General features: G+C 40.2%; 1 long non-coding RNA gene across 2 annotated transcripts; it reads right to left on the bottom strand.

Annotated features, from left to right (window-relative positions):
• Nucleotides 1-11,300: 11,300 nt before the first annotated feature.
• On the bottom strand, nt 11,301-36,173 carry LOC140129039 (uncharacterized). 2 transcript variants are annotated; one of them, XR_011855266.1, is made up of 3 exons: nt 36,085-36,173; nt 14,872-14,909; nt 11,301-11,449 (listed from the first exon to the last, which is right to left on the bottom strand). It is a non-coding gene; the product is annotated as an uncharacterized lncRNA (long non-coding RNA). The 2 variants fall into 2 exon arrangements; XR_011855267.1 differs by having other exon boundaries at nt 11,301-11,467.
• Between the last annotated feature and the right edge of the window lie 35,916 nt (nt 36,174-72,089).

Consider the following 72,089-nt stretch of genomic DNA (forward strand, 5'->3'; position numbering starts at 1 on the left):
TTACAGACTGGGCACACAGAAGGGATGTGAACGGAAGGAGTGAAATTTTGATTTTCCAGCTCCGTTTTCACACGTTTGGATTTGGAGTGCCATGTCATGTTGGCAGGGCCCGTGAGGTGCCAGTGCAATAGAAACCCCCAATAAATGATACCATTACGGAAACTAGACCCCTCAAAGAATTTATCGGTGGTTGTGGTGAGCATTTTAACCCCCGACACGCTGGTCAAAATTGAATGCAAATTAAATGGTGCAGAGTAAAAATTGCGTTTTTATCTCAAAAATGTCATTTTAGTGCCTCGTATACTGTGCCCAACCCGTGCCACTTTAGACAAACACCCCAAAAATCATTCTTCGGGTTGTCCCGAGTACGGCAATACCACACATGTGCCAATCATTTACAGACTGGGCACACAGAAGGGATGAGAACGGAAGGAGTGAAATTTTGATTTTCCAGCTCCGTTTTCACAGGTTTGGATTTGGAGTGCCATGTCATGTTGGCAGGGCCCGTGAGGTGCCAGTGCAATAGAAACCCCCAATAAATGATACCATTACGGAAACTAGACCCCTCAAAGAATTTATCGGTGGTTGTGGTGAGCATTTTAACCCCCGACACGCTGGTCAAAATTGAATGCAAATTAAATGGTGCAGAGTAAAAATTGCGTTTTTATCTCAAAAATGTCATTTTAGTGCCTCATATACTGTGCCCAACCCGTGCCACTTTAGACAAACACCACAAAAATCATTCTGCGGGTTGTCCCGAGTACGGCAATACCACACATGTGCCAATCATTTACAGACTGGGCACACAGAAGGGATGAGAACGGAAGGAGTGAAATTTTGATTTTCCAGCTCCGTTTTCACACGTTTGGATTTGGAGTGCCATGTCATGTTGGCAGGGCCCGTGAGGTGCCAGTGCAATAGAAACCCCCAATAAATGATACCATTACGGAAACTAGACCCCTCAAAGAATTTATCGGTGGTTGTGTTGAGCATTTTAACCCCCGACACGCTGGTCAAAATTGAATGCAAATTAAATGGTGCAGAGTAAAAATTGCGTTTTTATCTCAAAAATGTCATTTTAGTGCCTCGTATACTGTGCCCAACCCGTGCCACTTTAGACAAACACCCCAAAAATCATTCTTCGGGTTGTCCCGAGTACGGCAATACCACACATGTGCCAATCATTTACAGACTGGGCACACAGAAGGGATGTGAACGGAAGGAGTGAAATTTTGATTTTCCAGCTCCGTTTTCACACGTTTGGATTTGGAGTGCCATGTCATGTTGGCAGGGCCCGTGAGGTGCCAGTGCAATAGAAACCCCCAATAAATGATACCATTACGGAAACTAGACCCCTCAAAGAATTTATCGGTGGTTGTGGTGAGCATTTTAACCCCCGACACGCTGGTCAAAATTGAATGCAAATTAAATGGTGCAGAGTAAAAATTGCGTTTTTATCTCAAAAATGTCATTTTAGTGCCTCGTATACTGTGCCCAACCCGTGCCACTTTAGACAAACACCCCAAAAATCATTCTTCGGGTTGTCCCGAGTACGGCAATACCACACATGTGCCAATCATTTACAGACTGGGCACACAGAAGGGATGAGAACGGAAGGAGTGAAATTTTGATTTTCCAGCTCCGTTTTCACAGGTTTGGATTTGGAGTGCCATGTCATGTTGGCAGGGCCCGTGAGGTGCCAGTGCAATAGAAACCCCCAATAAATGATACCATTACGGAAACTAGACCCCTCAAAGAATTTATCGGTGGTTGTGGTGAGCATTTTAACCCCCGACACGCTGGTCAAAATTGAATGCAAATTAAATGGTGCAGAGTAAAAATTGCGTTTTTATCTCAAAAATGTCATTTTATTGCCTCATATACTGTGCCCAACCCGTGCCACTTTAGACAAACACCCCAAAAATCATTCTTCGGGTTGTCCCGAGTACAGCAATACCACACATGTGCCAATAATTTACAGACTGGGCACACAGAAGGGATGAGAACGGAAGGAGTGAAATTTTGATTTTCCAGCTCCGTTTTCACAGGTTTGGATTTGGAGTGCCATGTCATGTTGGCAGGGCCCGTGAGGTGCCAGTGCAATAGAAACCCCCAATAAATGATACCATTACGGAAACTAGACCCCTCAAAGAATTTATCGGTGGTTGTGGTGAGCATTTTAACCCCCGACACGCTGGTCAAAATTGAATGCAAAGTAAATGGTGCAGAGTAAAAATTGCGTTTTTTTCTCAAAAATGTCATTTTAGTGCCTCATATACTGTGCCCAACCCGTGCCACTTTAGACAAACACCCCAAAAATCATTCTGCGGGTTGTCCCGAGTACAGCAATACCACACATGTGCCAATAATTTACAGGCTGGGCACACGGCCGGGGTCAGGAAGAAAGAAGCACAATTTAGTTTTTCAAGCTTCGTTTTCACTAGATTGGTAATGGGGGGTACCCCCTAGGTACCAGTACAATAGAAACCCCCAAGTTGTGAACCCATTTTGGAAAGGGCACCCCTCAAAGAATGTATTTAGGCTTGTATGAGCATTTTAACCCCCAACACGCTGGCCAAAATTGAATGCAAAGTAAATGGTGCAGAGTAAAAATTGTGTTTTTATCTCAAAAATGTCATTTTAGTGCCTCATGTACTGTGCCCAACCCATGCCAATTTAGACAAACACCCCAAAAATCATTCTGCGGGTTGTCCCGAGTACGGCAATACCACACATGTGCCAATAATTTACAGGCTGGGCACACGGCAGGGGTCAGGAAGAAAGAAGCACAATTTAGGTTTTCAAGCTTCGTTTTCACTAGATTGGTAATGGGGGGTACCCCCGAGGTACCAGTACAATAGAAACCCCCAAGTAGTGAACCCATTTTGGAAAGGGCACCCCTCAAAGAATGTATGTAGGCTTGTATGAGCATTTTAACCCCTAAGATGCTGGCTCAAATGTAATACAAAGTGAGTAGTGCAGAGAAACAATTGTATTGCAATTTATCAAATATGCCATTGAAGTGACAAAAGTATTTTGCCCAACTCATGCCACTTTAGACAAACACCCCAAAAATCATTCTGCGGTTTACCCCGGGTAGGGCAATACCCCATAGGAGGCAATAATCTGTAGGATGGAGACAAGGCAGGGCTCAAAAGGGAATAACTTGTTGGAGCACAGACATTGTACATTTTTTTTTTCTTTTTGGCATCATGAAAGATTTGTAGATGCCAATAGGGGCCAGTACAGTAGAAACCCCTAAGAACTGACCCTATTTTGGAAACTACACCCCTCCATGAATTAATCTAGGGGTATAGTTAGCATTTTAACCCCACAGGTGGACCCCTGAAAAAGTGCATAATGGATAGTGCATAGTAAAAAATATCCATTATGTCATTTTGTGCCCAGCTGCTGCCATGGGAGACAAACACCCTAAAAATCATGATGCATGTTTTCCCGGGTAAAGCATACGGGACAGTAATCTACAGGCTGGGCACATGGCAGGGCTTAGAAGGGAAGGTGCGGCATGCGGCATTATGTATAAGCTGTGCGTCAGGGTAACAACAGGGTACTCTAAAAATCCAGGGATGTATGATAAATTCGGAAGCAATCTTTCATACATAACCCTGGTTTTTCTGGGCATGTCTCACAGTGATGAATGGTGGCCCTCCGAATGCCATTTTTGGAGCACACCCTGCACCTCTTTTGTGACCTTCCCTTGCTGGCTGTTTGGGGAACTACTCCTGAAAAGTGCTGCCCTGGTACAATACGTGATGTGGCCTCACTTCCAGATGTGCTAGCACTCCCCCCTTCCTGGTCTCCAAAAAGAAAGTACTTTATTACCACCTCTTGAAATGCCAGGAAAGTTCCCCTCTGGCCGGCATATCGATGCAGCACATAAGCATTATAGAATGCCATCTGCATGATGTGCACGGCCAGCTTCTTGTACCACACCCTCGACTTCCGCATGGCATTGTACGGCTGAAGCACCTGGTCAGACAAGTCCACCCCTCCCATGTATTTGTTATAATCTAAAATACAGTCTGGCTTGGGGGCTTCTGTACTGGCACCTCGTACTGGGACAGGGGTGGTGGTGTGCTCATGTATTGTGGTTAATACAAGGACCTCTCTCTTGTACTTGTACTTAACACACAATACAGAGTCGCTGCATAGTGCCCTGCTTTCGTGCCTTTTAAGTTTTTGCCCAAGCAGTGACTTAGGGAGACCTCTCTGATTTCTGCGTACAGTGCCGCATGCCGCAGTATTTCTGGAAGTGAGGCACTTGAACAGGGTGGTGCTGGTGTAGAAATTGTCCAGGTAGAGGTGGTAGCCCTGGTCCAGCAGTGGGTGCACTAAATCCCACACTATCTTCCCTGTAACACCCAGGAAGGGGGGGCATTCTGGGGGCACTATAGTGGAGTCCTTCCCTTCATATATCCTAAACTTGTATGTGTACCCTGATGAACTTTCGCACAGCTTATACATCTTCACACCATACCTTGCCCTCTTATTGGGCAGGTACTGGCGGAATTGAAGTCTCCCTTTGAATTGTACCAGGGACTCGTCTATGCTCACATGTTTGGCGGGGGTATATGCCTGGGCAAACTTGGCACTAAAATGATCTAATATGGGCCTGACCTTAAATAACCGATCATAACTGGGGTCACCTCTGGGTGGGCACTGTGTGTTGTCAGTGTAGTGCAAAAACTTATGGATGGCTTCAAAGCGCATCCTGCTCATTGCCATGCGGAACATGGGGGTGTGGTACAGTATGTCTGTGCTCCAGTAGTCCCTGATTGAAGGCTTCTTTACTATCCCCATAAGGAGTATTATGCCCCAATACTTGTGCATCTCTGCTGCAGTGACAGGGGTCCACCTGTAGGGTTGTGCATAAAAGGACGTGGGGTTTTGGGCAATATGTTGTGCAGCGTAGAGATTTGTCTGAAATATAATAATATTCAGCAGCGCCTCATCAAAAAAAAACTTAAAAAAGTCCACAGCTCTGAGCCCTGTCGTGTCAAAGTTAATTCCAGGATGGCCCGTAAAGTCAGGGACCTGAGGGGTATAATTATCTGGGGCTACCCATGTGGGGTCAGTGGAAGCCCCAGACGCTTCTCCTGCAGAAGTCCCAGAAACTTCTCCTGCAGAAGTCCCAGGCACTTCTCCTGCAGAAGTCCCAGGCACTTCTCCTGCAGAAGTCCCAGGCACTTCTCCTGCAGAAGTCCCTGGAACCCTACGGCGCCTTCTTGGGGGTCCTTCCAGGTCACTGGAAGATGAGCAGGAGGATGATGATAAGTAAAAGGGACCATCATCCCCACTAGCTGACTCGGTGACAGAGGCAAGCATGTTATATGCCTCCAACACGGTGTATGTCTTCTGAGACATTGCACACAAAAAAAATAGAGAACTAGAAAAATTAGATAATGTGCACCAAACTACACGGATAAACCGCCTAGAAGGCACACAAAAAAAAAAACTATAATGCACACCAAACTACACGGACAAGCCGCACAGATGGCACACACAAAAAATAATGTGCACTAAACTACACGGACAAGCCGCACAGATAGCACACAAAAAAAAAAAAAATAATGCGCACTAAACTACACGGACAAGCCGCACAGATAGCACACAAAAAAAATAATGCGCACTAAACTACACGGACAAGCTGCACAGATAGCACACAAAAAAAAAAGAGAATGCACACCAAACCACACGGACCAGCCGCACAGATGGCACACAAAAAATAATGCGCACTAAACTACACGGACAAGCCGCACAGATAGCATACAAAAAAAATAATGCGCACTAAACTACACGGACAAGTCGCACAGATAGCACACAAAAAAAAAAGAGAATGCACACCAAACCACACGGACAAGCCGCACAGATGGCACACAAAAAATAATGCGCACTAAACTACACGGACAAGCCGCACAGATAGCACACAAAAAAAATAATGTGCACTAAACTACACGGACAAGCCGCACAGATAGCACACAAAAAAAAAAGAGAATGCACACCAAACCACACGGACAAGCCGCACAGATGGCACACAAAAAATAATGCGCACTAAACCACACGGACCAGCCGCACAGATGGCACACACAAAAAGTAGCTACGTACGGGTACACCTACGGCGCTCTGGAAAAAAATATTACCAGGCACCGAAAAAAACCTATGTGCACCGCGCAAAAAGGCGCTACAAATGCACCTAGCTTGCCCTAAGACAAACTAACTACCGCTAAGACTGCTAAAGATTCTGTGCTGCGCTATTCACACGGCGCACTGAAAAGTGCGTCCAGTGCAGAACAACGCTAACACAGCGCACTGAAAAGTGCGTTTGGGTTCAGAAGGGACAGACAGGGAAAAACGGAAGACACGTGGGATCACACAAGGCGATCACACAGGGAACACACAGGACACAGGAAAAAACAGATAGGGATGGGAATTTGTAGGGAACAATAGGGATCAGATAAGGATCAGAACACTATTTATAGTGTAAAAGTGTATTTTGGTGCACACAGTAACGCTCTCTCCTCTCTCCAGCGATACCAAACCAAAATGGTGCCGCTGGAGGAAGAGGAAAGGGCTAAAAGCACGTTTTTTAGCCCAAAATCGCTGTAATTGGCCAGTCAGGTTTCACTGGCCAATCCCGGCGATCGGCGGGCGGGACCAATTTGATTGGTCGGGTGACGGAGACAGGAACTCCTCCTGCCTCTGTCACCCAAATCTCGTCCCGATGTCAACACGTCGCAAGACGTGGTGACAATTCTAAAATCCTATGCGCTCGCGCCGTAGCTGTACTGCGCTGAGCGCTAATCGTCGGAAGCTGCGCAGTACAGCTACGGCGCGGAGCGCTAAGGTGTTAACAATGAAACTGAGCCCTAGAAAACACAGCAGTACTGCCTTTATCAGCTTTAAGACCCAACAGGACACAAAAAGCATAACCTAACATTTTAACAAATTAAATACTTAAACTAAAGTATATTTTATTTTTTTACTGCTTTATTTCATTAAATATATTACAAAGTTTACAGGTATATGCTTTAACCCTAACACTAGATGTATTCGCAGAAATTGAAGTCATTCTTGTAGCCAGTCATTCCATCCGGGATCACATTGAACTTAGCTCCATTTTAGTTATGCCTTTCCCCCAACCAAAAATTTTTTGTAGCTTATCAACACTATCATACAACATGTCAATTTTGTCATTTACCTTCTACATTATTCACTCTTGCAATAGAACTGTTGGCTGTCAAGTTCTATACTAACCCTAAAATCTCAAATCAATGGAGTCTGATTTCAGTAACCTGGCACAACCACTATAAACATAATAGAGGTGCCTGTTTACCAGCTGCTGTGAACAGGTGAACTGTGGTGTGCTGGAGGTTGGTCTCCCATAAATCTGATATTGAGGAGCTTTTTTATGGATTTTTTATCAATATTTTAAGCCATACTTAATCAAATTTTGATCGAATTAAGTTTTGAAGTTTTGGTAGCCAAAGACAAGTCCTATGTCCTAGATATAATTCGAAACCATCTACAATAGTAGTAGGAGATTTGAGTTCTTCCACTTCAAAGTCTCTAGAATGTATTTTAAATATCTAGATCTGTAAAATGATCCTATAGAATTGCATTATGAAAAAGTGTTGCATTTGAAAAGGGCTATAATAAATAAAGATAAAACTTAGTGCGTAAAGCAGCAGCTGAGAGAAAAACTATTGTAATAGTGATAGAAAGGAATCATGCGCATGGCATCATGCGCATGATGGATGATAGGAATGTATACTTCGGGATAATTAAGTCCTTTGAAAACTTGTCCCATTTCAGATTGTGTAGTGGATCAATAAGTGTCACAAATCTCAGAGTTGCAAAAAGAGGGTTCATAAGCTGATCCCTACTTATAAAAGTAGTATTAATACATTGTATAAGTGATTAAACCCCTAATGTTTAGGTACCCTGGTTGGCCTGAAATAATAGTAAAACATATTTAAAAAGTAAAAAAAAAACCTCTAAAAATTTTAATCATCCTTCTTTCCCTAAAACACATATAAAAAAAATAAATAAACAAATTAGGCATCCCCGTATCCAAAACAAATTTTTCCTGGTGGTGAACCATGTAACGGAAAATAGCTCCTTAATGTCTGCATCATCACTTTTTCGCCATTTTGTCTTTCAAATAAAGATTTGAAAAGTGATAGAAAAGTTGCACAGTTTTTAAAATGGCATAACTGAAAACACCATCCTGCAAACAATGACACTCTACACAGCTCCATACACTATAAGTATGAAAAAATTATGGGTGACAGAATAAGGAAGCGCAAGGTGTTTTTTTAATACAAGATTTTTGAAATGTTTTAAAAGTATTAAGACATGACTATATAAATGCGATATAACTTCAATTGTACTGATCAAACAATACAATTTGTCTCACAATTAACAAGCCCTCTTACAGCATTGTAAACAAAAAAAAATACATTTTTACAGGTGTAGGAGGAGCAGAGTGAAAAACGGTAGCACAAAATTTAAAAACTTGGTTTTAAAAGGGATTCAAGCATTGAACCCAGCCTGGTGAAAGGTCTTCTTAGGTGTGACAACCTGGAAATAAGATGTTGTTATCATTGTTACACCAACCTACAAAGATAAGTAAATGGTGATTGCTTTCCTTGGATTCTCTTGTTTGTTAACAGCTGTAGTGGGCCACAGGGAAAGACCGAATGTTCACAGGTAAGAAGGCAAATTAAAAATAAAAGAAATTCCAGCATCTTAATATGTTTTATTCAAAAACAGCAGGGGTACATTAGGCAGGAAGGCTAAGGAAAGTAGTAGCACCTGTAGAAGCTACTTATTTTTAAGATATATCACTACCTGCTCTTTATTTTTATTAGTTGACAATTCAATATGAGTTTTATAATTTAATATTCACTCATTTATCAGTATTATGTTTTAAAAAATGTTAAACTATTTCTTGGGTTTTTAAACTGTTTACATTGTAAAGGTTTATAATTAAATTAAATTAGTCTCATAACTATATAAATTTTCCATTATTATTGGTGCTACCTTTAATTTGTATAATATGAGGCGTTAGTCGTATTCATTTCAAGTTGGCACCTCCGTAATTTGGGTCAGATAACTATCTTCTAGCTTGTTGAAAATGCTGTTCTTCATAGCTGTAATGTCATTCCCCTTCTTAAAGTAAATTAACAAGTCCTGCATATTTTTCTTTTAAAGAAAAATAAGTCATTTATTACTTTAATTTACAGATATTTTATGGTATACAGCATATTTTAGCCAGTAAAGTTATTGGGGCTTATTTACTAAGGGTCCCGCAGATCGCACTTTCGTCAGATTTTAGACATTTTTGGGGATTGCGCTGGTGGGACAGCCATTTAGAGAAAATGGAAGATCTAACAACTATACCCCAGCACTTTAAGATGCATCATCAGTGCAACCCTAAATCTTTTAGGGTACATGGTATAGAAAGAGTACACACTGGCATCAGTGGAGGTGACGTGAAGAAGCTCCTCACACAGAGAGAGTGCAAATGGATAGTTCAGTTAGGCACGAGTTTCCCTAGCGGCTTAAATGAGGCATGTAGTTTTGCCTCAATCCTATAATGTCTCCATCATACATGTTTTAAACTTGTTTTGTTATCTTGTGTTTTAATTTGTCTGTTGATGTATCTGATTTAGAATGGAACCCCCACGTGATGAACAATGATCTGTGAACTACTATTAACTGAACACCGATATCCTTCTATGAAACTCAAGAACTCAGGTCCATTAACATCATAATCCCTTGAATATGCAACAATCTGATGATTAATAGCGATCTAGATATCCGACTTGCACTTCCTTAATGTCTATGAATAGTTGGTGTTGTATTTTAATTTTATTTTATTTAATTTTGTGAATTTGTAAGGTGGAATATTTGAAAGTTAAAACCATTGTGCACTAGTACACTTTATAGCATTGAATTGTCATAATTCATGGCTCCAGTTTTATATCACAGCACAATATTTTTATATGAAAATTTGGAGCGAAAATAACATTTTTTTAAGATTGTTTAATATTTGCACTGATTCTTAATATTGGCACTTATTTGGTTTTGTGTTTTTTTGAACTATATTGAGCACTGTTTAGGTATTTTGTATCATGATTTTATCATGTCTTAAACACTTATACAGGCGGTCCCCTACTTAAGAACACCTGACTTACATATAACCCCTAGTTACAAACGGACCTCTGGATTTTGGTAATTTACTGTACTTTAGTCCTAGGCTACAATAAACAGCTGTAACAGTTATCAATGATGCCTGTATCTAACATTTATTGTTAATCCTGGTTCTTATGACTATCCAACATTTTTAAAATCCAATTGTCACAGAGACCAAAAATTTTTTGACTGCGGTTACAATAATAAAGTATACGGTTCCGACTTACATACAAACTCAACTTAAGAACAAACCCACAGACCCTATCTTGTATGTAACCCGGGGACTGCCTGTATAATGACAGTAATCATGTTTGTAATGTATGATATAAATGGTACATTTGCAATCACTATATGTGGTATGTTTTTCTATATAAATGGGTAGTATTACTAGCTTGTATAGTTGATTTTGGGTACTTGGTTTCTCTTACAATTTCCTTTCCCCCCTTTTTATATATTTTATTAATTTGCTATACATTGGTGGAGTTTTGTAATGTTTAATACGATTTACATATTTTCTACCTCGGTTGTTTGCCCTCTCCTGGGCCCGACCAAGCATTTGTGCCAGCTTTCTGTTTGACTTTGCACTGCAAAGAACATGCAAACTGCTTGTACATGTATTTATAAAGTGGCTGTGTTAGTTTTGTGTCGCGGCTGCACTGTGTCCGACAAGACACAAAAAAATGTGAACATTCTGAATGTATGTTAGCGCTTAGTCAGAGTTTGCAGCTCCTATATTAATGACACCCACCACAGTGGTGTCTGTACCACAAATCTGCACTATGAACAAAATGCACCAAAAAATGTGCACACTTTCAGAGCAGTGCAGGGCTGCCTCAGTTTTGATGAACCTACCGCACTCTGCACACTCCACAGGCAAACTGCACATAGTACAGACTGCACTAGTTTTGATAAATGTGGGCCAAAGTGTTAAATTCATCAATTTAGGAATCTGTAAATAGAATAAATTCCAGAAGCACCTAAACTAATGGCAATTATTAAATACAAAATAAATTTATGCATATAATATTTTAATCAAACCAGAGGCATTCTCTAACTCTATGTTTTATTGATGGCGGTATTTCCTTAAAACGCAGCAAGCTTTTGGGACCTTTTAATATTGAAGCTTTCTGAAGGCCCATAGATGTTATTATGAATATCTTCTTCCCGCTCTTCCCATCCGTGGTATCCTCCTCATCCATGGTAAAGGAAGTTCAGCTAATGAGGTACTGCACTGCAAAGGTTGTGATCACTTTTAATAAAAAAATTATGTCAAAGCATAAAAATTTACTGTTATTTGTATGTGGTAGTTCTGGAGCATTTGTTTGCAAGTCATCTAATTTATCTGTCAGCTATGATCACAATAGAAGAGAAAACCTCTATAGAACAACCCATTATTGCATTGACTACTGAAATTGCTATTCTACATTCTTCTCTGATTAGAACAGGTCAATGCATCTCTCCCATAGAGAGCATATACATCAGAAAATATAATAAATATGAGGATATAATACAGTAAATAAAAATATGGTTTTTACAGTAACATGGAGAAAATTTTAACCTTACCCATATTATATGCAGTTCCCTGGTCAATGGTGGGGCACTACAATGCAAATTTTCTGATAACTGCTTCCTAAGGGGGCTTACAATATGCTCATTGTGGAGCCAAAATATATAAAGACAATGGGGCACATTTACTTACCCGGTTCCTGGACGATCCCCGATCCGTAATGTCCGACAAGGATGAACTCTGCCGCGATTCACGTACATTGTGTGCCTGATATCCTGCATGTGTTGCTTGGCCGTTCAAGTCCACCAGAGTTCACCATCTTCTTCCCGGTGCATGTAAGTGCTTAGATTGCAACACAATTTCAAAGTTGAATCCTGAATCAGTCGGATCGAACGTGGCTCGATCTCCCGATTTGTATCGCATGAAAGCCAGCGGCAAAATCCTCGCTAAATGCGGCGTGAATAGGAAATCGTCGGACTATCTGACCAAAGTGTGGCCGCAGGACCCTTAGTAAATGTGCCCCTATGTGTTTGTCACATGACGGTAGTGGTAACATCCTGCTTCCATACCACAGGCATTCAGGGGTTTTCCCATGAAACAAATTTAGGCCCTATCCATAGGCCACAGTGCTAAGACCCCGCAGATTGCTTAAATGAGGGTCTCCATCGGACCCCTCTCCGCTGCTCAGACTAATGGAGGGCCTAAATTTTGCTTTGTGGCAAAACCCCTTTAAGAAACACAAGTGCTAAACATATATATATTAGCTGTTGCTCCCTGCATTGCCTGAGATTAACTCTTGGCTACAAAAAAAATTGAATGGATTAAAAAAAATATTTTATATGTATCTCTCTCTGACTGTCTCTTTGTGTCTCTCTCCAACTGTCTGTATGTATCCCTCTCTTTCATGACTGTCTGTATGTGTCTCTCACTCCGACTGTCTCTGTGTATCTCTCTCTGACAGTCTCCGTGTATATCTCTCTCTGACAGTGTCTGTGTGTCTCTCTCTGACAGTTTTGTCTCTCTCTCTCTGACAGTCTCTCTCTCTGACAGTCTCTTTGTCTCTCTCTATCCGAGGGTATCTGTGTGTCTCTTTCCGACAGTCTCTGTGTGTCTGTCTCTCGCTGTATCTGTGTCTCTCTCTGACTCTCTCTTTGTCTCTCTCTCCGACTCTCTCTGTGTCTCTCTTTCTCCGACTCTCATTGTGTGTCTATATCCAGCTCTCTTTGCGTCTCTCTCTCTCTGCCTATCTCTGTATCTATGGCAAGATTTGTGAGAAGTGTATGGGAGCAGAACTACTCTAGATGCCCTTGGCAAATAATCAGAGGTCGAGTTTCATTTTCCAACAGCTGTTCATAAAATTACAGCTAATCTCTGATTGGCTTCCATGGGCAACTGGAACAGTTTTAACTCTTATACTGTCTTATACTACTAGCCTATAGAAACCAATCAAAGTTGACAGCTCGTATTAATGACCTGCAGAATAGCAACCAATCATGAATTAGCTTCTAAATGTCACAGCTGCAGCAGGCAATGGCTCGGAAGCTTTCTCAATGGCAATGAGTGCAAAGATCCGTCAGGATATCCTGGGAACAGGCGGCCTTTAAGGAAACTAGGAAGTGCCAGCGCCAGTCAGCAGTGCACTGGCCCTTTCAATCTTCGAGTGCCGGGGTGTGCGCTCCCTAGAGAGTGTGTGCGCGACATAGCCAGGAAAAGAAGAGGATTGCAGAGAGGTGAAAGCGGGCCGGAGACCAGGGCAGCATTGCAACATGGAGGGGCATAGGTCACAGCCATGACCAAACTTAGCAGAAAGACTGTCATTATTCCATGACTTGACCGTTTTTCTGCCAAGCTATAAGGAGTTTGAGCATTACTGAGAATATTATATACTTCTGTGTTTTGTCTGCTGAGTTTCCAATGGGCTTTTAACAATCTGCTAGAAACCTGTTAGAAATGTATGTACAGTATAATTTATATACACACCCATTTTATTTATATACAGTTCCACTACCATCATACCACCACCCATATACACACTCCCAAAGTAGATTATATACAGCCAACCATTTAATTAAAATGCATCCACTTTACACAGATCCTCCCATTAATTTGATTATATACAACCCACCCGTATGGTATATGCAGGCAGGTCCCACTTCTACCCCGTACATAGTAAATACACTTCCACTAATTTATTTATACTACCACCCATATACATACTCCCACAGTAAATTATATACAGCCACCCATTTAAAAACAAATTCATCCACTATGCACCGACTCCCCCGTTAATTTGATTATATGCAGCCCCCCCCCCCCAGATGTTATATATGGTCCAGGTCATGATCTTGTTCACTTGTTCCTTGTGTATATGTAACTTTCAGCTTTGGTTCCACTGTCCAAATTAATACCTTATTGAGATAATCCCCAGAATAGATAACTGCATTCTCATCAATAATACTGATTTGACACATATTGTGCTATAAATTGTTTTCATTTACAAGTAACACAGATCAAATATTTTATACCCTTTATGCAGTGTTTCTGACCATATTGAAAACATATTTGCAAGGTACAGTCATACAAACATTAGTCTTCTCTATTTATGGGAATGGAATAAGAAACATCTGTTGATATATTTTTCTTCATGATATTGTTCAACAATAATGCATTAACCATCTTGCAATCTAGAAGCTTTAATATAAATTGGCAGATGGCTATTTCACACATGGTAAGAATGTTTTCCCTAATAAGATACTTGTTTGCTGTATAAATTACATCTGTCATTTCTTAAATATAAAAGATATTAGACTTATCTTAAGTAAGTAACTGTTTTTAATTAGCACATCATTATCAAACATTAGTAGTAGTAATAAAGGCACAGCAACACAGAGTGGCATCTGTAATATGGTTGATTCAGTTGAGAACTGTATAAAGTCAACTGCATGCGGTTGACATGTTCATAGGTCACGATGAGTGACAATGTGAACATCATGCGACTGTTCCCTGATAATAGCAATATATCAGTAAATAATGATAAGGGGCTGCACTGAGCTTGCACATTCACAACAATTTACATTCCATGATGATACTCTGTTGAAGTGAGGCAGTCACAAAGCGCAATTAAATGTCCAATTATGTTTACTTACTGTAATCTGTTATAAGCCTGATGTAATGAGGAAAAGCCCTGCAAAGAGACAATGAAAGCCAGACTTGGGTTATATAATTTTATCTTTCACTTGCAGTGTGCTTTCAACTAAATTTTACTTCTATTGTTTTACTTTATTCTACATGCTCTAGAGAATTTTCCATGATTTCAATCATAATCTTGTCTCTAAATTAGGTAAATCCAATGAACACCACTTTACCACAGATTCTACTGTGTTATTACTTATTGTAATGAAACCCCTCCAAAAAAACATGTACAAAAAAAACATCCTGTGATTGGTGTTGAGCGGACCCTAACTGGATATTTTGAGTTCATTCTTCATTAGAAGTTCGGGGCTGGGTTTATCTCAACCTCCCATCCGACAATCACATTCATTGTTTAACTCCTTAGCGATCTGTATCCGATATATCAGACGCTGATCGTAGTGACTTCGAGCTCAGCGTTTGATACATTGCATGCAAGCGCTTCCTGCTTCTGTGACTTCACCCAGTCTCGCCTCACATTTGACACTAGAAAACTTAGAGAGGAATTCCTGGTATTTCACCATTACTACACTGTTGTGTAAAACATTGTTATCCAGTACTCAAAACAGTCCTTATCAGTTGTAAGATGACTTTCGAATAAACCCTTTTTAGCCAAAAATGGCTCCAAGTACCGGGATGAGAGCAGAAACCAAGACACACCAGTCTCTTAGAAAATGCAGACTCACAATATTTATTAGCACACAGCCACATATATTAACACAGAAAATCATCTGCATAGGGGCGTAAAAAGGTGATAAAATACTGCAATCATATAAGCCATATTGTATATACCAGAACATCCTCTTTAAGACATTCTTCCAAAATGTCGATGAACTATGTACCGGTTCTTCCAGGGGCCTTGTTCTCATATAAACAGAATGTTTATACATATTGACCTTGTGTTAGTTTTGTATAAGTCACAATATGGCCTTCAAACAGAGAAGCTACAGAAAGATAAAGTAAACAGAGAGGACATTCTAATTTCTAAACAGTTCACACGAAATGAAGTTTGAATCATGACATGGCTGGACAGCGGTCAGCATGACCCCCGGCTAAGACTAAAATGGCATCCGCTTGGTCCAAAATGGCATCTGTAGAGGAATATATCGCTGACAGTAGAGCTTGACTGATGGTATAAGGTGTTTCTACTTATCTGCTGTGTTGATTTTTGATACACCTCTCTACAGATTTTAAGACTCAACATTGTAAACATAATTTACAATACCATATCCTTTTAAAAAGAATATGTTTTCTCCTTGCATACCTGTTAAAAGCATGCAATCTGCTGACACAGGCTGGAGTCAGATATATAACTCTTAGGTTTTTCGGTACAGAGGAGCCAAGAACAGAGGGCGCACGACAAGACTAGGTAATGGTTCCAAATAGGTTTTCCTTTTTATTGAATCGTCAAAGGCCACACAGAGGAAACACAACACGTTTCGGGGAACTGTGGTCCCCTTTTTCAAGTGGATAAAAGATCTGTGGGTTGGCGAAGTACAAAAAGGTATAGATACATATACAAAAATTGTATACAAAAATATGAGTTCATAAATACATAAATGGTGGTGGAAGGGAAGTGTATAAATTGGGAATAGGCCAATTATATAAAAGATTTTGTTGAATGTATACACACGACATATATGACAAAGCTATCACATTTCTATGAATAGTACATGGATACTTTGCATATTGGTACAAACAATTAGTAAAAACAGGTATCAGTGTAATTCCATCATAAAAACTTGTATTATAACATATGGAGTTGTTAGCAACAGAATTCTGATAAGGGATACCGATTATCCCTTTGGTTAAATTGATAATAAATAAATGAATAAATAATATAGCTAAAATTGATAAATGAATAGATAAATGAATAAATTAATATAATATAAGTACACAGATGCAAACTACATCTAATCTTTAGACTTGAAAAATTTTTCCAAAGCAGAGTGTAATGATCGGACTCACCAATCTCTGGAGTGATACATGGGCGCTCCAGTGTGTGCGTGCCAGAGTGTAGGCCGGTTATAAAGCCCGCAACACCTCTGTCAGAAGCGGGTGAACGTGGATTTGTGTGCATGCGCACTAGCTAAATTATGGCGTCCCGGGTGCCCGAGAGTAAACGCGGGTTGTGCGCATGCGCATTAGCAACGAGGGGACCAAAATTATGGCGTCCCGCGGTGTGGCGTCATGTGTTCTGCATACAACCCCGTGCTGATGTGTTAGGACTTGATTATCTGTTGAAGAACAAATTCTTGTTTGTCTTGTTGTAAAATGCAGTATGAGAATGTGATTATTTAATGAGATTATGAGGTTTGTATGAAAAAGAATTATGTGGAATAGTTCAGGAAATTGGTTGTCTATTTTAGGGTAAGAGAATTAGGAGATGGGGAGTGGTGGGAAGTGAGAGGATGTATAGTTCCAGATGTTCCGATGAATATGTACAAAATTGCATGAATGATTGAAAAAGAATAGAAGAATAAATAGATAGATAAATCAATAAATACATAAACTAAAATACATTAGAGTGCATTAGTCACATAGTCATATGAATTGAGTTATGTCAAAATGGATATTAAAAATTAAATAAATGATACAAAGTTCGATTAAATTTGAGTGTATTTGATTCATTGATTATCAGAAGGGGGGACGGGGGGGGGGGGGGATGAGGTGATGGTGTTAGAAGTTCTCTTCAAACATTTCGTTAAGTCCTGCTGGGTGTAAGCTGTTTAATTTAAAAATCCAATACATTTCGCGTTTTCGTAATTTTTGGAAGCGATCACTACCATCGTCGGGTATGGATTCAATGAGTGTGACTGTGAAAGCTGAGGTCTCTTTATCATGACAGGCTAAAGCGTGTTTAGAGGCACTGGGGCACATTTACTTACCCGGCCCATTCGCGATCCAGCGGCGCGTTCTCTGCACAGGATTCGGGTCCGGCTGGGATTTAAGATGGTAGTTCCTCCGCCGTCCACCAGGTGGCGCTGCAGCGCCGAAAATAATCTTAACGCCCCGGAATGCACCATCCCATAGAAGGTGAAGGTGAGCGCTCCCCAAGCGACACATTTTCGTTTTTTAAATGCAGCGGTTTTTCCGAATACGTCGGATTTTCGTTCGGCCACGCCCCCCCCATTTCTGTCGCGCGCATGCCGGCCCCGATGCGCCACAATCCGATCGCGTGCGCCAAAAACCCTGGGCAATTCATGTACAAGCGGCGCAAATCGGAAATATTCGGGTAACACGTCGGGAAAACGCGAATCGGGCCCTTAGTAAATGACCCCCACTATGTTTGGTATAGCCATTTGTTATTTTGCTTCTGTGTCCATTCATTCTAATGCGTAGAGTTAGACAGGTACGGCCTACATACTGCCATACCGCATGTGCATTCCATTAGATATATAACATAGGTTGATGAACAATTGAGAAACTGATGAATTTTGAAGGTCTCTCCAGTTTGATTGCTGGTAAAAGATTTCTTTCGATTTTGAATGTTCAGGCAGCATTTACAGTTTATCCGGCCACATTTAAAACTGCCTGTTGTTTGTGGAAAGAGGGAGGTCGTTTTAGTCGTGTTTTTCTTACCCTGTAGTTTCGTTGGGGCTAGTATGCCCTTTAGTGTCTGTGACCGCCTATAAATTATTTTTTGCTGTCTGGGTAGGTTTTTATTTAGAAAAGGGTCATTTTGTAGTATAGGCCAATGCTTTTTAAGGATGTTTGCGAGGGTTAGATGATTATTATTATAGGTTGTAATGAAAACTGGACAGTTGTTGGGTGGTGATTCCTGTAGACATTCGGCTTGTGTGAGATTAAGGGCTCTGTCGAAGGCTTCTTCAACAAGGGGTTTCGGAAAACTCTTCTCTTTGAATCTCCTTTTCAGGATTTGGCTCTGTTTCTTAAAGGTGTTAGTATCTGTACAGTTTTTTCGGATTCTCCTGAATTGACTAAACGGGATGTTACTTTTCCATTTATTATGGTGTGCACTACCGTAGTCTAAATAACTATTAGTGTCCACCGTTTTGAAATGGGTGCTCTTGACGATCCGATCATTTTTGATGGACAGGTGTAAGTCCAGGAATTCAAGTTCGGTTGGGGAGAAGGTGGCAGTGAAGGATAGGCCTAAATCGTTATTGTTGAGATGGTTAATGAATTGATCAATGGAAGTGGCAGGGCCATTCCAGATTATGAGTAAATCATCAATATAACGTTGTACAGTACAATGTTAGGTTGCCAGGTGTTGTTATTGTAAATCAGATCTTCCTCGAATTTACCCATGTACAGGTTGGCAAAGCTAGGGGCAAAACGTGTCCCCATACCTGTGCCTTTTATTTGTCTGTAGATGGTGTTCTGGAAGGAAAAATAGTTGTGGGTTAGTATGTAGTTGATCGCTTCTATGACAAAGGTATTCTGTAGGGTAGGCATTGTGGGATCTTGGTTTTACCACCCAACGTTTTACCACCTTCCGAAAGTTCACAAGTGCATAAAAAACCCACCCCGTAGACCCATAATCTCGGGAATTTCATCTCTCACCTGCAATCTCTCACATTATGTAGATGTCCTTTTGCAGAAACACGTCACCCAACTGGATTCTTACCTACAAGACTCCACTAGTGTCTTACTAGCACTAGAGGAAATCAAATGGGAATCCACTTACATGTGGTTATCCTTGGACGTCACAGCCCTATACTCCAATATCCCCCACAAAAAGGGCCTTGAAGCTGTTCTGTATTACTTAGACCAAGGGATAATCGGTATCCCTTATCAGAATTCTGTTGCTAACAACTCCATATGTTATAATACAAGTTTTTATGATGGAATTACACTGATACCTGTTTTTACTAATTGTTTGTACCAATATGCAAAGTATCCATGTACTATTCATAGAAATGTGATACCTTTGTCATATATGTCGTGTGTATACATTCAACAAAATCTTTTATATAATTGGCCTATTCCCAATTTATACCCCCCCCCCTTCCACCACCATTTATGTATTTATGAACTCATATTTTTGTATACAATTTTTGTATATGTATCTATGCCTTTTTGTACTTCGCCAACCCACAGATCTTTTATCCACTTGAAAAAGGGGACCACAGTTCCCCGAAATGCGTTGTGTTTCCTCTGTGTGGCCTTTGACGATTCAATAAAAAGGAAAACCTATTTGGAACCATTACCTAGTCTTGTCATGCTCCCTCTGTTCTTGGCTCCTCTGTACCAACTATTTGACTCCTGTCGATTTAGCTTCTCGCGTCTGGATACCCCAACTACGCCGGCTGCACCTCGACCCCAATTAAGATCCTATATGCCAATACGAGAGTTGTGCCTTATGCTTAAGCACAACTAATACAGGTAAGCGACTGTCTAATCACGTCCTATACCCTGAACCAACGTTATCACCCTATATACCTCTTGTGTCCCTTGTCTGCAATGCTCTTAGGTTTTTTACAACATCTTTTGAAATTTGAATGGTCTGACATTGGAAGGCCAGAAACATCCACTACTGAGAAGATTTTCAACCTCCTTCAATGTTTTTCACCTGTAAACAATCTCACTTGTTAAAAGTATCTTAAAATTATTTGTTGATGAACTCCCCAGATTGATGGGCAGCAACAAATTCTCATTTACATTATTAATGTATTTAATCCAGTTTTTTAAATATGCCCTGTATCACTATAAGGGGTTATAACTTTATAACACTTTAACATATCCAGGCCATTTTGAGAAAGTATTCTTGTGACACATTGTACTTGATGTTAGTTGAAAAATATGGGTGATATGTTTAAGGGCTTATTTTCTGTGAGATTAGATTTACTTTAAAGATACTTCATTTTAGTTGGTCTTTAGCTTATTGATGATAATTTATTACTTATTATTAAAAAAATAAACCTTATTCTGTTTAACCCCTTCCCGACATTTGACGTACTATTACTGCATGGCAGGAGGTGCGTTCCCGCAAAATGCGGTAATAGTACGTCATGCTTCTGGCGCCGGCTCCAGAACGGAGCCCGCGCCAGAAGCTGCGAGTGTCGGCTATATATTATAGCCGACACCCGCCTCTAACAACCGCGATCGGAGATTTAACCCCTATGCTCTAACAACCGCGATCGGAGATTTAACCCCTTTGCTAGGGGCAATTGAGAAGAATCGCCCCCCCCCCCCCCCCCCCGCGCGGCGCTTACCGGGGGGGGTCCGCTGCTCCGATCACAGCCCCGGGACTGCCGGTGCCTGGGGCTCCGTGATCCTCTTCTGTGAGCCGGGTCCGTGCCTTCTGGCAGGACCCGGCTGTAACACACTGAGCATGCGCAGCATGCTCAGTGTGTTACATTACACAGTGTAATACATCTGTATTACACTGCGTAATGTGAAGAAGAGCTTGAACAAGTGATCAGTGGATCACTTGTTCAAGCTAACCTGTAAAAGTTAATAAAAAAATGTTAAAAACACTACATAAAATCATTTTTTATTAAAAAGAATTAATTAAATAAAGTTAAAGTCCCCTAAACACAAATATTCCCTATACACATGCAATAACGTGAAAAAAACACAAAATCGCCAAAAAACCCCACATATTTGGTATCGCCGCGTCCGTATCAATGCGTACAATAACTCAGAAACATTATTGGACCCGCTCGGTGAACGCCGTAAAAACAAAACCCGTAAAACACGCCAAAAATGTACATTTTTCATAAAATCTCTACACAAAAATGTTCTAAAAAGTGATCAAAACAAGTTATGTGCGCCAAAATGGTACCACTGAAAAGAACAACTCAACTCGTAAAAAATAAGCCCCAAATTAGCTCTGTCAACCAAAAAATATTAAAGTTACGTCTCCAAAAAGATGGTGATGCAAAAACAAATGAGATTTCCTCTATATTAGTTTTTATCCAGTAAAATTGTAAAAATAAATGAAAAACTGTATAAATGAGGTATCACCATAATCTTAATCACCTATAGAATAAAGATAATATAGTATTTTTAGTGTACGGTGTACGACCCCCAAAAAATACGAAAGAAAAGTAAACCAAAATTGACAATTTTCTTTTCAGCCATACATTCAAGAGTTAATAAAATCTCATCAATAAGCTAATGACCCACGAAAATGAATTATTTGTAAAGTGCATCTCATGTCGCAAAAAATAAGCCCTTATATGTCCAAATTGCCAAAAAAAATAAAGATTGTATAGCCAATAAAAAGTGACAATGCATAATCTGCTCTGAATGGCGCAGCTTCCCTTCGATGCCCTGGCGTGTGCCCATACAGCAGGTTACCTCCACATATGGGTGATTGTTATACGCGGGAGGGATTGGGTATCAAAGGGCAGTAAACTGTCAAAAATCTTAATGGCCCAGAACAAAAAGTTAGCAGTGCATTAAGTACTTTATTCCATTAAGGAGCCATTAAGGAGCCAGAAGTTACAAGAGGAAAGTACTTATTTGCTTTTTTTAGCTATTTCTTTTACAGGTCTAGGGTCATATTACTTAAAGGATCTGATTCAAAGTGGCTCTGTCAAGTGTGTATACTATTCCTACATTATAAAGCTCATTACACATGACCTTGTGCTCACCTGGGCTAAATCCAGGCTTAGCACACAGCCAGGTAGAGGCGGAAGTGGGGTGACCTCTCCATAGAAGGCACATTGGGTCATGGAGCGAGACACAGTTTATCATCAGGTGCCATAGACCTCTATGGGGGCCAAGATCTGGCCAATACCTTTGCGGCCAGGCCGCGGCCCCCATTATAGTAATGTGATTGAGGCCTTAATATCAGTGGGAGTCTGACCACTGTAAATCCTGCTGATTATGAGAACATTGGTCCTATAAGACCTGTAAGAGAGGCAGGTAGAGTATGCATCTTGACACTTCATTTACTAGTTATGGTGATGCCAGAACCAAATAAGGCACTTGAATCAAACTGTCTTCTGGAGAATAAATTGAGTGCCAGGTGCCTGTCTTTTCATACTTCATTGGTTAACATAAAAGTAACCCTGTTTTCTAAGGCTGTGAGGCACAAAGATCTGGAAGGGTGTGATGGCAGAGGCAGGTTTAAATAGCCTTCTGGGAAAATGGCCAGCGCCAATTAATGGTGGGCAGGCCCTTTAAATTTCCTGACGCCTGCAGGAGCGGCCTAGGTCACGGGGATGCGCGCACAGTGCAAGGCCGGGGCTCGGGAGTGGGGACAGGTATGTGGCGCTGCGCCTGCGGGTAGTGAGGGGCTCGGGTGAGCCCGCGACCTGTGATATGGGTTGCAGGAACACCCTTGATACACGTTATACAGAAAAAATACATATTTTACTCAAAAACCCATGTTTAGAGACCCATTTTTGATGCCTTAATTACAGAACAGCTAGCTAATCCAAACTCATCAATAATTATTACGCTGAATAATTTTCTTAGTACCTATTTCTCAGAGGTTTTATAATTCTTTATGTTATATACATAACATGGTATGCCTTAACATTGTATGAGGAGAAACATTGAATAATGAGGTTAATTTAATACTTTCCAGAAAGTAAGAAACAATCTGATCTCATATAGCAGAATCCAAAGTTCTATTGTTGATTGATTATCCTATTTTTTCAGGGAGAAGCTACTTTCCTTTTCAGATCTTCCAAATGCAGCTGTTGCTTATCACAAACAAAACTCGGCAGCATTTAACTGTTATCTATTTGTGTCTCCAAAGCTCAATAAATCTAAACTGCTTTTCAACTACCACTTAGTGTTTTATTTATCATTTAAAGGAACAAGCACATTTGTCTGTCTGAGGAAGAAATTAAGAAGAAACTGCCTTGAACATATAAGATGTTTGAGCATTATTGTGGATTATTTATTAATATTCATCAAGACATGAAATCTAGATATACTCCATATTTATTAAATACTTTACAAGTAAAGTTTATGACAAATCCACATACATAGAAACGAACTACGGTATGAAATAACATGCATTGTTAAAACTAAAAACACAAATGTGCTATCAAGTGCACGTAACAGAAAGTCTGTTCACATTTTCAAGTTTTATGCTGCCTTGTGCATATTTCGTAAAAGCACCCAATGCTTACGCTAAGTATGTACATTGACAAATAGTAGCAGACAGTAGCATAGTTGCTATAGCCTTCAGATTATCTGAGTTCTGTAGTGGCTGCTTCCTCTGCCTGTGATGACAAGCCCTGGCATCCATAGTATAAACAAACTCTGCAGACTCCTGGGACGGGAGGGGCTGCTGCTCCCTGCTCATGCAGGCGGAGGCCATGTGACAGAACTCTCTCTCTCTGTATGTAGCAAGGCTGGATAGATTCAGAACTGTGGATACAGATGTATCCTGTACAAAATAGTGATATGCAAGATATCCCCTGTTCCCTACCAGTCGCTCCATCCCAGTCTGTGATTATACAGAAATTTTTCTGTCTCTCTCTGCACCTCATGCTGCTCCCCTCCCCCACCTTGTACTTTGCAGTGTAAGCTATTAATATAAGATATTAACCCTTAGTGCTCACACAGCACAGATTATAGACTTCATGTAACTGATGTTCTTGGATTTATTCCACTTATTACATGTTCCCTGCACCTCCATGTGTTGGAAGCTGCCAGTGTAGTCAGCAGATACATCCTGTATGTGCACTGTGCAGTGTTCAATGGATTTACTTGTGGGAAACATAATGTATTTCATTTTAGAATGTATTTTAAATTACTTTGAGAGAGAACACACGGCACATCATGGGTTCTATAGGCAAGCTACCTGGCCTCAGATTGAGGGCATAGACAGAAAGACATCACTCTCAGTCGACTTCACCACTGGAAAGAAAGATTTTTTTTCAGAAAAGAAAATGCCATTACTTTGGAAAGAAAATGTTGGGAAGCACAAAGCAGGCATCATTCTGTTTGTTTTTAAAGTGGGAATCACATATAATACTTTGGTAAAATCATTATAACTTTACAGTTACGCTTTAATGTATTTGGTGCACCATAAACAGAATAAATGAAAGTCAGAAATTACAAACAACATTCATGAAAGGGTTTAGATGTTGGTAGACTTGCTTTTTGTTGATCAAATCTTTTGCCAAAAAAAGTGTTGGTAAACTAGAAGTACAGGAAAATTGATGGGATTTAAAAGCTGCACACAAATTGAATGACATAAAAAAAGGTGTAAGTGAAAAGAAGCTAAATTGGATCACCGGCATATAAAAAATATGGAGCACAAGGCACAGCAACAAAAAAAATGCAACTGCCAAAGAACTGGCACAAAGTGAATAATGAGTGTTTCCCAATGACCGTTAACACATAGCCAAAACAACAATAAAGTTACCTAAGGATAGCTTTGTGAATTTCCTTGAGTGGTCCAGCTAGAGCCCTAACTCACATCCTTTCAAACATTCCTGGATAAAAATAGATGTCCAACTGTCTTATAACTACCTTTTCCATTCAATCTGACAAAAATTGACAAGATGAAGAAAAATAATAGAACTCCCCAAATCTGGTTATACAATCTGTGTGGCTTTATACTCTGAAAGACCAGATCGGGGCCAAAGGTGCATCAACTAAGCAAAAAATAAAGTCTTTATTTATGTAAATGCAATATTTAAATTTTTCTTTAGAAAGATTTTTAACATTTTCACTTTGTTATTATGGGATATTGAGTGCTGAATGATGAGAAAAAAAATTGTTTCTGTTACTTTAGCATAGGGACACAATGGAACAAAATATGAAAAATATAAAGGAATGTAAATGTAAAGGAACTAAACACTCCAAATTATTGTATTTATTCATATTCTGTTTTATTGCATGCCAATAATGTTAATTTCTTTAGAAAATAAAAGTGACATAAAAACTGGAAACTATAACGGAATAATCAGCCTCTGTACCATTAAGTATTTGTGACCTTGGGATTGGTGCTGCCCCTAGGTGCTATATTCTATAATGTTTTTTTAATGTCAGGCTGAGTTATATCACCTCACTTTGGCTTAATACAGTGAAAAATAAATTGATAATCTGAACATCCCAGTTACACAGGGATCAATTAACGTTCCCTAAACTGTGCTGGGGTCCAGATCACTGGTTTTAGAGTAGATGAAAATTACAACTGAGGTTGAGAATATATTAAAAATTGAGAGTTAACAGCAGAGACCATAGAGATGGACAGAATTAATTAGCATACAAACTAGTAAACCTGAATTTGGTTAATTACATGTAAGATGAAGCTTGCTTATGTTTCATATGTATACCATATTTTGTTAACAGTTTATATTGTATCTGTTTATATTGCATAGTTTATATATGCAAAGAAACACAGCTTGCCTTCATGCCTTGGATGGTGACATTTTTATTATGATTTTATGGACACCAACCTTTGGCAATTTGCATTTTTGTATTCTGCTCTCCATTCCACAAAAGCTACAACCTATTTTTTTACATAAATGTGGGCTAAATTTTACATTCCAGTGGAATCATTTATTATTTGGTGCAATGTACTGGAGAACTGGAAGTAAATCCCAAATGCAGGAAAATTGTCTTAGAATACAGTGCAACATTTTTTCATGGGATTTGTTTATAGAGCATTCTCTATGCAGCACCTTTATTCTTTGGGCCTGCCCAGTCAAATAAATACAGATGTAAAAAATGTATTTATTTCGTTATATTTCATAACTTAGAAAATGGAAATCTTTTGAAAAAAGTTGCCCCCTTTACTAAAGCCAAGTATACAAAGATTTCCATATTTGGGGTATTTTGGAACTATACCTGGTTTGTGCCACTAAATCCCTTATGAACAATATAAGCTATATTTTAAGAAACTATGGACCCATCTTGTCTTGATGGCCAAATCCTTAATTTCCCTCTTTTGGTGCCAACTTCATCCTCCTTCAATGGGGAATTGGATTCTTAAAGTTGTATTCCATGTTCAGCAAAATAATGTTATTGTTTCTATGATGAAAAGTTATACAATTTTCCAGTATACTTTCTGTATCAATTCCTTATGGTTTTCGAGATCTCTGATTGCTGTCCTTTTATAGAGAGCTGGTCACGCAGGTGCACAGATAGTTATGTCACAAAGAGTAATCAGATGTGTGTGTTTATAACAAACAGCGTACCTGTGTGACCATGGTCAGATTTCTGTCTACTGGATTATAAAAAAGAAGCTTTCTATGGAATGACTACAAGCAGAGATCTAGAAAACCATGAGTAATTGATACAGACAGTATATTTGGAAAATTGTAAAACTTTTTATATTACAAACATTGGCATGAATTTATTGTAACGGAAATACCCCTTTAACCGGTTAAGGACCGGGCCCTTTCCAGTTTTTTCATGTCCATTTTTCACTCCCCACCTTTTTTATTTTTACACATAAAGAGCTCTGTGATGGCTTGTTTTCTGTGTAATAAATTGCACTTCATAGTGATGGTATTAAATATTCCATCCCATGTACTCGGAAGCAGGAAAAAAATTCCAAATGCAGTGAAAATGATGAAAAAATGCATTTGCGCCATTTTCTTGTGGGCTTGGATATTGCGTCTTTCACTGAGCGCCCCAAATGACATGCCTACTTTATTCTATGGGTTGGTAAGATTATGGGGATACCAAATTTGTATAGGTTTTATAATGATTTCATCCCTTTACAAAGATTAAAACCTCCTGTACAAAAATTATTTTTTTGATTTTGCCATCTTCTGGCGCTAATAACTTTTTTATGCTTTGGTTTACAGAGTTTTAGGTGGTGTAATTTTTTGTGAAATTTGATAATATTTTCAATGATATCATTTTTAGGACTGTACGACCTTTTGATCACTTTTTATAGATTTTTTTATATTTTTCAAAATGGCAAAAAAACCTGCAATTTTCGACTTTGGGCGCTATTTTCCGTTACAGGGCTAAATGCATTGACAAACCGTTAACATAATTTGATAGATCGGGCATTTTCGGATGCGTCGATACCTAATGTGTTTATGATTTTTACTGTTTATTTATATTTATGTCAGTTCTAGGGAAAGGGGGGTGATTTGAATTTTTAGGTTTTTTATTATAATTTTTTTTTAACTTTTTTTTTATTTTTGCTATTTTTCAGACTCCCTAGGTTACTTTAACCCTAGGTTGTCTGATCGATCCTATCATATACTGCCATACTACAGTATGGCAGTATATGGGGATTTTCCTCCTCATTTACTACAAGGTGCTATCAGCACATTGTAATGAAGGGGTTAAAACGAAATAGCCTCGGGTCTTCGGAAGACCCGAGGCTACCATGGAGATGGATTGCCGCTCCCCGATGACGTCACGGGGAGCAAAGATCCCAGGCAAGATGGCGGCGCCCATGCGCCGCTACCTTTTTGAGGCTGCCGGCATCTTTGCCGGAGGCCATCGCTGGGATAACACCTGGGGTTTACGGGTAAGTCTTTGCTGCAATGTGCAGAAAGACTTACCGGCTATGGAGAGGGCTCAGCCCGTGAGCCCTCTCCATGCAGCGGGACCCGACCGCCACCGTGAATACACGGCGGGCGGTCGCGAACCAGTTAAGGTCGCTCAATTAGCTAGAATGGAGGAATTGTGTACATACAATAAGAGGAAACATAGCAGCTTTAAACAACTCAGATCTCCCTGGTTCTCCAATTTGATACCAACCCGTGCAAATGTCACATTACAGATGAGTGCAACAACTGAGCCCCCCACCCTACCCCCTGTTCCCCACCTTCTCTATAACATCCTCTAATTACCCGCTAAGTTAGGAATCAATGGAAGAGGGAAACTCTCCCTACTGTTGACTTCTCTACCCAAATTTGTTAAATAATTATCCCTTTGAACAATTTTTGCATTTTGGTAGATGATCTGTGACGGCATGATTTTATGTTGAGGATTCATGTATTACCTTTTGTAAGGAATATGCCTGCCTTGCGTATAAGGCGACATCTTCCCCCATAACCCTTGTTTGTAAATCCTCATATATGTCCGGTGACTTTATCTCCCTTCCCTCTTCCCCTTGTCATTGTTTTAATTTTTCCTGCAGTTCCATTTTTGAAACTGTTATTTTATTAAATGTTTGCAATAAGAAAGTGAAGAGAACTTCTGCAATCAAAGATGTCATGTGTGTTGTGACTCCCTCTTATCTTCTTTTATGAGAGTCAGTCTTAGTGAGTCAGTCTTCTACTTGATTTATCATCTAGAATCAGACACTGTAAAAATGTGGTGTAGTACAAGGCTGTCTATTGTACTCTCGTTGTTGCTGATCCTGTATCTTTGTAATAAGATAGGTTCTAGTGCTGTTTGTATGTAGTAATCTTGGTTGTATAGGTGTTTATATGCAGTGATCTTGGTTCTGGAAACGTTTCTATGTATTAATATTGGTCCTGGTAATGCATCTTGATAGTTATCTTGTTTCTGATGATGTATCTATGGAGTAAGCTTTAAAAATGTTAGAAGGGTTTTCTCAAGGCCAGTCAAGGGGATTAGGATATTATTAGTGTAACAAGGAAAAAACTGGATTTAGTGGTGCATATAACTGCACCTTCCATTTCTGCTCTAAATAGAATTATGTAAGGTGGTGCACACCTTGAATCCATTGATGCTCATGTTTGCTATTGGAACAGTTCCTCTCAAAAGGCAAAGTAGATGTGAATGCTGATGAGTGGACCCATTAAAATTCTGGTTCAGGTGAGTTTGGGTAAAACCGAATTATAAAAATCAGTTTGGTTCTGATTCGGGTATAGATTACCCACTGGTAATACCTGCACCATAATGATAATGTCCATGGCATATTGTGCCAAATTTTGCGGCTCTGGTCCTCTCATCAATATTTGAGTTAAAACAGTGTATAATTATGATCAGTATTTCTGTGTATGACTGTACACTAAGTTTTTTATTACACCTAATTGTGACTATCCTTTTGGCCTACTACCAAACACCCTCGTTCACTAGGGAATGATGTGTGCATTATATTTTCCTAAGATCTATGCCATGCTAGGTTACAGTACGTCCAAGCAAATCTCAGGAGGGGTTTGTCTGTCATTCTGTAGTACATTGTCTGCTGATGCACAGTTTGTCAATAAGGATAGTAGACTCTTTATTGATTGCTGAGACCTTAATAAAATCACTGTACACAATAAACACTCAAGCCAAATAACTTCTGAAAAGCAATTTCTACTGTCACTTATAGAAAACATAAATAAAGTAAGATTTATAGTTAACAAGACTTTTAAATTTATATTTAATGCGACATTTAAAGTGATTTTTTAATATTCCGCACAATACATGTGCTATATTAAACTGTAAATAATACAAATAAAAAGGAGTGAACAAAAATGTATGGTTCCCTCAGTTACCAACAGACTTTTGGGCACAATACGTTGCATGTTCTGTAATGTGCAAACTGCTTGCACAAGTGTTTAAGCTGTGTCAGCTCCCCCTAAGTGTCACACAGGACTCATTTGTGTCACAGATGTATTATACCCGATGCAACATAAATTTCTGCACATAAAGGGTGCCCAGTGGGAGAGTGCACCACATTTATCATGCAGAGTCTGACATGTTAAAGGTGCACTAAAAAAAAAAATGGGTGCACAATATCGATGCAATCCAGTGAACGCCAGATTCACGCAGAATGGGTGCCACAATTCATGAATCTGACGCACCCTGCACACTTCACAGTAAAACTGCACAAAGTGCAGTTTGCACTGTTTGTTTTTTGTAAATGTGCCCCTTTGTTTCTTAACCCCTTAAGGACGCAGGGTTTTTCGGCTGATTTCTCGCTCTCCAACTTCAAAAATCCATAACTTTTTCATTTTTACGTGTACAGACCTGTGTGAGGGCTTATTTTGTGCGTAACAAATTTTACTTTCCCGTGATGTTATTTATTTTAACATGCCGTGTACTGCGAAGCTGAAAAAAAATTCCAAATGTGGAAAAATTTTTTAAAAAACGCACGTGCGTCACGTTCTTGTGGGCTCAGTTTTTACGACTTTTACTCTTCGCTCCAAATAACATGCCTACTTTATTCTTTGGTTCGGTGCGATCGCGATGATACCAAATTTATATAGGTTTTATTGTGTTTTAATACATTTTCAAAAATTAAACGAATGTGTATAAAAAAGAAAAAACATTTTTTGCCATCTTCTGACGCTAATAACTTTTTCATACTTTGGCACACGGAGATGTGTGAGGGGTCATTTTTTGCGAAATGAGGCGATGTTTTCATTGCTATCATTTTGAGGTCTGTGCAACATTTTCATCATTTTTTATTTCATTTTTTATGTTATGTAAAAAGGTGTAAAAGTCGCATTTCGGACATTTGGGCGCCATTTCCCGCCTCGGAGGTCACCGCCGGCTGTAACCGTTTTTATATTTTGATAGATCGGGCATTTTGGGACGCGGTGATACCTAATATGTCTGTGATTTTTACTATTTGTTATGTTTTATATCCGTTCTAGGGAAAGGGGGGTGATTTGAACTTTTAATATTTTATAATTTTTTTTTATTTTTTAAACTTTTTTTTTTCTTTTTTTTTCACTATTTTTTAGACCATCTAGGGTACATTAACCCTAGATGGTCAGATCGCTCCTACCATACACTGCAATACTACAGTATTGCAATATATGGCATTTTTGCAGGAAATACATTACAATGAGCCACTGGCTCATTGTAACGAACCTGCATAAGCCATGTAGCCTCGTGTCAAAAGAAGACCCGAGGCTACCATGGTAACTGATCGCCGCCCCCCGATGACTTTCGGGGGCGTGGCGATCGGAAAAAAGATGACAGCGCCCGCGCGCCGCCGTCTTTTAGACTTTGCCGGCGACTTTGCCGGCGGCGTTTAGAGGGTTAATAGCCGCGATCGGTGCAAGCACCCCCACCTCTGATGCAAAGACCCCCACCTCTGTATGAAGAGGCCTCAGCCCGTGAGCCCTCTTCAAACATCCCTTATACCTCTGCGCCGTAGAGCTACGGCGCAGAGAGTTAAGGGGTTAATGCCTTTTTCTAGTCACTCACTTTGTCACATCACTATTAAACCTTTCTGACCAGGCCTTAAAAGGCTTTACTGAGTGGAGCATTTCTAATGAATTTTCATACTTATTGGTTTAAAGACCATAACTTCTTTTTTTGTGCAATCCCATCATAATTTTTGCTGACACATAGCGATAGTTAAAAGTAAAAAGTTAAGGAACCTTTTTTCATTTTTTGGCGGGTTAATGTGTAGTATATATATATTATTTTCATTTTTCAAATTAACTCAAAATGGCCATTATTAATAAATTCCATTTAATTATATGGTGATAATTTTATAGTGTAGCGGGGGATTTTATCTTATTGGGGAATATTAAGGTGTATTTTTAATTATTCATTAATACAGGCGGTCCCCTACTTAAGGACACCCGACTTACAGACAACCCATACTTACAGACGGACCCCTCTGACCTCTGGTGAAGCTTTCTAAGTGCTTTACTATAGTCCCAGACTGCAATAATCAGCTGTGAGGTGTCTGTAATGAAGCTTTATTGATAATCCTTGTTCCCATTACAGCAAAAAATGTTTAAACTCCAATTGTCACTGGGGACAAATTTTTTTTTGTCTGGACCTACAATGATAAAATATACAGTTTCGACTTACATACAAATTCAACTTAAGAACAAACCTCCAGACCCTATCTTGTACGTAACCCGGGGACTGCCTGTATGGGATATGTTTATGTGTGTTTTAACTTTATGGGGGACATTAATCATACTGTGCCTTTTTTGCGCCTGGTTTGTTCCTTTTCTTGTCTTGTCATTTATGTTTGTTTCTGTTTTGCCTTATTAAATGCATTTTGAATTTTTGCAAGGCTGATTCCTTTGTGCCTCATTTTCCCCCTGATTTGTTGCAAATGATTCCCCTACAAAGTAGATCTCATTCATAACCAGTAAAGAAGCTAGATTGAGAAAAAGTGTGACATAACATTCCTAACTTAATCTTTGCACGAAAAAGTAAATGTTTGTACAGTGACCAGACTACATTTAGTTATAGGTGCATAATAGACAAAAAGTTAAATATATACGTTAAAAAAGACATTTTCTTGCTCAAATGAGTCTGCCATTTTATTATAATGTATAGAAAATGTATTCTAAAAATTTTTTTAGATGTGCAAATTAAGATTGATAATAATCATAAATAAGTATTTTTTCATACATATTTTTAATTGGGAAGCATAGACCTTTTTATCCAGTGATGAAAAGGGTGTGTTTTTTTCAAGAGCAGGTGAATTTTTGTGTTTTTTTGGGGACTTATTAGGCACAAAATAAAGATAGATGAGGTGCAAACATCTGTAGAACATCCATTCACTTTGCTAAATAAAGCAAGAAGTTTCCACATTTTTTCTTATTTTTAAATTTTTTTTATACTTCTAGTTTTCACCATCTGTAAGAGCCCCAGATACAGGGTAAATGATCCCCTGCAGGGGCAGATTTTTGATCAAAGCTGGATGGGTTTAGTCAGACCCGGCACTTCTTATTAAACTCTACAGACCCGACTCTCATCTTCTCTGCATCGCAATGCTGCAGAGTGGCCATTTGGGAGGTTAGTGGCTTTTGTTGTTGATCGCAAATTGAAGTTATAAGGATTATAATAAACAAAAAAAAAATAGTTAACATTTTTTTTTAAGTTTCAAAATTATCATTTAGAAATAACGTAGGCGCATGAAACTATTGTGCGCTAAATTATTTATTAAAACAAAATGCTTTTTGGATGTTTCGTCTTTGGGGGTCATATATCATACTTGTTTTTATTTCTTTTCTCTCTATTTGGGTCTTTTTCAGTATTTTGATCCTTTTTTGCACCTAATTTTGATTGTACAAAAGTGTCAGGATAAGTTCTGTGTCAGGTTTGCTTTATTTATCTTAGTTTTTGGGATCAAATCTGCTGCATTGTGCCAAAAATAGAGGCAAAATGTTGCCAACAAGACCCTGGCATTAGCATAGGTTCTTTCATGGAAGGAGGGAAAAAAGAAGCATAAAAGTTGCAAGTTGCAACATTTTGATTAAAGGTTTTGAGATTTTTACATAAAAACTGGAAAATTGCACTAATTTATAAATAAAACTAAACATGACATTGACCACTTTTAACATAGTAAAAAACATGATAAATAAGAATCAAAAAAAGAAAAAGAAACAACAAAGAGACCATACTATGATAAATGACCCCCATGAATTCTTCACATCCACGCACACTAATTTATATTTTATTCATAAATATCCTGTTTATTGGCAGATTTCTCTAATTTTGTAAATAACAGAATAGATATTTGGCTTCAGTTAAATGTTCTAGTACTGTATGAGTTAATTGGGGAAAAAAATCTCCATTTAAAGAAATTTGCATTTTGATAGTCTTGATCCAGATGCAAAAAAAGATTCTTTGCTACCCTCCACAATTACAATAACTGGTGTGTAGTGTATAAATAGCGGCTTATGCACACGACCATGTTTGTAGATGCAAAAACGTCTAATGCAATGCTTTTTTTTTGTGTAAAACACAGCTCCATTGACTTTAATGGGAAACATAAGTAGCTGTTTTTCTCATCGCATTGTGAACTGACCATTAGACAACATTAATAATAGATTATGTACTTTTTTTTTTTTATATATATATATATATGCAGTATGGTCTCCCCTAGGAACAGTCTATGGGAGTACAAAAACCGGCACACAATTCTGTCCACTGCATACTGTATGTGGGGGCCTGACCTGGCTGGAATTTGCAGTTTTTGAAGAAGAGACAATGGGGCACATTTACTAAGAGTCGGCACACCACATTTTCGCCGGGTTTCCTGACTATTTCCGATTTGGGCCACATTTAACAGGGTTTTTTTGGCACACGCGATTGAATTTTGCCACAATCGCGCCGACTTTCACGTGACACAAATTGGGGCTGATTGGGACTGAGCACGGGATTAAAAATTCTAATTGTGTTGCAAGACATGCACTCACATACATCTACCCACCACTCTTTCTGGGGTACTTCAGGTTTACTAGATGCCGGGCTAGAAACACACACAGTTTGCATAATATATATGTAATCTGCAGCATGTGGTTGTCTTTCGCCTGCCTGCTGCTGCTCCTCCTTCAACCAGACATATGTATCAGTGCAATTTTCTGTTCTTCACAGTTTTTATGTTCTTCTCTATAAAGCAACAGACTGATTCACGTGCTCATGAGCCGGTCAAAGTACTGACACCGGGTTGCATTACTCTTATGGTTTGCAGTAGGAGTAGCTAAATATATTATTTAATCCAGCTGTGTATGATTTTGAGCTTTTATGTTGACTCAATTCCTCGGACTGCACAGGTCATAATACAGAAAAATCATGCAAATTCTTTCCACCTGCAAACCGAACTAAGGCACTGGCACTGTAACGGGCAACATAGCACCCGCACTGCAGTTCTACAAGCAGATGGCATTTATAGTTCTGCATAATACAAGGACTTCTGTCCTTTGCAAAGGTGTGCAGTCCATGGGACCAGGACAACATGTTCATGTGCAATCGGCCTTAATACTTGAGCTCCCTGTTGATAACATGTAGGAATGATCACTGTCATTTACAAACTGATGAAAAATGCTCCATGACATTATTGATAAGTCTCCCTAAAGTACTGTAATGTGTTTTTTCCTTTTTTCATTCATGACATATTTCCACTCTCTCAGGATTTGCTCTTCAAAGAAATAAACTCAATCACATAAACATATTTATCGCAAATTAAACACTTTGTGCTCCAAGATATTTTGAGTAAAACTGATTCATTTACAAAATGATATAATTACTTATGGTGAAAATATGTAAATGTTTAATTGAAAAAAAATTGGAATAATTTTTAAAGAGCTGCTGTAAATATGATGTATTCTCCATGAAGAACATTTGTTTATTTTGTTTCACCTCACTGAGGTGAACAATAAGATTCCACTTCATGCAATTTTCCAAAGAGATTGAATTATGAAGCATTCTTATATATTCAAAATATGAGTTGTAGGGTAAGTAATAAATCAAAAACCTTTATTTAGCTTAGATTTTTCTACATAGTTATTCCTGTTTTGCATAGATGCTATATTTTACACATGATATTTGACTCCTTAAAGGGGTATTCCCACGGAGGATAACAAAATAACACATTCTCAAATTCACTGTTATTAACAAAAATACAGCATTTCACAGATATTATATCAACCTACCTCTATCAGTCATGGTGCACACAATTTTGGTTCCCCCTAGAACCGACCCCAGATCTTCTGAGCTTTTCTGTCTGATGCTGAGCTCCTCTCTGCCTTTAGCCCCCACCCTTGCATTCCAGGATGAGCTCACACAGAAACTGACTCTGAGTTCCTGCCAGCTAACAACACATCATATTCTGAGGAAGCCAAAGCTACAAGCTACAGGAAGATAAGATCTTTATATGAGGGGAGGGCAGTATATAGTAGAACTGTGTGTGTTCTAGGTGAGTTAGCAGGGCTGAGAGTGTCATTGTGCGTTATATCCAACTCATGGATCTCATCATCTCTCATCTCTGATCTTTCTCATCTCTTTTTCTATGTTTCAGATACTAGTGCAATGTTCAGAAGCTAAATGAAAATGTATATAGACTTTGTACCCTGATAATCTAAGCACATTCTTAGCTCACAGAACTAGAAAAATCTTGAAGTTTCTGCGTAGAGAGTCCCCACCACACTCTGGAATCTTATACTGACCATCACTGCCTGATAGGAGCTAAAACAGCAATAAAATTAAGCAAAATTGTAAAGTAAGGGATTATAAAGGATCTTTATTGTGTAAACATCACTAAAGGATTTGAATTTGAGAATTTTCTTTCATGGGCAAACCCCTTTAAGGTCCAAACCCTTTTCAACTCATGCCTTATTTACTTCCAGCATTCCAACAACTATATATTTTTTTTCAATTTACAGAGCTATATCAGAGCTTGATATCTAAATGACTTAATGTGCTTACGTCTGACATCATTTAGTATTATGTTTAATGGACTAGAAAGCTGAAAGAAATTCCCAGTTAGGTAAAAGTAAAAAAAAAAACAGTTTTTTACCAAACAAAAACAATGATATTATATTTACATATCATATTTTTATATTAATAATATGCTGAGTTACTATGACCGCCTGGGAGGGGCAAGAGTTTCACTTATGTATGGATATAACTTTTCTAATAAGTACGTCTATTTATACCAGTTTCGGCTACTCCCCAGGAAACTTTCTTTTGGGCGGGAGAGACCCTTCATGGATCCGAAAAGGGGGATTTCACCCATCCCATTTCCATCTCTCTTTTACTTTACAAAGTTGCGTATAATTTAAGGCCATAGTCATTTCATAATATCTATTAAAAACATCTGTTAGTTTTAGTTTGTATGCTGTTTTCCATTTTTTTCCAATTTGCCGCAATACACTGCCTTGCTGCTAGCAGTACATACATAACGACCCATCTCTGGGCCACTGGGAGTGTTTCAGTTCCTATGTGTAATAAGGCTAACTTAGGAGGGATGTTGTTCTGTGAGAGTGTAACTATGTTAATCAAATCAACTATTTGTGACTAAAATGAGGTCAATTTTGGACAAGACCAGCATTGGGAACTTGGCGGTTTTCCTCCTTTAGAGAGTCTCTCTGGGGTGAGATACCATCTTAAGTGCTTCTTTTTTATCTGCTCTAGGTGGTTAATACAAGGCGAAAATTGGGCTGTCCATCCAAAGGTTTTCTCCCACTGTGCATCATCCAATTTCACGTCTAAGTCTGACTCCCACTTTTGCATATAATTCAGCTTATCTACCTTTCCCTGTAGATTAAAGATGTCATAAGCTACTGATATTCCCCTTATTTTTTTATCTAGGGGGTTCATACAATTTCCTAAGAGGCTGCGGAGAGGATTTACTTTCTTTTTTCCCCTCCCTTAAAATGCTTCTAATTTGAAGATATTGAAAAAAATACCTTATTGGGGAGATCAAATTGCTTTTTTAGGCTTTCAAAGGATTTTAGGATTGTATCCTCATATAAGTCGGCAATGGTATATATACCTTTATTAAGCAATTGGTCCAATGTCATGTTAGGGACTAGAAGTTCTAGTGCTCGGAAAGTTTTTGATCTTTTTTAAGTCCTACACTACCGGCTACTTCCTTCCAGCATTTCAGGGAATGATGTAATGTTGGTATAGATAGTGGAGATATCAAATTCCCTAGAGAGGCTTCTTCCATTGCTACTCTTAATGGTCTCCCCTCCAGAGCGCTCTCTTCTAGGCTTATCCATTTATGTTTTTCTGCTGAAATCCAGCACTCTCTTAATGAGTCCAAAGAGACCGCTTTGTAATAAGCTGCAATATTTGGCATTGTCATGCCTCCTTTATTAAGCGGATAGTACAAATTTGCCTTTGCCACCCGTGGTTGCTTATTGTGCTGGCTTTATTTTTATAGATGGAATAACCTATCCCATTTATTCTTTGGGTCAGTATGATAACACAAATGCAAATTTAAATAGTTTTCTTTTTTTAATAACCTTACAAATGTCTTTGTAGTACCATTATCTCACACCTGACACTGTTCCATACTTTGTTTTATTGAGCTGTGTAAGGTGCAATGTTTTGCAAGACAAGCTGATATTTCTATTAATATCATTTGTATGAGAGGCAAGATGATGAGAAGCAGGGCCGGGATTAGGCCTTTTGGTGCCCTAGGCAGACAAGCAAAATTGTGGCTCCAGCCAAAGGGTGGCCAAATTAGGGCCGATTCTAAGGTGAAAAAATAAATGACCCCCAATAAAAATCATAATAAAGAAATCTAAGAGGCCAACTGCTATGGGAACATCTACAATAAGACCTCCCAGCAGTAAATATAGCGTAAAATAAGTCCCTCCTGTGAAAATACCTGTGATGCTTACACCAAAATTATATACCTGCAATGAATGTAGCAAACACTTAAATATATTACAGCAATATGACTATGCTGTACATATAAATATTTACCAATAATGAATAAACAGAACATAATAATATCTTGCACTTGTAAATATAGACGGAAATTAATTTACTACAGGCATAAATATGTAAGTAAATAACCACAAATAAATATATACCAGCATTAAATGTACTGCACATCAGGGCTACACTTGGGCACACACATCACTTACTGTTAGGTTGTAGGTTCTAGGTCAGTGGTGGTCTTCTCCATCCCATTCTTCTTCCTTGTAGTCTCCTCATTTTTGGCAATCTTTCTCCATCAGGTAGACAATGTCATGGTAACTTTTCCCAGTAGTGACTTATCACTACAGAATTTGTTAGCCAGCCCACCAATATATGGCCATCCAGCTCTCTGCCCCAGTATATTTCCAGTCAGCCCCATATTATATAGCCAGCCTGCAGTCCATAGCCAGCCAGCCCCCCAGCATATAGCCAGCCCCTAATATATAGCCAGCCTCCTGTATATAGCCAGCTAGCTCCCTAGTATATAGCCAGCCAGCCCCCTAGTATATAGCCAGCCCTCTAGTATATAGTCTGCCAGACCCATAGTATATAGCCAGCCAGTGCCCACTAGTATATAGCCAGCCAGCATATGCCTCCCAGTGTATAGCCAACCAGCCCCCTTGAATATAGCCAGCCAGTGCCCCCTAGTATATAGACAGAAAGCCTCTAAGAATATAGCCAGCCATCCCCCTTCTATCAGTATATAGCCAGCCAGCATATGCCTCCCAGTATATAGCCAGCCCCATAGTATATACCCACCTCACTGCCCCAGTATAAAGCCAGCCAGCATATGTCCCCAGTATAAATCCAGCCAGCTCCTGCCCCGAAATATAGCCAGCCCCTGCCCCATAGAATATAGCCAGTCCTCTAGTAATTAGCCAACCAGCCCCCTAGTATATAGCCAGTTAGTCCCCTAGTATATAGCCACCCCCCAGTATATAGCCAGCAAGCCCACTCTATATAGTCAGCTAGCACCATAGTATATAGCCAGCCAGAACCATAATACTAGTTACCTACCTGCACTCCCTGCAACTTCAACCTCTCTCGCAATGTTGTCTGCCATGCAGATGACCAAGGTGGCTCCATCACCTAAACAGAGGGTGCTGCCTGCATCCTGTATCCAGCAATATGTGTATCTTAAAGGGGTTTTCCCACAAAGATAAGTTAGGCAACTGACCCCTTGCCGCTCCTCAGACTAATGGAGCAAATGACCGTTCTGCTCCATTAATCTCTAGGGAGTTGACAGAGATCGCTGAGCATTCACCATAATAACTTAAATTTAAATATTTATGTTTTGATATACAGAGCATGTTTGGCCATGCAGATTCCTGTTTCTGTTGTTTTTGCTATTTATATATATGTTCTAGAAAAAAAGGTGCTAATTTTCCTTTTTGGATCCTTGGAGTCTGATCACTCATACAATATACTGCTTTCTATTGTAGTCTTCTTCCAGGAAACTCATTGAAATGGCAAAACATGTCTAAGAGCCTTTGAGTTGCTTCCAGCTGGCAATTGGACAGTACACTCCAAAGATGTCCATATACAGTATAGTAAACTTAGCAGGTTGACTGCAATGTCCAGTGCCATAATCTGTATAATACAGCAAACATCTGCACTGTATGAAAGGAGCACAGACTGAGGATACTCTCTCTTTGTACTTAATGACAAAGGGGTTGAACAATAATGTGATAGGGAAACTTAATGTCCTATAGGCCATGTAAGGCAAGTAGATAATTTCAATGGGAAATTAATATGTTCTATAATATAGATTTCTAATAAAAGTTTACCTTAAATTATAATATATATTAAGACCATTGAAATTACTAAGGTTGTAGTGCTGTGGTTTTTTCTCTAAAGCAGCACAAAACGTGTCTTTTTTATGTTATTACTTTGCTTTGTGGATCAAAGTAGCTGCTGTGCCACCATGTAATTCTCTGTATTGTTGTCATACAACAACCCACTGACTGAATCGAACAAGACACGTCACTAGACAGCTTCTAACTGTGGAGATGTAATGATAGGAAGCCAGGCAGTTAAAAGACTATAAACAGAAAACTCAAATCAATAAAATGTTTAAAAATAATAGGAGCAATAATTTTATTTTCAGTAATCACAACTTGCTGTACATTTTATTGGCACAAGTTAAAAAGAAAATAAAATGCACATTTTTTGTCCCAGAATATTTGGGATACAAAAATATGCTTCTAATGGTTCTAATTGAATTCCAATAGCTTTTAGTGCTTATTTTGTCTAATGGTTTACTTTGAACCTTAAAATGATTATTTGGTTTTTGAAACCCCTTACGAAGTAGCACAATCAGAATTGGGTGTGATAATATTGCTAATAAAATATTGCAAAAATGTATTGTTTAAAAACTTTAATTCTCTGAACATTTTGCTCAGAATTTAGGCAACCATTTAGATTCTCCAAGTCATAAAAGAAAAATAGTACAAACACAAACAAAGTAAATAACAAAATATTTATTTATAAATATCCACAGATTTTCCAAATTGCTAAAACTGGAAAACCACTACCAGTTTTTTTATATTTTTTACAGAGTAGTTCAACAAAAAAGGGGAAAGAGGAAATCCTGCTGCAAACAATATAATGCACATAGGTGGCTGTATAACTGAAATTACCCACAAGACATTTTTATCTGATCAATTTCAAAAGAGTGTATATACTAGCAATCAAAAACAATGTAGGTCAGCTACCAATCTATTTTTTAGATAATAAAATAACGATAATTACGGTATATACAGAAACTGCAAGGCTACATGTAAAGAGGGCAAAACAGTGAGTAGAACTGCTAAATGGCCACCCCATGTCCCCTATAACCATCATATTGCAGGGGCCATAATGATGAAAGAGCGGAAACCCCTTCCTTCTGTCTGATTCCTTAGCTGTCATAGGCGCCTTTGATTGTGTAAGTTAAGGCGTGAAACTGCCCTGAACTGAGCTTTCTTCACTACATGCAGATGTAGCAGGAGCTGATCATCATGCATGCAGGATGTTACAATTTGTGATATGCTTCCTCCATATTTTAGTTTGGCACCATTTCTCAGAGCTTTTCCTAAATCCTGAGGAAATAAACCTCTTTGTACTCATAATACACACTCAACTATCTGTGACAATGCATTCATAGGGAGCATCAATATATAATTGAGAGGTGCTACTTTTCCTATTTTTTTTACTCCACTCCTGGTTTGGACAACACAAAAACTGCAAAAACCAAACTCGGCTTATACTCAAGTAAAAAAAAAATAAAAACTCACCTTTCCGGCACCCGCAGGTCTTCTGTGTAATTCGTCAGTCAGCTGCAGGTCCTTTCTACGTCGCAGGCTCTGACGTCAGAGCTGTGGGCCGCATGGACCTGTCCTTGACTGACGGATTGCACAGAAGACCTGCAGGGGCGCCGGAAAGGTGAGTTTTTATATTTTATTTTTGCTTAACTGTCTGCATAACTGTCTGCATAACAGGGTGAGAGGGGTGGTGGTGGTAGCATAACAGGGCAAAGGACCGGATGTATAATGGGGCCAAATGTATAACAGGGCGGGGGGCGCCGGCATAACGCGGTAGGAGGTTGGCTATATACTGGGGCACAGAGTCTGCCAGGCTATATACTGGGGCACAGGGACTGCCAGGCTATATACTGGGGCAGGGTCTGGCTGGCTATACACTGGGGCAAGGGCTGGCTTGCTATATACATAGGGGCAGGGGCTGGCTGGCTGCATACTAGAGGGGCTGGCAGGCTATATATTGGGGCAGGGGCTGGCTGGCTATATACTGTGGCAGGGGCTGGCAGGCTATATACTGGGGCAGGGGCTGGCTAGCTATATACTGGGGCAGGGGCTGGCAGGCTATATACTGGGGCAGGGGCTGGCAGGCTATATACTTGGGCAAGGGCTGGCAGGCTATATAATGTGGCAGGGGCTGGCTGGCTATATAATGGGGCAGGGGCTCGCAGGCTATATACTTGGGCAGGGTTTGGAAGGCTATGTACTGGGGCAGGGGATGGCAGGCTTTATACTGGGGGCAGGGGCAGGCTGGCTATATACTACAGGGGGCTGTCTGTCTGTATACTACTGGGGGCTATTGGCTATAAACTTCGGGGAGGCTGTGACCAATGTGTAATCCACCCTTGGCTTATATTCGAGTCAATAGGTTTTCCCAGTTTTTTGTGGTAAAATTAGGGGCCTTGGCTTATACTCAGGCTGGCTGGCTATATACTGGGGCAGGGGCTGGCAGGTTATATACTTGGGCAGGGGCTGGAAGGCAATGGGGTTTTACTGCCACTCAGAAATATTGACTTAACTCCTGGACGCGGCCTGGAAAGGCTCTAGTGACCGGGCATTTTTGGTGAACCTTCGTAAGCGCCGGTTTAAGGCCATCATTTTCTTTTTTCATACTACCTTAAATTTTTCCTTTTTTTTTTTCAGGACACATACAGCTAGTTAAAAAGGTAATAGAAGTTTAAACATTTATTTTAATTTTTTTGGGGGGGGGTTAAAAGTGGAAAAAGGCTTATTTTTGTAATTTATAGTACATTTTTTAAAATTTTCAAATTAACTCAAAATGTACATTATCAATAAATTCCCTATTTTGTTTCAGTTATTTTGATATATGATATGTACGGCGATGCTTTTTTGTAGTGTAGCTGGGGATTTTTTTAATTATATGGGGAAATTTCATTGTAATTTTATGAATATTTATGAATTATTTTTTTTTGTGTGTTTTTACTTTATTTGTCCCCCATGAGGTCATAAAAGTCTCCTGGGGACATTTTCACTTTTTTTTTAAATTTTACTTTATTTTTTTTTCTTTTACAAGTTTACTCCTGTAACTGAGGCATCTTTAAATGCATCTATGTGACTGGGGATTCTGTACTGGGCTTAATTAGACCGAGTAGCTTTGGTTAAGCCCTTTAGACCTGGTGGTCATGTGACCGGCGAGTCTATGGAGCCGACAGCCACGCCAGCTCCACTCTATACATTGCACTCCTTCAGTGTGATGCAGTGAGGAGCGGAGAAAGGAGAAGCGGTAACGAACCGCATCTCCCTAGTATCTCTGGGTGCCTCTGACACCCAGAGACTAGGTCCAGCTCCCGTGGCTAGCGCAGGAGCAATAGAAAACTGCAGCGAGAGACCCACATCCGAATAGAATAATGCAATTATTTAAAAAAAAAATACTATACTCTGCTGCAAGATTTATTAAAGGGCCGATGCTACTATAACTCATTTGATGGGCAGCACAACTCCAATGGCAGTCATAGAACTATCGCAAGGAGAATGCCAAATGATAAATAACCCCTAATGACTCTATTATTGTAACAAAGTTACGTCATGGCTTTACAAAGCTATTTTTCTATAAGACTATTAAGATTTAGTCGAAAACATTTTAAAATGGAAACCCCATGGCACCTAATATCATCATATTGCGCTGGTCCTGTTGATGACAGAGGGAAAAACTTTCCTTCTTTCTCATTCCTTAGCTGTCATGTTTTCTTTGTATTTTGGCAGTTCTGAATTGACCTCAGACAAATGTAGCAGGAGCTGATCAGACAGGTGTACTTGCAGTACTTGTGCAATCCGCAGGACAAGACTATTAGTCATATTGCTAATTCTATTCTGAATGTGCATGTAGCAATAGACAGGATTCATAGCAGTCTGACTGCTATGGAGCTTCACAGCAAACTACCATGTAACTACTTTTTAAAGCCTTAACTTCTTTAATAATTTGTGTTACAGCACTGCAGGACCACTGTTGGTATGGATGCATAGTGGGCAACCATGAAATCTAGCCATCAAAATGGACCCTTGTCAATATTGCACAAATCTATATATTTATTGTTTTTTGTGGCTACTTTAAATTACACATACTGGGGCACATTTACTAAGGGCTTTGCACCACACTTTTGTCAGACTGTGCATGTTCTTCTAGGCTAAAACGGCTTGAACGGGTGTCTGTGCCGCTATCATGCCGCACGAGATCCTTTTGTGGTGCAGCCACATGCAACACAAATTAGGGGGTGTGCTGGCGGTATGTTAAAGGTCCACCACAAAAAAAGTTGATGAACTCTGTTACGCCAGTGCAGGGAAGCAACAGATTCATGATTTCTGGTGCTCAGTCTTAGTGAATCGCCTCACCCAGCATTATACATGGATATAGCACTTTTAGTGTAGTTTCCGACTTTCTTAGTAAATGTGCCCTACTGTCTTATATATACCGTTCTGTGCATGTGACAAACGCAATATAATAATCAAATTGGCTCTCCTTTCTGACAGTCTCTCCACTAGTTACCCATTGCACAATGAATACAATTTACAATACTAACCATGACCTACAAAGCTGTCCACAACCTATTCCCTCCATATATCTCTGAACTCATCAGCCAATACCATCCCGTGTGTAATTTCTGTTTCTCACAGCACCTTCAGCTCCACTCTATCCACCGCACCATACTTTTCCCATGCATCTCCCATACTCTGGATCTCTCTACCAAAATGTGTCAGACTGTCCCACACCTTCCAATCCTACAAATGCAATCTTAGAACCCACCTGTTCAAGATTGCCTACAACACACAATAACTACACTTCTCCTTCTCATGTCATCATCTACCCTCCCGCATAGGTTGTGAACCCTCATGTGCAGGGTCCTCCTTTCACTTGTTTCCCCATTACTGTAATTTTGTATTTGCACTTGCATATGTTCTTGTATTAACCCCTTAAGGACGGAGGGTTTTCCGGCTCATTTCTCGCTCTCCAACTTCAAAAATCCATAACTTTTTCATTTTTACGTGTACAGACCTGTGTGAGGGCTTATTTTGTGCGTAACAAATTTTACTTTCCCGTAATGTTATTTATTTTAACATGCCGTGTACTGCGAAGCTGAAAAAAAATTCCAAATGTGGAAAAATTGAAAAAAAACCGCACGTGCGTCACGTTCTTGTGGGCTCAGTTTTTACGACTTTCACTCTTCGCTCCAAATAACACGCCTACTTTATTCTTTGGTTCGGTGCGATCGCGGTGATACCAAATTTATATAGGTTTTATTGTGTTTTAATACATTTTCAAAAATTAAACGAATGTGTACAAAAAAGAAAAAAAAATTTTTGCCATCTTCTGACGCTAATAACTTTTTCATACTTTGGCGCACGGAAATGTGTGAGGGGTCATTTTTTGCGAAATGAGGCGACGTTTTCATTGCTACCATTTTGAGGTCTGTGCGACATTTTGATCATTTTTTATTTCATTTTTTATGTTATGTAAAAAGGTGTAAAAGTCGCATTTCGGACATTTGGGCGCCATTTCCCGCCTCGGAGGTCACCGCCGGCCGTAACCGTTTTTATATTTTGATAGATCGGGCATTTTGGGACGCGGCGATACCTAATATGTCTGTGATTTTTACTGTTTGTTATGTTTTATATCCGTTCTAGGGAAAGGGGGGTGATTTGAACTTTTAATATTTTATTAATTTTTTTTATTTTTTAAACTTTTTTTTTTCTTTTTTTTTTCACTATTTTTTAGACCATCTAGGGTACAATAACCCTAGATGATCAGATCGCTCCTACCATATACTGCAATACTACAGTATTGCAATATATGGCGTTTTTGCAGGTCTTACATTACAATGAGCCACTGGCTCATTGTAACGAACCTGCATAAACCATGTAGCCTCGTGTCAAGAGAAGACCCGAGGCTACCATGGTAACTGATCGCCGCCCCCCGATGACGTTCGGGGGCGTGGCGATCGAAAAAAAGATGGCGGCGCCCGCGCGCCGCCGTCTTTTAAACGCCGCCCGCGACTTTGCGGGCGGCGTTTAGAGGGTTAATAGCCGCGATCGGTGCAAGCACCGACCGCGGTTATTAGCGGTGGGGGTTTTGTGCAAAATGCAAAAACCCCCACCTCTGTATGAAGAGGACTCAGCCCGTGAGCCCTCTTCATACTTCCCTTATACCTCTGCGCCGTAGAGCTACGGCGCAGAGCGTTAAGGAGTTAATATAATGTATGTGAACCCTTTATTAATTGTGCTCTACAAATAAATAATATTAGTCATTTTTTTGCTATGCTTCATCATTGTATTGATCAGATGATTGGTGGACAATTTGTACAGTGCATATAAAACATTCTTAAAAAAAATATTGTTTAAGATGATTGATGTATCTCAACATATGGGTAATAGTAAAACAGCAGGAATAAACATGGGACCATTCAATAAGGAGAATGAACAAAGGTAAACAATATTATAGCAAACAAATTAACTGTCAGCCATCTGCCAAACTAGAATGGTAAAGTAGGTAGAGCGGTTGTGGAAAGGAAATATCTTGGTTTATAGTATGTATAAGTTATATAACAGCTGTAAAGCGCCTGATCACCTAAAAGAAACATATGAATCACATAAGATCAATGGCCAATAAAGGTTTTAATGGATTAATATTACATTTACATTCACATTCCCTTACATTTACCATGTACTATGTATATACTTTTTATGTAAAAATCCCTACTATGGAATAAAATGTATGTCTATCTACCAAATATTTTCTTGGTTTTCTCAAATAGAAGAAACCAGCAAGTTATCCGAATGATGCCATTTATTTTACAGGGCATGTAAATGGTGTTTAGAAATTTCTGTAGCCAGATGCAACTGTAAATTGTACTGTATATGACAACTATAAGTATAGTATGCTATTTATATTGTTCTGTCTGACATTAAGATAAGATAATCCTTTATTAGTCCCACAGTGGGGAAATTCACAGCGTTACAGCAGCAGAGAGGGTACAGAGAATATTAGGGATAAATGAACAAAAAGAAAAGGGGGATAAAAGACAAAAAAGAGACAAGCAATGATCGTCAGTTTGATGTTTAGTCTGTGGATGGGACTTACATTATAAAAAAACAGGATGCCAATGAAAATTCTACTAACCTATGCTAGAGCTAGGTTATGGAGAATTTCACCATAAATGCATTGGGGCAAATTTACTTACCCGGCCCATTCGCGATCCAGCGACGCGTTCTCTGCTCTGGATTCGGGTCCGGCCGGGATTCATGAAGGCAGTTCCTCCGCCGTCCACCAGGTGGCGCTGCTGCGCTGAAAATCATCTCCACGCGCCGGAATGCACCACCTCGGACCAGGTGAAGGTAAGCGGTCACCAAGCGACACTTTTTCGGTTTTTAAATGCGGCGGTTTTTCCGAATACGTCGGGTTTTCGTTCGGCCACGCCCCCCGATTTCCGTCGCGCGCATGCCGGCGCCGATGCGCCACAATCCGATCGCGTGCGCCACAATCCCGGGGCAATTCAGGTACAATCGGCGCAAATCGGAAATATTCGGGTAACACGTCGGGAAAACGCGATTCGGGCCCTTAGTAAATGACCCCCATTATGTATGTTATTTTATGTGTGGTACCTAATCAATCTACAGCACAATGTGACTTGCACAAAAGGTTTTCAATTTCCATGTTAATGGTTTTTTGTGTGGATTTAATCTGAATTTTTAAAATCTGAAGGGCTACCGTAGAAAAACTTAGGCTCAAAAGGCCCAATTTATTATGTAAATGAACCTTGTACTCTTCTGCTCAACAAAAATGATTCGTAGCTCAGCAGCAATTTTAGAAGCAAAAAGTGGCACTCACCATTTATAAGAAGCCGTCTTTATATAAATTCCAGAAAAAGCATATGCAGGCAGATTGTGGAAGAGAGAAGAACTGTTGCATCATAAAGTGATTGGCGGTTTACATAGACACTGCGGCCATGGCCCTTATTCAATGAGAAAGATATCATTTATGTTATAACCAAGTTTAAGTAATCATTTTTTTTCCTTTCTTTTACCATTTTTCATATTGTGTGGATTTGAATAGAGAAAAAAGGCTCCACATTTACTCTGTGTTCTATTGCATTACAAAATAAACTACAGTAACACTTTCAGAGTTCTTTTGTGGCATATTCAGGTGACATAAGAGCATTATTTCTTTTTTCTGCCTTGGCATTGTATCAGCTATGTGAACATAACATCCTTCTGGCTTCATGTAGTAATTAAAAGAAGAAAGAATCTTCATGGAGGGTAATTGGAAAATAGAATTTGACCATATTATTATCACACAAAACACATATTTGAAATAAACGAAGAAAGATAAAATGAGGAATGCTATTCTGCTGTCTCTTGATGACTTAATCATCATAATGCTTCAAGCATGACTATTTAGGAGGCACACAATCAGTTGATTGCACATTACATGTTGCTTTAGATTTCCAGAACATCTTAAATTTATTCAAACCCCATTGTCAGATTTCTAACATCAAATTCTACTGTACATACAATACAATGCACGCTTCTAGCTAGAATCTAGTAAACCAGCAAATAACTTACTGCATAGAACCAGGACATTAAACATACTTACCATGGGGAATTGGGTGGTCACAGTACATTTACTCTTTGATGTACTTTACAAGTATGCCATGTATTTCTCTAGGTTAAATGTGATTCTCCAGCCTGCTAACAATCTAATGAAAATACCTTAACTCAGTTCAAACCATCAATTTAAGAGACTTTACTGCTGAAAACTAAAACTGATTTTTTTGGATTTTTTTTTTAAATTACAACAAAAAGCGCAGTGGGGGAGATTTATCACTACCTTGAGGTGCACTGTTTTTCATTGGATTTGTTATATTTATCTCACAATACCAGCCTTTTAGACTAAAGTTAGACGTTTTCACCAATTGGGACTTTTTAAAAAGGTGCAAAAAAGTTGCAATTGCTGAATAGCACTGACCTGTCTTACTTTATCACCTCGGTTAAAAAAATTTTAAAAGTTCACTTTAGACAGCAATGTAAAAATGCATTTAAAAAAACATTTTGGATATAATATGCTTTATTTAGACAAATTAAAAGATGAATAAATTTTGATAAATGAACAAAACTGCTGATTTCAATTCCTTTTTTTTTGGAAAGACATTTTTATTTTCAAACAAAAAAATCTGTCACTGAACTGTCTTTTGGCTGCAATATGCAGACAATATAACCAAATGCAATATATAAAGAAAGGGACTTTTTTGTGCAAAAATGTGTGACTTTTTTTTTAAAGTCGCATCCTCCACACCAGGGATCAATGTTAGACTTAGGCCCCTTCCACACTAGCGAGTGTGATGCGATGAACTTGCATCACACTCGCAACGCAAGCTGCCGGGAACGCACGGCCCGAACGCTGCACCGCGGGAGTGAACTGACATGCTGAGTTCACTCCCGCGGTGCAGCGTTCGGGCCGTGCGTTCCCGGCAGCTTGCGTTGCGAGTGTGATGCGAGTTCATCGCATCACACTCGCTAGTGTGGAAGGGGCCTTATAGGCAGAGGTGAAATTTAACACATCTAAGACAAATTAGATTAAGAAACTAGACAAAAAAGGTACTAGACTACTGGACACGGGTAGCAGGCAGAGTCACGGTAAACGCCTATGCATTTCAGATAACTAATATATCCTTATTCATAAGCCATGAATAAGGATATATAAGTTATCCGAAATGCTTAGGGATTTACCGTGACTCTGCCTGCTTCCCGTGTCCATCTTTTATCATCTGTATTAGAGATGAGCGAGTATACTCGTCCGAGCTTGATGCTCGTTCGAGTATTAAGGTACTCGAAACGGCTCGTTGCTCGGACGAGTATCTCCCCTGCTCGAGATCGAGCATTTAATTAAAAAAACACAGTGAAGAACAGTGAAGAATAGAATAAAAACAGTGAACACAGTGAACACAGGATCATTTAAGTGAAAAACACAGTGAAAAACACAGTGAAGAATAGATTACAGATGTTCGGCACATCTGCTTACTTGTCGGGAGATACGCGCGGAACGGTGCGAACAAAATACTATGTGAAGAACACATTGAAGAACACGGGGAACAGGACAGAGACATCGGGGAACAGGACAGAGACATCGGGGAGCAGGACAGAGACACCGGGGAGCAGCACAGAGATGTCGGGGAGCAGCACAAAGACATCGGGGAGCAGCACATATAAATGAATCCCACCTGCAACTGGTGGCGGGAGGCTATTCAAAGATGGGTAGAGGATAAGGTAGATAAAGATAAGCCGAAGATAGTATAGATAGAGAGTAACACGTCCTTGGATACCTGGGATCGCACATAGCATAATGAAGATGCTGCAATAATTAACAGAGGCAGCGGCTTGCAGAGGAATACTGTAGCTGCTGCGCTTTAACAAAGAAGTGACAGTACTGAGGGGCAATCTTTATAGCTTTTCTTTCTTTAGCACAGACAGTGGCTTCAGCGCTGTATCCTCCTGCAAGTGATCGCGGGTATCCAAGGACGCTTGCGCTGGTAACATCATGTTTACCCGCGATCGCATATGGCAGCAGCTTGCAGGAGGATACAGGATACATGATTTACTATCCGAGGCTGTAAATCATGTAGACAACAAAACGCTTCATTGATGCCTCGCCAAAATCTCCGACCACAATGAGATAGTGGCGTTTAGCACAGAGGCATTACTTTGTTTCCTGAAATGTCAGACATTCATGGACGTGGAACCCTAGTATGGTCCACATATGGCCCACATCGGGAAGGGCAGAGAGATCGGGGAGACTTCAGTGGAAGAAGAGGAGCGAATCCCGGGACAGCGTATCTCCCGACAAGTAAGCAGATGTGCCGAACATCTGCAATCTATTCTTCACTGTGTTTTTCACTGCGTTTTTCACTTAAATGATTCTGTGGTCACTGTGTTCACTGTTTTTATTCTATTCTTCACTGTTCTTCACATCTGCTAACTTGTCGGGAGATAATATACGTGCGGAACAGTGAAGAATAGATCGCAGATGTTTGCATACATCTGCTAACTTATCAGAAGACATTCTTTTTCAATTAAATAACACATTTTATTCCCGAACCATGGTCCCTTTGAAAAATGCTCGAGTCTCCCATTGACTTCAATGGGGCTCGTTATTCGAGACGAGCACTCGAGCATCAGGAAAAGTTCGTCTCGAATAACGAGTACCCGAGCATTTTAGTGCTCGCTCATCTCTAATCTGTATGTATTTTTGAAGACAGCAATAAAGAAAGTGGAGTCTGTTTTAGAGCCGGATGTTCATGTTTGTTTGTCATTTTTTGCAGTACATTCTAGCGTTTTAATTTATAAAAGAATGGGACCTATATGACTGTTTGATAATTATTCTATTCAAATATTAGTGGATAAAAAATTTCTATTCGTACATTTGGGTGCTGTTTTCCATTACAGTGTTCTTAGCCGGGAATAAACTTTTCAAAATTTAACATGTTTATGATTTTACTGTTTAGATCTTTTTATATGTGTTCGAGGGGTGATTTAAACTTCTACTTTTTTTATTTTTTTAAATTTTTTTTAACTTTTATTTAATTTTATTTGTACTTTAAAAGTAGGTGATAAAATAAAAGTATACAAACGTAATAAAATAAAATGAAATAAAATGCGACGCGTTTCAGCCCTGATCTGGGGCTTTCATCAGGCATGGTGTGGGGTGACATCAAATGGTCTTATATCTTGCCCTGTTAGGGAGAACGACCCGGAAGTGATCGTCACGTGACTTACCGGGGGTCAAAGTTTGGGGTTTTTGACCACGTGACCACGATCACTTCCGGGTCGTTCTCCCTAACAGGGCAAGATATAAGACCATTTGATGTCACCCCACACCATGCCTGATGAAAGCCCCAGATCGGGGCTGAAACGCGTCGCATTTTATTTCATTTTATTTTATTACGTTTGTATACTTTTATTTTATCACCTACTTTTAAAGTACAAATAAAAAAGAGATTCCTTCAAGCCCTGGAACTCTGTGTTTGCTGATTGCACCAAGCGCCTTCCTAAACGTCTCTTCGGGCTCTCTTCTCATTTCCACATCGTCCCGGGGTCCTGGTCCTCGGTGAACGTGGCATCCAAGGAGCGGCAGCTGCTGGTAGCAACTTTTCTATATGCCCATACCACCCTCCACAAGGTGAGAGTTTGGCCTTACTCTTCTCCATCTATATTTTACGGTATCACACGACAGCTGCGCTTTTTTTTTTCTCTTCCTCTGCATCTTCTCTTTACCATTCGTTGGGACTTGGAGCTTTGCCCCACAGTCCCTCGATCCCAGGTTTCTACTGCATCCAGTTGTTTGACGTGAAACACATTGTCTTTTTTTGTTTTATTTTTTTCTAATAAAATTATATAATAAATGTTTATACTTCTATCTGGGTTGCGCCAGAGCAAAAGTCATTTTTTTTCTTCAGGCATTCAAACGGAGCACAGTTGATCTTCTTCTTCCTCAGACATCTATACATTGTACTTCACAGGAGGTTATCCTGTCCACAAGGACTAGGATGCAACCTACACGTGCCTGCATGTACAACCCCCAAAGATGAGCATGACATCACCTTAAGCCTGATCATTTACCTTATATCGCATTTGTTTGCACTCGGAAAAGGCTGTGTTTTCTCCTTTCTTGTGTATGGAGAGAGCTCAGTCCGTCAGCTCTCTCCTGAGTACTCTCCTATAGTACGTCCTGGGGCACAAAGGGGTTAAATTTTCTTAGATATTGGTACTACACCAGCCATTTTCTAATCTAGTAGCACTGAACCTGTTATGATTAGTTCAAACATAATGCAGCAGGCTATCTATTTTTTAACGATAAATAACAGAAGCTACTGTTCTGCCTATTGACTTTGACTATTGACTATGGGGAATGTAAGATAAGATTCATTGGTCTATCAAATAGCAACTTATGCATCGTATGTAGTTCCTAAGAGTTTAAATGTCTCTAAGTGCAGAAAGATATCTTGAAATAAAAGAAATTCAAAATGTACAAGTTTAATACAAGAAATGATTTGCATTTCATTTCCTTTGAAAATATCTGATCAATACACCGGGAAATTAACTAACCATTATAATTTTTTTTTAGTGACAGTACGGTATTTTTAAATATTTGTATACACCCAATCACGCAAAATGATCACTTTCTATTTTTTATTTGTCATGTATATCTATTTTCTGCTTTGCCTCCAAGATTTGCTATATATTTCCTTGTAGACAAAAGTTTTGTATCCAAATCACTGTTGACACACTGTGGAAAAATGCCATTGCACAGCCTGCCAGAGAGAGCAATATAATTCTTGGGAGAGTTCATTACCATTGCAGCTCCCCTGGAGCACTTTTCGATTATTTCTTCCAGTTCTGACATGACTATGATACCACTGCTCAGTGTATAAGCTAGCTATAATATCAAGCATTTCCTGCACCTTGCCATCTTCTGTCAGTGTCACAGCCTGTACTGTGTCTACTTACAGATTTATAATAGGATTCTAACAAAGCGACACTAATAAATGTAATGCCAGCTCCTTGGATGCATTGTCAGCAATATGCAGCATAGTTTTACATATTGGTATTTTGTTGGTTTTTATTTTTAGTAATATCTATAGTTCTCTACTTAAAGGTTTTAAGATTTAAAAAGGGGAAAGCATTTAGTACATCAGAAATCAGAAGGAGTGTGCCTTTATACTATATAAATATAGACTATTATTATACAAATAAACTCTACCACACAAACCACTTTTGAAAAGAGGTTGAGAAAAACGGAATAGTTAACATTCACACTCCAAGTTAGCCTTTGAAACTTTTCCAAAAGTGACCTTGGGAAAATCAAAATATAGTACTCATCGAAAACTACCTTCTTTTCTACTCCATTACTGTTCATATGAGTTTTGTAAATTGCTGGAGACCAGGGAACAACATCAATCCAGAGTCTACAGTAAGCTTGGAAAGTTTACCAGAACAACTGACTTACACTACACGGCAGACAAAGAAGTCCAAAGCAAATTACTTAGTTTAATGTATAAGTCAGTTGATTCAATTGATCATCAATATTCAAACCTAGAAAAGCCTTTGAAGACCATAAAACAAACATATGGATTTGGCTAATTATTTATGGTCATCAAACCTCTTATCATAAAATATTAAATGCAAGTTTAGAATCAGAATGTTGAAACTAAACTTTCAACAAAATGGTATCAAGTGCAGATGATAATAGTAAACTTTGCAATATCATTGATTGAAGAAATATGTTCATGTGCCCTTATTCTCATAAAATATTAAATACATGTAAAAATAAGTGTAGAATACGAAATGTTGTAAATTTAAGGTGTAACCAATTTTTCAACAAATGAAATTTTCTTTATTAAAAATGTGTTTCTGTGACCTTCTTTTTCCCCTGACTTTCTTCCTTCTTTAAGCTGTTTCTGTCCTGTACTGCACTGACAAACTTATTACGTCCAATGACTTAAAAAAATACAGACAATCCCTAGATACTGTAATCTACAGAGAGAGATGAATGCGCTGAGGGTTCTGAGGGTAATGTGTTCTCGGTATGCAACCAGTTAATCTTTAGCCTCTTCATCTGTATGAAGTGGATAGACTTTAGAAAGCTTTCCAATACAGACAGGTTCTGTCTGCAGAGCACCCTAATGACTCCTAGTTACAAACAAATCTATCTGGCCACTGTGACCTGTGCTAAAAAACCCAAATTATACTGGGTGGAGGTTGCGACCAATGCTTTTCCCACCCTAGGCTTATACTCGAGTGGAAATGTTTTTCCAGTTTATTGTGGTAAAATTACATACTTCAGCTTATACTTGGGCCAGATTAAAATCAAGTATATATGGTACCTGATCCAACTTGCATACAAACTCAACTTAAGAACAAAACTACAAAACTTATCTTGTTGTTAACCCAGGGTCTGCCTGTACAAAGACACAGAGAAGCTACTTAACTTAACCTTAATGACTGATTTTGGGTGTCCATATTTTGCTCCCCACCTTAAAAAAAAATAAATATTCTTTTAATATTTTTGGTATGGGGCTTGTTTTATGTGTAACAAATTGTACTTCTTACTGTCAGAATTTAATATTCTATGCTGTGCACTGGGAAGCAAGAAAAAATTCCAAATTCTTTAAAATTAACAAAAAAAAGCATTTGCACCATTTTCTTCCGGACTCTGTTTTTACATTTTCCACTGTGCACTCCAAATTAAACAACCTATTTATTCTGGGGGTTAGTACCATCACAGGGATATCGAATTTATATAGGTTTTAATATTTTAATAGTTTTAAATAAAATTAAAATCTTGTGTACAAAACACTTTCTTCATTTTGCCATTTCTGACACCAATAACTTTTTGAAACTGTGCAACCTTTTGATCATTTTTAATTAAAATTTATAGGTAGCCAGCCAGTTGAATCATGGTTCCCGGCAATTGGGAGATCACTGATAAACCAGGTGGATCTGCCACCTACACCTGAGATCTATGCTCCCTCTCCATTGCATCTGCCACCTCCCCGATCAATGCTCCCTCCCCTCATGCTCCATGATGACAACACCCAACGCTTCATCAAGATGCGCTGGACATATGGATGAGGAATTACCAGGCGTTCCACACGTGAGCAATGAGGTGAGATTCAGGGGGCGAGGTGCTTCTTTTTTAAGACACGGGCCGTACAGGGATTACTGTCAGTACAAAGTGTAATGTTGTGATGATGGGTCCTGTAGAATGGCCTCCAGGATCCAGATAGGGGACGTGACTAGCACCTGAGCATAACCCCAATCTAACCCAGGACAGATTGTCACTATGACTGTGCTTACTATCTTTTTTTTTTGCATCTGCCTTATGTGCCCCCTTGATGAATCCAGAAATAGGAGGAAACGTGTGAGACCAGGGGGATGAGGGGTTTATTGTTTAGGGTTCAGTACAAGGTACTGCCCTTGTAAAGGGGCGGGAATCAAATTATGGGTCATTAGGGATAGCTAATAGTGACTTGTTTTGTAGGCGGTTTTGGACCCCTTGAACTATCCGCTACTGGGTAAGACCTGAGTTCAGTATTAGAAGAAGATACCTGGTAAGGTGCAATTTTCTTTGATATTTTCTGCCATTTTGTCTGAATTAAGTCTGAATTAAGATAGGTCTAATTTGCAATAATGTAAGGGCCCTGTGTTTCAACCCCCCTAGATTACTTTAACCTTAGGGAGTCTGATCACTTCCGCCATATAACGCAAAACTACTGTATTGCAGTATATGGCAGTTTTGCTACTGAGCAGCTGTTAGCAGCTGCCTCAGTAAGCCACTTACAGATCAGGCTAAATGACTGACCCTGGAGTCAGTGACGTGACAGGGAAACAGGGATCAAATCGCTCTGGCAGCTTTACTGGTAGCATTTTAATAACTCTTACCTCTGATTGGTGGCAGTCCATGAGTCCTCTCCCAGTGCTATGATGGTATGCATTGGGGTGGGGTTAATAAAGTATATGTCAAAGTTTACTGCTATCACCTGTTCTATTAATTTTAGGAAAAAAATGCTTCAAAGTTTTAGTTGCATGCTGATCCATGCAAATATTCATGTAAAAATCTAATAAAACATTAAATCCAATCTGTTTTTACTAATATTATAGTTATGTAGCGCACATTCTTGGTATTCTAAAAATCCTGAAAAGTCAATGTGGTTGTGGTTGCTTGTCTGTATAGTTGGGAGGTAAATACAGTAATTATGTGCTGTTTTAAGCTTATGATTGATCCACACTAAACCCACCTTAGCTTCAGGAGGCTCAGAACAAAGTCTATTATTGTAGGATAAACATATATTCTCTTGCTGTGTGCAAGAATGGAATCCTTTGTCATTGTTACCAAAAACTAGGATAAAATTATAGATTTGTCATATCTATATGTGATAAACAGCAGCAATATTAATGCTTGTTTGCTGAGTTTTCTTATCTGAGGTGGACTGTTTTCCCTAAGGCACAATATTCCATGTATTGATTCTTTTTATCTTTCTAGAAGATTACATAGGGATTGTATAGACACCATGAAATAAAATGGAATTAAGCAAAGTAGATGTGAGAAAGATATCAACTCAAGATTCATGTATTAATGTTAATGACAACATAAATCCCTCTGTAACACACATAAACTGAGCACACCATGTACAATACTCTTAGTCCAATGTAATAAGGAAAAATGTTCTCGGTACTTTTGAAAGTAGCATAATCTTCATTAATTGTATTTAGACTTGAAAACACAAGTGAGAGGCAGAAGGCAGTGGGGCAGATTTATCAAGCTGTCTGAAAGTCAGAATATTTCTTGTTGCCCATGGCAACCAATCACAGCTCAGCTTTAATTTTACCAGTGCTCATGAATATTTTAATGGGAAGCTGTGATTGGTTGCCATGGGCAACTAGAAATATTCTGACTTTCCGACAGCTTGATAAATCTGCCCCATTTAGGAAGTATGGAGACTTATGAAGCATGCCTATGGCTCAACAGCTAGGGCTTTATGCAACTTTGGTTGCAATACTCAGCTTGAGGCACAAAATTGGATGTTATTGCTGTGTTCATTATAGCTTGTGAAGGCGGTTGCAATCTGAGATTCACAATTTTCAGCAGCACAATAGGTATGATTTATTAATACTTTGTGTGCCTTGCATGTGCATCAAGTGTTTGTTTCACTACAATTAAAAAATATGGGAATGATTTGTGCACCAAAATTTTATTTTTCTGATATAATCTTTTTCATGCCTTATATGCCTAAAAACAGGTGATGATAAAACATGTAGTCATATGCCTGATGCCCAATCATTTCCTTAAGCATACAGCAGACCAGGAAACAATGGCAGTTTTTCTCTATTTCCATCTATTTCCTAATATCCTCACCCCCACACACACATTACAAAAAACATGCGGTAAGGTGGCCAAAGCTTTAACAATTGGTGTCCCCAGTGTGCGGCAATTCCTAAGAGATTCAAACTTTCAAGTAATTCTGTAATTTCAAGGAACTGGAATCTATGAAAGGTCTATATAATATTTGGTGCAGATTAAAATAATCTGCAAAAGCAAGTCCTAATTTCATGTATCAATTCATTTATATATTTATTTACACTTACAGAAATGGATCGAATATCTTGCAATGCATTAAAAACATGTTTTATTCGCTAAGCACAAAATTACATGTACATTATCTTTAATGCTGTTCCCATTTGACAGAACCATTATGCAGCAATTTAAGGCCAAGATCATTGTGGGGAAATCTGCAAACAAAAAGCTATTTTCAATTTTAAGTCATCTAACACTGAAAAAGCATTGGATGCATCATGCCACCTTGTGTCCTTACCCTCAAGTCTGGTCCCCACAATGCTCGTTTGGGGGGATTTCATGATTACTTGCATTTTAAAACGTGAAAAAAAATTTAGTCCAGACCAAATTTTAAAACTGTTTTCTTACCAAAAGAGTCACTTGATTTCAGTATTGATGTAACACATGCAGATTTAACCTATTGTACCGCTACTGTAATCATTGCAGTTTCACAAATCTCTTTTTCGTTGGCTTAAATATATTTTGAAATTAAATTTGGATACATTTAGTTAAAAAAAGAGCACAAGTGTAGCTCTATTTCATAAAGATGTAAACAGGTCTTAGGTTTTGAAAAAATAACAGTATATACCAAAATGTATATTTTTCCAGCACTGGAAGTAACTGTGAAACCTCCATGTCCAATGAGCAAGGAAATCAAACATAATCCACCAGGGACACTTACTCATAGATCCAGTTGTAAATATCAGAAAGTTGTAAATAGCTCTTAGGCTTTCGGAAAAATAACTGCACATAACAAACTTTATATTTTTCCAGAGCTGAAATAAACTGTGAAAGGACACTTACTCATAGATCCAGGCACAGTGACTGTAGTAACCCTCTTATATTTGTTATCCATGGCCTCCTTCCTTTTAAAATCAAATCTTAAAATTATGCTAATCAACCGGAGGGACTCAGAGACCTTCCATTCTGTAATTTCACAGAATGTTACATTTTGCAGGTGCAGTTCTCCCCTCACATGGTGTGCTAAAACGCACTGCTGCCATGAGATTAGAGCAGGCAGGCAGAGGGAAAGGAATTGCAGAAGAAACAGAAGGGGTAGTTGAGACATGCTTGAGCACAATGTAACAATGTGTGAAGCTACAACTTGATCTTAGAAGGAAGGAGTCTCCATTCTACCACATCCTACTGCAGTTCCAGTAAGTTTCAACCCATCTTGCTAGCAAGATAAAATTCAGCAGAGCTTCCAAAATAGAAGCTTACTGGGGGATATAATCCTCTTCAGGGTATTTTCACTGACAATAAACTATTATTATCTACACATCAGTTTTCAATATTCACTGACAACAAAACTTTTCTGAATCACATATTATTGTGTACTTTTCACAGACAATAAAACTTTTCTGATTCACGTGTCACTGCAGGCTTTAAACTGACAACAAAACTTTTCATATTCACATATTACTGTGTGCATTTCACTGACACCAAAACTTTTCTAATTCACTAATCACTGCAAGCTAATCACTGTGATGAGCATTTTTTGGATCAATTTAGTACTGCAAGCTATTCACTTTGCAATCAAGGTATGATTTTTCTGGAGATGAATACTATACACAGACAGGACATTCAATATCTTTCTGCATCATGCAGTAAATGCTAATGATCCTCTCTGTTCTCTACAAGTTTAATCCTCTATAATCAGTAAGAATTTCCCTGAACTATAGCAGCCTGATGCAATTCTTCAGAGTTCCCTCATAAGGGCAATTATTTCAGATTTCTGCCTGTCCCTAATTTTACAAACCTCTTCTATACACCTGACAAGGGCAATTGCTGTTTTTATCAGAAGTCTCTGCCGTGCTCACTGTCCCTATGACAAGTAGCAACCTCTCTCTAGCTGAGTCCTGGGTGCAAGTGCGACATATGACTCTGCTCTTAAACTGCAGAGTCACATGGCCAATCATAGACATGCCTATAGAAGACATGTCTGTGACTGCTAAGGGACTGGAAACCAGTCAATCATTAATCTTGGTGCTTTTTCCTGAACACAGACCCAGATCCCAACCAGTAGCACTTGTTCAGGGTCCAGATTCGTGGGTGCATAACCCTGCAAATTTGGACCCAAATAGTGCACTTCGGAATTGCTCATCACTATGTTGTGCACTGCAAATATATCGGTCATCACTGGACTGGATGAACAGAGATTGGTATGGAACTCATGAAGCAATGCCACAAAAGAGACAGTGGATTGGAAAAATCATTGTTACTCTTAAAAGTAAGTTACTTTTAACCCCTTTCCATTATAGCCATTTTAAGTTTTTGCTCTTCTGTTATTTACTCCATGCCTTCCTAAACTTTACCTTTAACTGTTTCTCTTTAAAGAAACATATGTGGGTAAAATTGTACTTCCTGGTTTAACCATTTAATGTCCAATGCAGTACACTGTGAGGCTGAACTAAATCCAAATGTGGTGAAAAATTCAGAAGCTGTGCCTTTTCTTACAGGCATCATTCAGAGTACCTGAACTTCAAAGTTCGGGTTCATGTCCCCCAACTTCATTAGAAGTATGGTTCCAGGTCCAGATTCAGTTCATTCCCCCCTTCCATCACAGTCAATGCCCTTGCTGCACCAGCAGCAGTCGAATCACTGTGACACTAGCATGGTGGTGGCACAGGGCTCTGCCATTTAGTGAAGGATCATTGCTTCTAGATGACATCATCAAGAGTGACAACCCTTCCCAAAATGATGGTGTGCAACTAACAGCATGCAAGTGCTGGTGCATGCTAGGCCACAGTAACTTAAAAGCTGCAGGTGACTCCGCAGGAAGCAAATGCCTCCCCTGCAATAATAATATAATAATGAAGACCCTAAAATAGATAATAATGCAAGATATCTCCAGAGCAGACTATAATACTAGAGACTCTTTCCTCCCAGAGGGGATTATACAGTAATTACCCCCAGAGCTTACTATACAGACCTCCCAAGATTCAACTATACAAGAGAACCCCCCTCCCCCAGGCTGACTATACAGGAGAACCCCACCAGAGCTGCATATATAGGAGGACTCCCCTAAATCTGACCATAATACTGGAGGATGGAGCAAGGGGAGGCTCTATAACACTGCTGCCAGGCCCAGCAGAAGGACACGGCACAGGAAGGCGCAGGGTTGTCAGTGCAGCTCAAAAGGAATCTGCTTCTCCATTACTGCACCATGTCTGCAGCCAGCTATACATAATAACTATCTGCTGGAGGAATCTGTAGTCTGCTGGTGGCAGAGGGCAGCCCACAACTCAAGTCTCTGCGGCTGTATACACCCCTGTGCACCCCTGCTTTAAAGTTTCTTTGACATTGCTGCAACAAAATTTGTCGCAGTAAACTAATTCATGTTGCATAGTATGACTTAAACTACTCCAGATTCATCATCCATCCTCAGAAACCGTGATAAAACTGTATCAGCAGAAGACTAATCTGTACTGGTCTAATCTGCAACAATATAAATTTTGCCCATTGTGTAATTTTTGCGATGACCACTCCACATAGATGCAATAAAACAAAGATTTTAGTAATTGTTGAGTAGTCTTAAATGTCATGCACCTTACAATATGAGATTTCAAGTGCTTTTTAGTGACCTATTTTAAGAAAAGCAGCATACATGATTGCCTGAATAAATGTCCTTTAAATTATAGAGGTAGAGTAGTACTTACTCAAGTGGTCGAATCGTCTAATGGTGCATTACTGTCTATTTAAGACTGGTGTTATTATAGATGAGTGGTTTGTAAAAATTGACCAATATAAGACTTACTATTTTTTTAAGTAAACAGAATTACACATACACAGCAGAGTGAGCCAAAACTTCTATTTTTCTTTTCATCAATGTTCTGACCAATTTTAAATAATATTCACATGAATGCACTTATAATTCAAAAGTTTTTAGGATAGGAACTAGTACATACTAAATTAATTCAACTGCTATGTATCCCAGCAAACTGTACTTCAGGTATATATAGTTTCCTATAGTTGACTAATGTTCACGGTAAAGGAGTAAAAGGAAGCAATTGTTGAGCATTAGAGATGAGCGAGCACTAAAATGCTCGGGTACTCGTTATTCGAGACGAAATTTTCCCGATGCTCGAGTGCTCGTTTCGAGTAACGAGCCCCATTGAAGTCAATGGGAGACTCGAGCATTTTTCAAGGGGACCAAGGCTCTGCACAGGGAAGCTTGGCCAAACACCTGGGAACCTCAGAAAAGGATGGAAACACCACGGAAATGGACAGGAAACAGCAGGGGCAGCATGCATGGATGCCTCTGAGGCTGATTAATCGCACCATTATGCAAAAATTATGGGCAACAGCATGGCCATGACAGAGTGACAGAATGAAGCTAGATAGCATCTAAAACATCCAATAATTGACCCTGACACTATAGAGGACGGCATGCAGAGGCAGCGGCAGCAGCGGCAGGCTAGAGAGTGGCATGGCGACATACCCTAAATGGACTCAGGCTTCAAACCAATGGGTGGCAGAGAGGAACCAAAGGAGGTGAGCAAGAAGCGCTCAAATAATATCGGTACATGATAAAAGTTTGCCAGTATATTTTGTGGATTACACAGCAGGGTGGCGACAAAGTTAACATGGAAGCCATGAAAACAACCCAAAATTCTGCCTGACACAGCTCGTTTGATAAGGGGACCATGTATGGAGGCAGTGAACTAGTAGTAGATTAAAGGTGCTGCAGTTCAAACTATGTTAGTTGGATCTTGGCATGGAGCTGGCGCTCCGCTGCCAGGCGAGCTTTCGCCAATCCAAGCCCCTGTCTCTAGGCTACTCCCCAAACAGCACTTCTAAGAACCTTTTGTATAAGATCAAGTGTAGTAGCGTTCTTATAAGTTTGGGATATGGCGGGTGAGGGGAATGTAAACATCTGCGCAAGAAGCGCTGAAATAATATCCGTAAATGAAAAAAGTTTTCCAGTATATTTTGTGGCTTACACAGCACGGTGGCGACAAAGTTAACAAGTTTGATGTGGAATGCCCTGTAATAGCTCTTGGGCGGTGTGCCTTTTATCACCTAGGCTCAGCAGTTTGAGCACCGCCTGCTGTCGCTTAGCGACGGCACTGCTGCTGTGCCTAGAGCTACCGACTGATGGCGCCATGCCCACGGATGGTAATTCGGAGGAGGAGGAGGTGGAGGAGGGGTGGTAGGAGGAGGAGGCATAGTAGGCCTGAAACACCTGGACCGAGGTAGGCCCCGCAATCCTCTGCGTCGGCAGTATATGACCAGCCCCAGGGTCAGACTCGGTCCCAGCCTGCACCAAGTTAAGTGTAGTAGCGTTCTTATAAGTTTGGAATATGGCGGGTGAGGGGAATGTAAACAGATGCGCAAGAAGCGCTGAAATAATATCCGTAAATGGTAAAAGTTTGCCAGTATATTTTGAGGATTACACAGCAGGGTGGCGACAAAGTTAACAAGTTTGTTGTGGAAGCCATGAAAACAACCCAAAATTCTGCCTGACACAGCACGTTTGATAAGGCGGCCATGTATGGAGGCAGTGAACTAGTAGTAGATTAAAGGTGCTGCAGTTAAAACTATGTTAGTTGGTTCTTGGCATGGAGCTGGCGCTCCGCTGCCAGGCGAGCTTTCGCCAATCCAAGCCCCTGTCTCTAGGCTACTCCCCAAACAGCACTTCTAAGAACCTTTTGTATAAGATCAAGTGTAGTAGCGTTCTTATAAGTTTAGGATATGGCAGGTGAGGGGAATGTAAACATCTGCGCAAGAAGCGCTGAAATAATATCCGTAAATGGTAAAAGTTTGCCAGTGTATTTTGTGGATAACACAGCAGGGTGGCGACAAAGTTAACAACTTTGATGTGGAATCCATGAAAACAACCCAAATTTCGGCCTGACACACCTCGTTTGATAAAGGGACGATGTATGGAGGCAGCTATATGGACGACTTTTGGAGGTAGCAATGGAGACAACGTGTGGAGGCTGCTATGGAGACAATTCAATTTGGATAGTGCCTGTATGTGGCAGTCCAAAAAAGTTTTCAAACCAGAGGAGCAGGTAGGTGGCCCTCCATAAAAATGGAATAGATTGAGTGCCTGTATGTGGCAGTCCAAAAAAGTTTTCAAACCAGAGGAGCAGGTAGGTGGCCCTCCAGAAAAATGGAATAGATTGAGTGCCTGTATGTGGCAGTCCAAAAAAGTTTTCAAACCAGAGGAGCAGGTAGGTGGCCCTCCAGAAAAATGGAATAGATTGAGTGCCTGTATGTGGCACTCCCAAAAATTGTTTAAAACAGAGGACCGGGTTGGTGGCCCTCCAGAAAAATTAAATGCATAAAGTACTATAGCTAGAGCCAGTGGGCCCTGTCAAAAAATAGCCAGTTTCCTCTGCTTTACTGTACAAAGAGGAGGAGAAGGAGGAAAATGAGGAGGAGGAGGAGTGGATAAATTATTCAGGTTGAGCTTCCTTCACCTGGTGGAGATTGGAAATTAGGAGAAATCCAGGCTTTATTCATCTTGATAAGCGTCAGCCTGTCAGCGCTGTCAGTCGACAGGCGTGTACGCTTATCGGTGATGATGCCACCAGCTGCACTGAAAACCCGCTCGGACAAGACGCTAGCGGCAGGGCAGGCAAGAACCTCCAAGGCGTACAGCGCCAGTTCGTGCCACATGTCCAGCTTTGAAACCCAGTAGTTGTAGGGAGCTGTGTGATCATTTAGGACGATGGTATGGTCAGCTACGTACTCCCTCACCATCTTTCTGTAAAGATCAGCCCTACTCTGCCGAGACTGGGGACAGGTGACAGTGTCTTGCTGGGGTGACATAAAGCTGGCAAAAGCCTTGTAAAGCGTACCCTTGCCAGTGCTGGACAAGCTGCCTGCTCGCCTACTCTCCCTCGCTACTTGTCCCGCAGAACTACGCACTCTGCCGCTAGCGCTGTCAGAAGGGAAATACTGTTTCAGCTTGTGCACCAGGGCCTGCTGGTATTCATGCATTCTCACACTCCTTTCCTCTCCAGGGATGAGAGTGGAAAGATTTTGCTTGTACCGTGGGTCCAGGAGAGTGAACACCCAGTAATCGGTGCTGGAATAAATACTTTGAACGCGAGGGTCACGGGATAGGCAGCCTAGCATGAAATCTGCCATATGCGCCAGAGTACCAACGCGTAAGAATTCACTCCCCTCACTGGCCTGACTGTCCATTTCCTCCTCCTCCAACTCCTCCAACTCCTCTTCTTCTGCCCATACACGCTGAACAGTGAAGGACTCAACAATGGTCCCCTCTTGTGTCTCGCCAACATTCTCCTCCTCTTCCTCCTCATCCTCCTCCACCTCCACCTCCTCCGATATGCGCTGAGAAACAGACCTAAGGGTGCTTTGGCTATCAACAAGGGAATCTTCTTCCCCCGTCTCTTGTGACGAGCGCAAAGCTTCCGACTTCATGCTGACCAGAGAGTTTTTCAACAGGCCAAGCAGCGGGATGGTGAGGCTGATGATGGCGGCATCGCCACTGACCATCTGTGTTGACTCCTCAAAGTTACTCAGCACCTGACAGATATCAGACATCCACGTCCACTCCTCATTGTAGACTTGAGGAAGCTGACTGACCTGACTACCAGTTCTGGTGGAAGTTGACATCTGGCAGTCTACAATCGCTCGGCGCTGCTGGTAAACTCTGGATAACATGGTCAGTGTTGAATTCCACCTCGTGGGCACGTCGCACAACAGTCGGTGAGCGGGCAGTTGGAGGCGGCACTGCGCTGCCCTGAGAGTGGCAGCATCTGTGCTGGACTTCCTGAAATGCGCACAGATGCGGCGCACCTTCGTGAGCAAATCAGACAGATTGGGGTTTGTCTTGAGGAAACGCTGAACTATCAGATTTAACACATGGGCCAGGCATGGCACATGTGTCAGTCTGCCGAGTTGCAGAGCCGCCACCAGGTTACGGCCGTTGTCACACACAACCATGCCTGGCTTCAGGTTCAGCGGTGCCAGCCACAGATCAGTCTGCGCCGTGATGCCCTGTAATAGTTCTTGGGCGGTGTGCCTTTTATCGCCTAGGCTCAGCAGTTTGAGCACCGCCTGCTGTCGCTTAGCGACGGCACTGCTGCTGTGCCTAGAGCTACCGACTGATGGCGCCATGCCCACGGATGGTCGTTCGGAGGAGGAGGTGGAGGAGGGGTGGTAGGAGGAGGAGGCATAGTAGGCCTGAAACACCTGGACCGAGGTAGGCCCCGCAATCCTCGGCGTCGGCAGTATATGACCAGCCGCAGGGTCAGACTCGGTCCCAGCCTCCACCAAGTTAACCCAATGTGCCGTCAGCGATATATAGTGGCCCTGCCCGGCAGCACTCGTCCACGTGTCCGTGGTCAGGTGGACCTTGTCAGAAACGGCGTTGGTCAGGGCACGGATTATGTTGTCTGACACGTGCTGGTGCAGGGCTGGGACGGCACATCGGGAAAAGTAGTGGCGGCTGGGGACCGAATACCGAGGGGCGGCCGCCGCCATGAGGTTGCGAAAGGCCTCGGTCTCTACTAGCCTATAGGGCAGCATCTCCAGGCTAAGCAATCTGGAGATGTGGACATTAAGGGCTTGGGCGTGCGGGTGGGTTGCACTATATTTGCGTTTCCGCTCCAGCGTCTGGGGTATGGAGAGCTGAACGCTGGTGGATGCTGTGGAGGATCGTGGAGGCGACGATGGGGTTTTTGTGCCAGGGTCCTGGGCAGGGGGCTGACTATCAGCTGACATAGGGGAAGGAGCAGTGGTGTGCACGGCCGGAGGTGAACGCGCTTGTTGCCACTGAGTGGGGTGTTTAGCATTCATATGCCTGCGCATACTGGTGGTAGTTAAGCTATTAGTGGTGGAACCCCTGCTGAACCTGGTTTGGCAAATGTGGCACACCACAGTCCGTCGGTCATCCAGTGTTTCCTTAAAGAACCTCCAGACTTCTGAAAATCTAGCCCTCGCCGCAGGAGCCCTCGCCACGGGAGCTTCACTAGTTGACACATTTGGCGCTGATGCACCAGCTCTGGCCCTGCCTCTCCGTCTGGCCCCACCACTGCCTCTTCCAACCTGTTCTGGTCGAGGACTCTCCTCCGTCTCAGAAGCACTGTGTTCACCCGGCCTCTCAACCCAGCTTGGGTCTGTCACCTCATCATCCTCCGATCCCTCAGTCTGCTCCCCCCTCGGACTTCCTGCCCTGACAACAACTTCCCCACTGTCTGACAACCGTGTCTCCTCATCGTCGGACACCTCTTTACACACTTCTTCCAGTACGTCAACAAGGTCATCATCACCCACAGACTGCGACTGGTGGAAAACCTGGGCATCGGAAAATTGCTCATCAGCAACCGGACAAGTGGTTTGTGACTGTGGGAAGGGTCCAGAAAACAGTTCCTCAGAGTATGCCGGTTCAAATGCCAAATTTTGCTGGGAGGGGGCAGACTGGGGGGGAGGAGGCTGAGGTGCAGGAGCTGGAGGAGTGCCGATTTCGGTGACATGGGTGGACTGCGTGGAAGACTGACTGGTGGACAAATTGCTCGAAGCATTGTCGGCAATCCACGACATCACCTGTTCGCACTGTTCTGGCCTCAACAGTGCTCTACCACGAGTCCCAGTAACTTCAGACATGAACCTAGGGAGTGTAGCTCTGCGGCGTTCCCCTGCTCCCTCATCAGCAGGTGGTGTCTCACCCCGCCCAGGACCACGGCCTCTGACCCCTGCAGTAGTTTGACGCCCACGTCCCCGCCCTCGTCCTCTACCCCTAGCCCTCGGGTTAAACATTTTGAAAATGAGAGTTATAACTTTAATTTTTTTTTTTACTTTTTTTTGTGTGTTTTTTAGTTTTTAAAACCAAACGATGCTATCCTATTGCTATGGCTATTTTCTAGCCAAGTATGAAAGCACACTGCTATGCCAGATGAGATGACACTGAGTTATTAAAAAAATAAACGTAAAATAAAAAAGGAAATGGCAGACTGTGCCTAATTGAAATCCAACCCCGGGCCCTAATAAATTTTCCCACTTCGGTCTTTGCGATGGATATGTGCGTCACTAAGCGCAAAACACAGTGGTCGCAAGTCTCACTCCAAATTGCTCACAATTTGCTAGTAGATGCACTGCAGCAACTACAGCCACCAGCAGATCAACCAGAAATCAAATATATATAACGCTACTGTAGGCGTAAGTAAGCCGTTTGGATTCTCCTATGGCTATTTTCTAGCCAAGTATTAAAGCACACTACTATGCCAGATGAGATGACGCTGAGTTATGAAAAAAATAAACGTAAAATAAAAAAGGAAATGGCAGACTGTGCCTAATTGAAATCCAACCCCGGGCCCTAATAAATTTTCCCACTTCGGTCTTTGCGATGGATATGTGCGTCACTAAGCGCAAAACACAGTGGTCGCAAGTCTCACTCCAAATTGCTCACAATTTGCTAGTAGATGCACTGCAGCAACTACAGCCACCAGCAGATCAACCAGAAATCAAATATATATAACGCTACTGTAGGCGTAAGTAAGCCGTTTGGATTCTCCTATGGCTATTTTCTAGCCAAGTATTAAAGCACACTACTATGCCAGATGAGATGACGCTGAGTTATGAAAAAAATAAACGTAAAATAAAAAAGGAAATGGCAGACTGTGCCTAATTGAAATCCAACCCCGGGCCCTAATAAATTTTCCCACTTCGGTCTTTGCGATGGATATGTGCGTCACTAAGCGCAAAACACAGTGGTCGCAAGTCTCACTCCAAATTGCTCACAATTTGCTAGTAGATGCACTGCAGCAACTACAGCCACCAGCAGATCAACCAGAAATCAAATATATATAACGCTACTGTAGGCGTAAGTAAGCCGTTTGGATTCTCCTATGGCTATTTTCTAGCCAAGTATTAAAGCACACTACTATGCAAGATGAGATGACACTGAGTTATTAAAAAAATAAACGTAAAATAAAAAGAAACTGGCAGACTGTGCCTAATTGAAATCAAACCCCTAATAAATTTTCCCACTTTGGTGTTTGAGGTGGATATGTGTGTCACTAAGAGCTAAACACAACGGTAGCAAGTCCCCCTGCAAATTCCTCACAATATGGTACTAGCTGCACTACTAGTGCCAGCAAGCCCAGCCACAAGCAAATAAAAAAAAAAGTATAACGTTATTGTAGCCCTAAGAAGGGCTGTTGGGTTGTTGTAGAATCACTCCTGCCTAACAGTAAGCTAATAGAACACCCTAACGCTTTCCCTGACCAGCAGCAGCTCTCTCCCTAGCGGCATCCAGACAGAGAATGATCCGAGCAGCGCGGGCAGCGGCTAGTCTATCCCAGGGTCACCTGATCTGGCCAGCCAACCACTGCTATCGACGTGTAAGGGTACCACGTCATGCTGGGTGGAGTGCAGAGTCTCCTGGCTTGTGATTGGCTCTGTTTCTGGCCGCCAAAAAGCAAAACGGCGGGAGCTGCCATTTTCTCGAGCGGGCGAAATACTCGTCCGAGCAACGAGCAGTTACGAGTACGCTAATGCTCGATCGAGCATCAAGCTCGGACGAGTATGTTCGCTCATCTCTATTGAGCATACATATATGTATACTGCAACATGCAAAAAAATAGAATAGTAGAAGTTAATTACTTTACATTGTTAACCTTTTAACACTGCAATGTTTTTCTGTTTCTATACTTCAGTTTTTTACTTCCTATTTTCCAAAAGCAAAAAGGTCTTTCTGTTTTTCAATTTACAAAGACATGTAAGGCACATTATACAGGCAGTCCCCGGGTTACATACAAGATAGGGTCCGGAGGTTTGTTCTTAATTTGAATTTGTATGTAAGTCAAAACTGTATATTTTATAATTGAAGTTCTGAACAATTTTTTTTCTTTTGTCCCAGTGACAATTGGAGTTTCAAAATTTTTGCTGTAATTGGACCATGGATTATCAATAAAGCTTCATTACATACACCTTACAGCTGATCATTGCAGTCTGGGACTATAGTAAAGCATCCAGAGCGCTTCACCACAGGTCACAGTGGGCAGAGGGGTCCGTTTGTAAGTCGGGTGTCCTTAGGTAGGGGACTCCAATACAATGTTAACAAAGTTGGAACAAACCACAGTAGGGAAGAGAATAATAAAATATATAGTAATGCGTTAAAAAATGATTCTGCCCCAGAGGGGACACAAGATAGAGTTGCATTCCAGATAACAGATCATGATGAAAAAGTTGGATATTTAGTAAAGGCACCAGTGGCCATATCTATCAGCATAAGACAATTACAAATTAATCAAACACAATAAACATTAAGAGTAGATGGAGTATGGCTTACCCATATTGAGATGATCATTGCCTGGAATGACAACACCCCGACGCATGTTTCGGCTGGTTTGCAGCCTTCGTCTGGAGGGATACAATCCCTGCAGGAAGTAGTAGGGATCAGTAAATGTGAGTGTCTCCTATATAATACAGTAGATGACCACTCTATGTGAAGCAACTCAGCCTTTGAGCCCTCTCAACACAGGGGCAATTACCATGGTTGTGCCATGGTTGTAGAGTACACATTTTTAAAATGTTTAATTAGTTTTCTCTTATTTTCTATGGGCAGTTTATATCGAAATATATAGAGGAGAGATTGGGTCTAGGAACTTCTTACATGGGAGACACAAATATTCTTAGATAGATCATGACTTCAGTGTTAAAATTTCCATCTCCTTCATTGTATACAATCAGTTTACAATCAACTATAAAGTAGATTTTCTGCATGATGCCACCACGGTAGGTCATTAAAGAAACATAATCTGGAAGGTGTTCAGCTTCTTGGCAACATACTGGTAGTAGTTTATTAGGTCAATATCTGCTGACAGGAAAACCCTTAAACGTACATTCATACCAGTGGCAAATACTAAGGTTATTCTACAGACATATATATATATATATATTTAGTATTATTGGACCAATAAAGTCTTATTATTATTACATGTAAAAATGCTATGTAAATTTTAAAAAGTGTTAATTGGCACAAATGCAATGCATTTTCTCTAATCAACTTAGATGTTTTCAATAGACTTCAGAAGCTTCCAAAGACGTGACATCATCCTATGGGCTGTCCTAAATTGTTCAAAGGCATAGTACCGGTAATCTAAGTCTATGCAAACTTTTGACTTTGCAGAAAGTCATATAAATTCTCTCTCATTATAATGTAATTTGGCAAGTATGTATAAATCATTTTGTTAATCATGATTAATCTAAAACAATACAATCTGAAATATTTATTCTGATTTCATGTCAGATAAAATCAAGCTGTTACATTAATTTATTTTATACATTGATATGTATGTTTGTGCTTGAAAGAAGGTGAAGTTCACAAAAG

This window comes from Engystomops pustulosus, chromosome 4 (genome assembly GCF_040894005.1).
Source record: "Engystomops pustulosus chromosome 4, aEngPut4.maternal, whole genome shotgun sequence".
Lineage (NCBI taxonomy): Eukaryota > Metazoa > Chordata > Amphibia > Anura > Leptodactylidae > Engystomops > Engystomops pustulosus.